The sequence below is a fragment of the Gigantopelta aegis genome, chromosome 7, assembly GCF_016097555.1.
Source record: "Gigantopelta aegis isolate Gae_Host chromosome 7, Gae_host_genome, whole genome shotgun sequence".
NCBI lineage: Eukaryota > Metazoa > Mollusca > Gastropoda > Neomphalida > Peltospiridae > Gigantopelta > Gigantopelta aegis.
The window spans coordinates 31623278-31695366 of record NC_054705.1 but is presented as its reverse complement, the minus strand read 5'-3'; the positions used below and the strand labels follow the sequence as shown (position 1 = coordinate 31695366).

The 72089-nt window shown below is 37.4% G+C and overlaps 1 protein-coding gene across 3 annotated transcripts; it reads left to right on the top strand.

Moving 5' to 3' along the window:
- Positions 1-12525: 12525 nt before the first annotated feature.
- Positions 12526-50202, top strand: LOC121377689 (phosphatidate phosphatase LPIN2-like). 3 transcript variants are annotated; one of them, XM_041505769.1, is made up of 16 exons: positions 12526-12649; positions 23378-23617; positions 25092-25190; positions 27250-27791; positions 29129-29319; positions 30250-30361; positions 32794-33066; positions 34826-34895; positions 38061-38261; positions 38847-38938; positions 40900-41065; positions 42124-42272; positions 44097-44336; positions 45420-45528; positions 46483-46586; positions 47694-50202. In XM_041505769.1, the coding sequence occupies exons 2-16, from the start codon at positions 23432-23434 to the stop codon at positions 47881-47883; spliced, it is 2724 nt and encodes a 907-aa protein (XP_041361703.1). In that variant the 5' UTR covers positions 12526-12649; positions 23378-23431; the 3' UTR covers positions 47884-50202. The 3 variants fall into 3 exon arrangements, with proteins under 3 accessions (XP_041361703.1, XP_041361702.1, XP_041361704.1); XM_041505768.1 differs by lacking the exon at positions 12526-12649 and adding an exon at positions 21436-21649; XM_041505770.1 differs by lacking the exons at positions 12526-12649; positions 45420-45528; positions 46483-46586; positions 47694-50202 and adding exons at positions 21436-21649; positions 44550-45399.
- The last annotated feature ends 21887 nt before the right edge of the window (positions 50203-72089 follow it).

Genomic DNA, 72089 nt, shown 5'->3' with positions numbered 1-72089 from the left:
GATCTCCATCGGCGGGTATATAAAAGACCATGGTATGTGATATCCTGTGTGTGGGATGGTACATATAAACGATCCCTTGCTAAAAAAAAAAAATGTAGAGGGTTTCCAAGGCGTGTGTGCAGGGATTTCAGCGGGGTTGGGGTTATAGACTGTGTTGAGCGAAGTTTATATGGGGCCATGCTCCCCCCAAAAATAGATTTCAAATTTTTTTAAGCTTGGGCAAGTAAGGGTTTCGACCTCGAATACCCTCCCCCTGCACATGCACCCGATTCCACACACACACACACCCATACTTTACCCTTTCCAAACGAAATATTTATTTGAATTTGTCGATTTTAACACGTAAAATTAAGAAGTGAAAACATTCATGGTCTACTTTAGTATATTTTATTGTAAAAATATATACATGATTAATGTGTTACTAGTATACAAACTAAACTTTGAAAGTTCTACTAACACTTTATAAAATATCAATTCTGAAATAGGAAGGTACGACTGTCTATAATATGTTGTCAAGATCAAACCGGTTTTAACTAAAAATTGCATTTTCAATAGATTTTGGGGTTATTTATTGCCAACAAGAATACATCCAGTTATACAAAATCAGTTAAAGGTATTAGTTTTTACTTCTCGAGGCAGGATTTAGCTCAGTCGGTTGAGTGCACGCTTGAGGTGCTTGTGTCGCAGGATCGAACCACCTCGGTGGATCCATTCAGCTTATTGTTTTTTCTCATTCCAACCAGTGCTTTCTTGTCTGGGGAAAGTGCATATAAAAGATCCCTTGCTACATTAGTAAAAATGTAGCAGGTTTCCTTTGATGACTACGAGTCAGAATTACCAAATGTTTGACATCTTAATTAATCAATGTGCTCTATTGGCGTCGGTAAACGAACAAAACTTTTTTTATTTCTCGTATCCGTTTTACAGCTTCAAATCTGACTGGTGCATTTTCAGTGGATGTTGGGTGTGTTAAAATATTCACTTTCCTTATGTTATTCACTGTAAATGGGTGGCTGGTTCATACAGGTAATCTTGTGATACTTGGTTTCAGATGAGACTAAAGTGGCCTGCTAAACCAGGTGGCTGCTATACACAGGCCATTCATTATGTGATGTGATATCATGAGAAAATCATTTTCATTCATTTCAATTTATTTTCGTGATTGTATCCAATTAAGGTTCAAGCACGCTGTCCTGGGCACACATCTCAGCTATCTGTCCTGGGCCCCGTTCCACGAAGCGATCTTAGCACTAAGATCACCTTAGTGCATAAGGTAGCTATGCACTTATGATGATCTTAAGGCTAAGAGTGCATTGTGGAACGGGGCCCAGGACAGTGAGTTAGTGGTTAGTAAGAGATAAGAGGATGTAGTGGTCTTGCACCTACCCACTGAGTCGTTAAAACTCGCTCTGGGTGGAAGCTGGTACCGGGCTGCGAACCCTGTACCTACCAGCCTTATGTCCGATGGCTTAATACACATGTATGTACATGAAATGGAGCTATTTGAGGTCTTACGATGTATAAATTCTTCACCTTTGTTGTTGTTGTTGTTTTCTTGTTATAATGACGGTTGTTGATTGTATATTTGATTGTAAAAATGTATATAATGGAAATTATTTTTAAAAAAGAAACATTTTATTGATGTATATTTTATAATGTAACATAGCTAAAAGCTGAATTTATTTGTTTGTTTTTGTTTTGTTAGATTTTTTTTTAAAGAAAAAGTATTGTGCTGTAACCTGTTATATACAACTGCCGTATGCTAATGCAGTACAGTGGATATATCCCATTGATTGTAATCTGGTGAAAGTTCTGTGACGTTAAGGTTTTCTGCTGGTTTATCAAACAGTTGTTCTGTAGTAATGTTTGTTTGAAGGTTTTGTTTTGTTGCTTACCTGTACCTGTATATTAATTTTTAAGAATGGGGAAAAAATTATAATGCATTAAAAAAAAAATATGGTTACGACAACTGACGTCATAACTATATATTTTTCTTAAAGTCTGTTGAACAACATATTCCCCAAGTTACCATTTCACATTGGATCATTCTTTTAAAAAATTTATGGTCAAGTAAATTTTTCTGGAAAAGTTCCATTGGAAGAAATATATCTTGGTGTTACGTATTTTTGATAAGATAAAGAAAGATATTAACAAAAAGCGAAAAATATTGTCCAAAATTAGAAAAGATGTGGATAATAAATAGACCATTTCATGGTGGGTTTTTAAATACGATTTTAATGTCAACTGGTTTTAACACCTCACTCATTGACATAAAAATCGTCTTAAAACCCCCCATGAAATAGCCTCTACCTGTATGTATTAATAATAGAATTGTAAACTAATGGTTAGTGTGTTCTGTATTGTGATTGGTTAATTAAATTCTTTTTCCAGAAAGCTAAAGACATCATTAGCAATTGGAACAGGCGAAGTCGATGGTTCAAGGGTCTACAGTTAGTTCTGTAGAACAGCGATTCAGTTTACAATGGACATAACCATATAGAGTTTTTAGATTTGTGGGTGTTATTGTCTGTTTGATGCCTGGAAATGTTTCATTTTTGACCTCGGGCTAAATCCTTCGGTCAAAAATGAAACATTTGCAGTTATGAAATAGACAATAACACCCGCAAATCTAAAAACTCCATTGAATGTCAGCATCATGGTTAATTTCCTGAAACTAGGGCTCAGGCTTTTCGTTGCAGGCACTATTTACTTCTCTGTATTTGTTATCTCATTTTTTTCCAGTGGTATAGATAAATATCAACTTGTTGCAAAATATACAGTAGTCCCTGATTTTTCTTCTTTCTTTGTTTTTTTTTTCTCTTAATTTTTTTTAAATGTTAGTTTTTTGGGACATGTATATATAATAATGATGGATTAAAAGCAATTCAGTTTGAATGAATAAATAAAACTGATTTTTTTTTTTTTCCTTCAGATTTTTTTAGAATCAATTTAATGTTAAAACTTATTAATCTGAAGGGGAAAAAAATCAAATCTCCTATGTTCAAAGCATGGAAACTATATGTCAGTCCGACAGACAGATGGACTGACAGATACAATACAGGTAAGTGGTGAAGGAGGTGCCAAAAAGTGGGGGGCACACTTTTACACTATTATAAAGCAAAATATCTGAAAAGTGTGGGGGGGGGGGGGGGGGGAGGACATGCCCCCCCTGCTTACTACACCAGTGCAGATGACAGACAAAAATGCAACCCCTTCAATTGCCCACGGCAATCAGCAATGCTGTAAAGATTGCTGTGGAGTTTTTTAATTCTCCATGTCATTTTTTTGCCTTTGACAGTATTCAGGGTTTTTTATCAGTAACATGTTTAGGTGTGTTTTTTTTGTCGTGGATATTTTCTTAATTGCAGGGGTTGAGAAAGACAGACAAAACCTATAGCCTCCTCCAGTTGGGACGAGTAGGGGTTTAATAAAAAGAACTAGATAAACTTCGTGTTTGGCAGAATCTCTGTTTTACTGTTATCAACAGCACACTGTTTAGTCACGTCTTCATCTGTTAGAAACAGTCAGCTATGGTGGATTATATTTTGTACCTTTTCAATCTACAAATCAAAACAAACTTTTTGATCAGAACAACGATTTCCTTTAATCTGCAGTAATTTATGAAAAATATGTCGCAGTAGTTATAGTACGCAACACTGCCATCCCAAGTTAGTTTTCATACAAGGTTTGCTGATCCTATATAAATTGGTAAGGAAGATGTGGCCTGAACAAGTATTTCCTTTAATGTGCAGTATTGTATGAAAAGTAGGTCGCAGTGACCTAGTTATGGGATGCGACACACCGCCATACCAGGTTGTACTTGCATGCTAGATTTGATGATCCTACATGAATTGATAAGAAAGATGTGGCCTGGACAAGGCTTTTTCTTTAATGTGCAGTAATGTATGAAAAATAGGTTGCAGTGACCTAGTTATGGTATGCAACACTGTCATCCCAAGCTGTATATTTGCATACAAGGTTTGGTGATCCTATATAAATTAATAAGAAAGATGTGGCCTGGCCGAGGCTTTCCTTTAATGTAAAGTAGTAATATGAAAAATAGGTTGCAGTGACCTAGTTATGGTATGCGACACTGTCAGCCCAAGCTGTATATTTACATACGAGGTTTGGTGATCCTATATAAATTAATAAGAAAGATGTGGCCTGGACAAGGCTTTCCTTTAATGTGCAGTATTGTATGAAAAATAGGTTGCAGTGACCTAGTTATGGTATGCGACACTGTCATCCCAAGCTGTATATTTGCATACAAGGTTTGGTGATCCTATATAAATTAATAAGAAAGATGTGGCCTGGACAAGGCTTTCCTTTAATGTAAAGTAGTAATATGAAAAATAGGTTGCAGTGACCTAGTTATGGTATGTGACACTGTCAGCCCAAGCTGTATATTTACATACGAGGTTTGGTGATACTATATAAATTAATAAGGAAGATGTGGCCTGGACAAGGCTTTCCTTTAATGTGCAGTATTGTATGAAAAGTAGGTCGCAGTGACCTAGTTATGGGATGCGACACACCGCCATACCAGGTTGTACTTGCATGCTAGATTTGATGATCCTACATGAATTGATAAGAAAGATGTGGCCTGGACAAGGCTTTTTCTTTAATGTGCAGTAATGTATGAAAAATAGGTTGCAGTGACCTAGTTATGGTATGCAACACTGTCATCCCAAGCTGTATATTTACATACGAGGTTTGGTGATCCTATATAAATTAATAAGAAAGATGTGGCCTGGCCGAGGCTTTCCTTTAATGTAAAGTAGTAATATGAAAAATAGGTTGCAGTGACCTAGTTATGGTATGCGACACTGTCAGCCCAAGCTGTATATTTACATACGAGGTTTGGTGATCCTATATAAATTAATAAGAAAGATGTGGCCTGGCCGATGCTTTCCTTTAATGTGCAGTAATATCTAGAAAATAGGTCACAGTGACCTAGCTATAGTACGTGACACTGTCATTCCAGGCTGTGCTTGCATTCGAGAACTGATAAGAAAGATGGCCTGGACAAGGATTTACTTTATTGTGCAGTAATGCATGAAAAGTATGTGATGGTGACCTAGTTATGGTACGTGACACGCTGCCATCCCAAGTTGTATATGCATGCAAGGTTTGATCCTGTGTGAATTAAAGATTCGAAGGATTTCCTTTCAGGTTCAGTAATGTATAAAAGTAGGTCGTGGTGACCTAGTTATGGAATGCAATACAACACCATTCGACATTGTAAAATACCTGTAAGAAATCAAGCATTGTGATGGCTGATTATAAGTGGTTCATTCTACGATATACCATCTCCGAAAGTCAATGTACCTATTGTAACGTTGTTTACGTGTATTCATACGCGGTGAAGTGTCACTGTTTGTAAATATGGAAGATGTACACACAGAAGACGCCGTCGTTTAATTTGGGTGAATTGGAAGAAATATTCGGACCACAAAATCCACAAAATCACCCTGAAGAATACTCTCCAGACGATATAGCAACGCTTGCTGCATCGGCCTCTTCAAGCAGAATTTCAACTAACACTCGTCCTGTTGAGCGAAATCAGCTGCTCGAGAATGTACAGCCACTGACAGCATGGGCGGATCCAGGAAATATTTTTAGGGGGGGACCAAAAAAGAAGGGCACATTGACTCGTCAAAAGGGCACCTTACTACAAGTTTTTATATTTACAATTAATATGAATTCCTACAGTTCTACGTCATAATATACTAGCAATAATGAAGTAAATTGGCGTCACTCGCGTTAGAACCTCAATGGGGCCCCATTGAGACTCAATAACACAGACACATATCTGCAAGCTTGCGCATGTACACGAAAATCTTGATTTCATTTATCTACAATATAATTATTGTTTACTTAAAAAAAAAAAAATTCTACAAACAAAAAGGGCACTTGGACATTTTGAGGGCACTTGAACAATTTTTTTGGGGGACGCGTCCCCCTGGTCCCCCTGGTCCCCCCCCCCCCCTTGGATCCGCCCATGGACAGCAGACGACACTGATAACTCACACTTTGCCAACAAAAACTCAAATGTTCAAAAATTCTACAACAAATTGATAAAAATATTGATCCCGTTAGTGCACCTGGCAGTGAAAAATCATCGTGTAAACTCCAAATTAAAAACGCGACAAGTGACCCCGTTTAAGCGGCGTTCTCATGATGTGATTACTTGCAGCGGCTTGTCGCATGCGATTTGTCGTAGCGACTCGAATCGTATGACATTGTGTAGGAAGACGTTACGTCATAAGATTTGATGACGTCAAACAAAGCTCCATCAGTTTAAAATCATTCTGCGGGAAATGTAAGTGCCTACAAATTTCCACCGAAATAAAGAAAACATGAATGTAGACAATTTACTGATAAAATTATGTAACAAAACAATTATTGACCACATCTCGACAGCAATAGGTTTTATTAACCCATGAAATCCGGACATTTTGACATGTTTATAAGGTCTCACTACACAGATGTCATCTGCCATTCAAACCCATGTTAAACTGCCCAACTTCAAGCGAAGATTGCCCATAGAACGGGTTCTCGTTGGCACTAACAACATAAACCATTGCAAACATACATTATATAAGCATTTATTTTCACTCCAAAATTGAGAACATTTCCGTCTCAGTTTTTTGCTATATGACCGCATCTGGCTGTAGTACCGGTCCGAACAGGTGGTTCATTAACCGATTCACTCCGGCTGTCACTTGCGCTATATACCCATGCCCATAAAGGTCGATGCACAATATTACAAAATAACATGAGCAAAATACAGCCAGGAGGCTTACCATTAAATATACATATTGTTTTAATTCTTCACCATTTCCTAGAAGTGAATATGTGAGCCATAACATGTGTCCCAATTAGGAACTATAGTGGATGAATGAACTCTCACCCGGAAGTGATCTGTGTAGTGTCGTGTGAAATAGACCATGTTCTAATCGGTACAATTCAAATCATGTGTAGGAAAACGTTACGTCATAACATTTGATGACGTCAAACAAAGCGCATCAGTTTAAAAATATTTTGCGGGAAATGTAAATGCTTACAAATTTCCACTGAAATAAAGAAAACATGAATGTAGACAATTTACTGATAACATGTAACAAAAGAATTATTGACCACATCTGGATAATTTTATGGACCCATGAAATCAGGACATTTTGACATGTTTTATTTACAAATGAAAAAACACGGAAATGACAAAACTATTGTACCTTATGCCTAAAGCGGCAATATGCGGAATATTTTTATTATTTAAGCATATAGAACAGAAAATCCAATTACGTTTGGTGCATATATGACGCCGCGGAGATATGACGCCGCACTCCGCATTGGTTTCTTAGACTTAGACACGATTTTAACGTGCTCATATACCTCTATGGTTTCGAACACGCCTACTCCGAGTCCGGCCTCCGATAAGATCGGTGGTCTGACTCGGGGCAGGAAAAACCTATAACTACAATAGCAATTTAGAAATTTAATGCCAAAATAATAAATAAAAATATGCCAACATTAATAATTTTTGACTGCGTCCTTAATACATGTATAACCCTATTCTATACTAATAATAAAAGTTTAATTTGACGCAATTTTAGATGGGGAAGTCTAAAAAAATATATAATTTACCTATATAATAAAGTTATTTAGTCCCCAGAGGTAAGGAGGATGGGTAGTGGGGTAGGCCCGGCCCACAGAAAAGTTATATTAAATTTAATATTAATTTAAAAAAGATTACCAATCGTATTTCGGGCATTGGTGTGACCAAGAGTGGGGAGGGAGCGAGAAAGGAGGCCGGAACTTTCACTAATCCCAAGGCCAAACCGCCTACGGCATTGGTTTCCCTACGCTGGCTTATCCAGGTCAAAAACAAAGGCAGTATTTTGAAAGTGGGACACTTTAGACGGGCTCGTACCGATCTCGGTTTTCATTGGCTTATCACAAGTATAGAATTCACCAACAAGAGATCACGTGAGATTTCGAAATTTTTGAACAAATTTAACTGTCTTGATTGATGGGTCGTCTCATATCTCCAAAACATATTTATATCCATAGAGGTATGGTACAACGCCTTTCCAGGGGTCGGTGGGTGGGGGATTTGCCTTGAAATTTTGACAGTGGCCAGCTTTTGGCATACGCGTTACATGTAATGGGGTGTTACTAATTACGTAACGCTCTAGGGGTAGAGGAAGAGGGTACTGTGTTCGATTTACGTAACATTTTTCAAGACTATATGTTATTTTTATTCATTACTTAGACCTAAAAATGTGTTTTTTGGAAATGCGCGGTCAGTCTAGGATTGATCCCCATCGGCGGGTATATAAAAGATCATGGTATGTGATATCCTGTCTGTGGGATAGTACATATAAACGATCCCTTGCTAAAAAAAAAAAAAAAAAATGTAGCGGGTTTCCAAGGCGCGTGTGCAGAGATTCCAGCGGGGTTGGGGTTATAGACTGTTGAACGAAGTTTATATGGGGCCATGCTCCCCCAAAAAATACATTAAAAAAAAATTTAAGCTCGGGCAAGTAAGGGTTTCGACCTCCAATACCCTCCCCCTGCACATGCACCCGATTCCTCTCTGATTATATGTCAAAATTACCAAATGTTAGACATCCAACAGCAGATGGAAGGAAGGATAGGACAGGGGCGTAGGTTAGGCCCACTGGACTATTTCTCGTTCCAGCCAGTGCACCACGACTGGTATATCAAAGGCCGTGGTATGTGCTATCCTGTCTATGGGATGATGCATATAAAAGATCCCTTGCTGCTAATCGAAAAGAGCAGCCCATGAAGTGGCGACAGCGGGTTTCCTCTCTCATTATCTGTGTGGTCCTTAACCATATGTCTGATGCCATATAACCGTAAATAAAATGTGTTGAGTGCGTCGTTAAATAAAACATTTGTTCTGTTATTTAATCTTTTTGCAAGAAAGTGAACTATCACATGCGAATTCAAAGATTTAAACAGTGTATATTACCAACCTTCATTTCTACCCTCCTCCCCCGCGTTTTATTTGATGTTTTTTGTTTGGGGGGGGGGGGGGTGTTGTGGGTTGGGGGGTATTTTTTATTTCTCTTTTTTTTTTTTTTTTTTTTCTTCTTTTTTTTTTTTTTTTGGGGGGGGGGGGGGGGGGGTTGTTTATTTGTGGTGTCGTTTTGATGTTTTTAACCGTAGATGCTGTTGAGACCTTTTTGGAACATTTATGATTTTAATCAGTCATTACTTTAATTAGATATGTATAGTCCGTCCCATCCTACAAAAATGGTGGTTTCTTTGTAAATAATTTCAGTTTGATTTAACTTAAAGGGACATTCCCGAGTTTGCTGCAATTTTAAAGATGTTATCGACTAACAGAGATGTAATTACATATCAAATATATTTTTCTGCATAAAATATTAGTGGCTGTATATTAAGCGTGTTTCTGATCGTTCTAATACTTGTACTAGGTTAAATTTCATTTTATTTCCTGTAAAAGATTTTTTTCGTACGTACGAAATTATATGAAGACAAAATCCAGTTTGGGCTTCTTACAAGATGACCAGAAACACATTGAATATACAGACACTGATATTCTAAACAAGAAAATATATGTAATATGTAAGTTTAATCGTAGAAATATTTTATTAGTCGGAAACATCTTACAAAGCAGCAAACTCAGGAATGTCCCTTTAAGATAATACGTAAAAGTGTTTTGGAAACAAAATAAAAATAATAATAATAAAAAAATGTTTGTGTGCAGTTCCCTGTGAGAAGAACTATAAATATTTTCACTTAGATAGATTTTTCCGTGTACCTCCGAGTTAAAGCTACTATAGGTGCGAGACAACCTGTATATGTCAAAATGACAAACAAAAGCCACGTGAGAATGTTTACTAGCCGATCAAAATGTTACGGTGTTGGAAATAGTCCTTTTATCAGCAGGCAGTCGATAACCAGTGCAGTTTATAGATCACAAAGCAGAGGTGAGCCTCGTTTTGTGTGAATATTCACGTATTGTTTGTGCATACAAACAGCTAGGTTACCTTGAGCAGGATGACTCTCAAAACAAATAAACAAACAAACAAACAAAAGTTAAAGGGGTTTTTTTGTTTAACGACACCACTATAGCACATTGATTTATTATCGGCTGTTGGATTGTTAAATATTTTGTAATTAGTCTAGAGAGAAAACCTGATATATGGCCTCGTTGGTGTCGTGGTTAGGCCATCGGTTATAAGGCTGGTAGGTACTGGGTTCGCAGCCTGGTACCGGTTCCCACCCAAAGCGACTTTCAACGACTCGGTGAGTAGGTGTAAGACCACTACACCCTCTGCATTCTCACTCAATACTAACCACTAACAACTAAACCACTGACCTGGACAGGCAGCCCAGATAGCTGAGGTTTGTGCCCGGGACAGCGTGCTTGGACCTTTATTGGATATAAGCACGAAAATAAGTTAAAATGAAAACGAAATACTACATTTTTCCATTAGTAGCAAGGGGTGTTTTATATGCACCATCCCACAGACAGCATAGTACATACCACGGTCGTTGATATACACAGTCGTCGTGCACTGGCTGGAACGAGAAATAACACGAGGATCGATCTTTGACCGACTGCGCATCAAGCGAGTGTTTTACCACTGGACTAAAGAAAGAAAGAAAGAAAGAAATGTGTTATTTAAGGACGCACTCGACACATTTTTATTTACGGTTATTTGGCGTCAGACTATAAAGACTATACCGATACTGAGAGAGAAAACCCGCTGTCGCCACTTCATGGGCTACTCTTTTCGATTAGCAGCAAGGGATCTTTTATATGCACCATCCCACAGACAGGGTAGTACATACCACGGCCTTTGATATACCAGTCGTGGTGCATTGGCTGGAACGAGAAATAGCTCAATGGGGCCACCGACGGGGATCGATCTCACACCGACCGCGCATCAAGCTAGTATTTTACGACTGGACTAGGTCCCACTCCAAAACCTAATAATGAATGAATGAATGAATGAATGAATGAATGAATGAATAAAACGACACCCCAACACAAAAATACATCAGCTATTGGGTGTTAAACAATGGTAAACAGGGGTGTAGCGTGATCTGGACCTGGGGGGGGGGGGGGGTCGAATATTAACTAAGTGGACCATTTTTCCATTTAGTTTTTGCACCACAAGAAACTCCATATGTATGTTTTATGTATGTTTTAGTTCTTAAAGCGGACCATTTGCTTCAGCGGGGGGGGGGGGGGGGTCGTTCGGACGACCCCCACCCCCAACCCCTCCCCAGCCTACGCCCCTGCTAAACATAAATGAATTGACGATCATCATCAATATATAATTAAAAATACAGTATAATAAAGAGCAGGGAAAAGTATAAATATCTAGGGCCGTACCCTGATCCAAATCCTAGGGGGAGCACTACTTTTTATAAACCCTGAGATGTGTATGCTATTTTCTGGAGTAAAAAAAAAAAGAAGGAGATTCTCAGAGGGGCAACTGCCCCCACATGGGCGTAGGGGGGGGGGGGGGTTCGATGGGTTCAACCGGAACCCCCCCCCCCCCCGAAATCGCTTTTTTATAATTTAATATATCTGACATTATTATATTTACTCAACATAGAAATATATGCCCAATATCTCTGCAATCTATTTTGAAATCCCCCTTTTCAAAATCTAATGTATTGGAACCCCCCTTTTCAAAATCCTATGTACGCCCATGCACCAACCAACACACACACACCCCCCCCCCCCCCCCCCTCGGAGGGTACGGCTCTGATGTCACAAGTATATTTTTAAAACTTAGCTCGCTTCATTCTACTTAGTTGTTTGATACTGATGAAAATATGAATAAACATTGTTATCCAGATTCGGGCATTTTCGTTTAAATCGGGCAAAACAAACCCAGGGGATCCGCCCCCCCCCCCCCCCCTTAAATTTAATGGCATCTTCTTGTTTTTGTGGATTTGAAAAAGAAGAAAATTCCATTGCCATTTCACGATTTGATTCATGTGCCCCTTTTCCCTTAGTCCCCATTGCCAAATTTCCTAGATCCGCTCCCGGTAAATAATTGTAAAACTATGTTTAAAATTAAGCTTTAAAGAAAAAAAAAAAACAAGAAAAAAAAAACAAGAAGGGGAAAAAATGTATGCGGTTAAGTAGCCTACATTGTATATAGATAGCTACGTCGATTGTAGCATTCAAGTTGAAAAGGGCACCGTCGATAACATTTAACAGTAAATAAGGTCAAAATATTTAGCGATCCTTCCCCAGTGGAAATTGTGGTAACGTTACCACCACTGTACACCGGTTACATATATATATGTTCGCTATGCGTAGTTACAGTTTATAGCTATGAGCCATAACGTCACACTCTTGTACACATGATCTGTATGTCGTCTGCACATCATCACCTTTAATCCACCTGTATTGTGACATCACCAATGACAACGGGCATACCCCCAGTGATACTCACATCTGATTGGCTTATACCATCTAAAGCGCCACACTGCTGGGTGAAGGCCGTTATCCTCGTGTTAATATTTGTACGCGAGAGGTTTATAATAACAATACACCAACTGTGTTGATAGATAATAGCTGACCGAGTTATCAGTTGAAAACAAAATCGCTACACAAGTGTGTAACAAGGTAAGGAATCTTTTACTATTTACTGTGATACAGTATTTATTTGGTTTCATTTTCAGATCTAGAAGTGGCGTAGGAATCTTAAATACACATTTTTATGAAAATGGGGGTATGCTACAGCAGTTTGTTGCGCACTGAACAGTATTGACAGTGGCGTAGGAAGCCTTTGCTATATCCCCCCCAAAAAGTGTGTAAGGGGTGGGGTTATTCTAGGCACACATCATGAGCGTATATTATTTTATATTTACACATTTTACACTATTATAAAGGAAATATAAAGCAAAATATCTGAAAAGTGGGGGTGTGGGGTACATTCCCCCTGTGCGTTTTCCTACGCCAGTGCAGATGTACAACAACAGATTAAGTAAAAAGGTAACCCCAGGATTAGATGTTTGAAGATGACACATTTCAATTGCACATCGAAAACGGAAAATCGGCAATGCCGTAAAGATTGCTGTGGAGTTTTTAATTCTCCACGGCATTAAAGTTTTGGGGTTTTCGCCTTTGACTATATTTTTAAGGCCTTCCCCCCCCCCCCCCCTTACATGTGTTTTTTTCTTTTTTTTTCGGTCCGCTTCATTTTTTTTTTAGCTACGCTAGTGAGTAAGTAAATTTATTGTTATTAAATTATTCTAGGCACATACATCATGAGCGTATATTATATTTGGAATATTGATTGTGAGTTACCATGTTTTAGGTGTGGTCACAATGTTTAACTGGGATTAATGCAGGATTCTGAAAAGGAAATCGTAGCTGCTCTCAGCACCCCGTCACGAAATAATTAATTCCCCCACCACTTGAAATGGCTTTCAAGAAGGCTCTCGACTCTCTAGTGTATGGGTAGAATCAATTACATCAGGGGCGTATCCATAATGTGTGGAAGGCTAATCAGCTGCGCTTCTAAAGAGAGCGAAATTTGTATAAGAGGGGAGGGTGTAGGCGGTGTGCTCCCTGGAATTTTTAAAAATAAAGATGCTCAAACTTAAGGCGCGTTTTCAGGGCAATTTATTGTCGATGATCTTTCTTTTCTTTTTTTAAATCGAAAAGAAATTAAAAAGTGCACTTCAAACGGGCGGTGGTGGGGGGGGGGGGGGGTCAGGGTCCCCTGTGACCCCCTCCCCTTCTTGATCCACCAATATACATCCTGGCCACCGAAAAGGGTGAATGATCGTGTGTTTTAACTAAAGCTTCAGTCACACATTCAGGATTTTTACTGCCGTCCTTGATAGGACCATTCCCGATTAAAATTTGTCAAAAGTCTGATCAAGATCCTGTGATTCGTGGCGGGAAATCACGACAATCAGACATTGTTCAGGAAGCGTCCCGATTCAGCGGTTTCCAGCCGAATTCGTCCCGATTCTCCAGTTCTCAATCCGATTCTGATCCGATTTGTATCTTTCGCATGGTAAAAAAACTACCAAATCTGTCCCGACAGCGTCCCGATTCTCCCGAATGCGATCCGACAGAGATCCGACAGTGAACCGACGTTGAAGGAAGACATCCGTTACAAAACCATTAGTCACGTGATAGTCCAGATCATGCCCGTTCATCACGACAGCGTCCCGATCCACAGGACACCATCCAGATAACACAGGACATTGTTACGATTTTGATCCGATACAGCAGAATCTGTCACGACATAGTCACGATTGTAATCTGACTAGACAAAATCGGCCGAGTTTCCCGAATGTTACGGGACGCACCTAACTGTCGGGAGTGCTTAACCGACCTCTCCGGACCATTCCCGATCCGTAGGACTCTGTTGTTACAAACGTATACGACTGCGTTCAGACAATGATAGGACATTCCAGATCATTGAGGATAGTAATCCGACTTTTTCACTTTTCGTGTCGTAGCGCTGTCTGATTTCAAACGGGACCCATAATCGGCACTGTGTGAACGCCGCATAACAGTCTGTGGAAATAAATGTTTTATTTAACGACGCATTCAACACGTTTTATTTACGATTATATGGCCTCAGACATATGGTTAAGGACCACACAGATATTGAGATAGGAAACCCGCTGTCGTCACTTAATGGTCTACTCTTTTTAGATTAGCAGCAAGGGATCTTTTATATGCACCATTCCACAGACAGGATAGCACATACCACGGCATTTGGTCTGGTTTTACCATCATAATTTTTATGTTTCACTTGAAATATTATCTCAAGCGACTTTGAGAAGAGAGTAGCCACCAGCAAAACGAACAAACAAAATCCAACCAAGAAAAATAAAAAGTGGAAATTATTATTAAGACTTTTAACATGGTCTGGCGTGTATGGTCCCGGTTGAAATAGAAACGCACTACAGATCTGGCAACAGACGACAGACAACATGCGCTATAGACCGGCCTCGGTGGCGTCGTGGTTAGGCCGTCGGTCTACAGGCTGGTAGGTACTGGGTTCGGATCATGGGATTTTTAACCCAGATACCGACTCCAAACCCTGAGTGAGTGTTCCGCAAGACTCAATGGGTAGGCGTAAACTACTTGCACCGACCAGTGATCCATAACTGATTCGACAGAGGCCATGGTTTGTGCTATCCTGCCTGTGGGAAGCGCAAATAAAAGATCCCTTGCTGCTAATCGAAAAGAGTAGCCCATGTAGTGGCGACAGCGGGTTTCATCTCAAAATCTGCGTGGTCCTTAACCATATGTCTAACGCCATATAACCGTAAATAAAATGTGTTGAGTGCGTCGTAAAATAAAACATTTTTTTTTTTTTTTTTTTTTTACATGCGCTATATTAACGCATAGCCATATTAGCAGCTGCACAATGTGCGAACTTTACTTTTTCGTTTTTCTTATACACTACATGAAAGGTAGATTATATTATATATATATATATACTCTTCAAAAAAAGAAACGCAAAAGGGTACAAATGGGTTATAACTCCGATTTTATGTTTCCTACCGGTTCATGCTTTGTGAATATAAGGTCATTGCATGTCCCAAACACATTCCCACGGTTACATTCGATAAAACGCAGCTACTGTACAATAAAGTTCCAAAATGTGAATATTCGCAAAAACGCAGCCACGTGCAAACCATGTCACCACTGCACGTGCGTTGTCTGCACGTGCAACATGAACACCGACAGTATAAAAGTGCAGGGTGTTCGCTTGCCTGGCCTCTGTATCTGGCCGACAGTTGACAATCCAGGACATGCCACGTCTCAGTGAACCGCAGTGAAACCATCCATCGGCCGACTAGACGCAGGCGAATCCAGAACGGCCGTTGCCAGGGCATTCCATGTGTCCCCAAGCACCATCTCCAGACTGTGGGACCGTTACCAGCAACATGGATCAACACGTGACCTCCCTAGATCCGGTCGACCACGGGTCACTACCCCCGGGCAGGACCGCTACATCCGGGTACGCCACCTTCGGGAACGATTGACTACTGCCACCTCCACAGCCACAACAATACCAGGTTTGCGCAGGATATCCGACCAGACCGTACGGAACCGCCTACGTGAGGTAGGAATTCGTGCCAGACGTCCAGTTCGAGGTGTCATCTTAACACCACAACACCGTCGACTCCGACTGCAGTGGTGCCAGATTCATCGACAATGGCCTCAACTGCGATGGAGACAGGTGTGGTTCAGTGACGAGTCCCGATTTCTGCTCCGACGTCATGATGGAAGATGTCGCGTGTATAGGCGTCGTGGTGAACGTTATGCGACAAACTGCGTGCAGGAAGTGGACAGATTCGGCGGGGGTAGTGTCATGGTGTGGGCAGCCATCTCACACACTGGCAGAACTGACCTGGTCCACGTGCAGGGCAACCTGAATGCACAGGGCTACATTGACCAGATCCTCCGGCCACACATCGTTCCAGTTATGGCCAACGCCAACGCAGTGTTCCAACATGACAACGCCAGGCCTCACACAGCACGTCTCACAACGGCTTTCCTACAGAACAACAACATTAATGTCCTTCCTTGGCCATCGACATCACCGGATTTGAACCTAATTGAGCATCTATGAGACGAGTTGGACCGACGCCTCCGACAGCGACAACCACAGCCCCAGACCCTGCCCGAGCTGGCAGCAGCCTTGCAGGCCGAGTGGGCCACCATCCCTCGGGACGTCATCCGTACTCTGGTTGCTTCAATGGGCAGGCGGTGCCAGGCAGTTGTCAACACACGCGGAGGCCACACCCGGTATTGACTCCAGATGACCTTGACCTTGGTGGTGTGTCCTATCACTTACTCACAATGGACTAGAGTGAATTGTGAACAATCCTGCAACATTTGGTAATTATCGGACTCGCCATTCAATAATTAAATCAATTCTCCAAATGTTACACAATGTGGTTTTGCGTTTCTTCTTTTGAAGAGTATATATCAATGTGAGATTCTCATAATTATTGTTGGTGTTTAGAGAAGACAATTACCATATCTAAAGATATGTGATAAATAGTTACCTCGTGCTTATTTAATCTATAAATCTATATAGTATGAAACAAACGTGTCAGTGGACTACAGGCCCGGGAGGAAATCGGGTTATTCGATCATCTCTCAGCTGTAATCAAGATTATGAAGCAACGGCGTTATCAAAGGAACCAGGAGGGTACAGTGGGCGTGATCTAGTTATGTCGGTATCTTAGAGCGCTTGCTCGGAATGCTTGGGTCGGGGGGATCGACCCGCCACTTGATTGGTATTTCTTAAACCCACATCTTATTTACGGTTATATGGCGTCAGACATATGGTTAAGGACCACACAGATATTGAGAGAGAAAACCCGCTGTCGCCACTTCATGGGCTACTCTTTTCGTTTAGCAGCAAGGGATCTTTTATATGCACCATCCCACAGGCAGGGTTGTATATAGGCCTACCACAGCCTTGACATGCCAGTCGTGGTGCACTGGCTGGAACGAGAAATAGCCCAATGGGCCCACCAATGGGGATTGTGACGGAACATGCTCTTAATTTCTTTTCGCCTGTGGCGATATTAATTGTTTTAGAGGGCCGTGTCCAGTCCCAATATGCACTTAAGACCAGATGGGCTTTGTTAAGTAATACCTCCGCGCGACCGTACCCTCTATTACACACCCAGACCAGGTGCGGAGGCCATGTGGCCAGTAGTTACGTAATAACTCCGGTAGAACGGTTTATGACCGGGGGATTTCTGGCGAACTGGCGACAGTATGTCTGGTCATCTAAGAAAAAAATGTCGTCTTGGTTGCTGTGGAAAACTCACATGATAGGGGGGTTACCGCGATGTGCCCCCAGGCGATATTCGGTTTTTGAATAAATAGATAGGATTTTAGAGATATCGGGGAGAAACTTAGGAAGGCTTCCAGGGGGAACGTTGTCCGTCCGGACTGGTAAATATATTATTTCTGCTCTGTTGTATAACCTTGATGTGATTGATGTGACTTTAAATATGACCTAGGGCGCTCGCGATTAGTCGCACGAAATATTGTTAGAACCCAATTGTTCCCCCCCCCCCCCACCCACTTTTTCCTTGCAAATGACGCCCATGATTATACATACATCCGCATAAAAAGATACTAAAGTTGTACAAATATAGTCTTAAGTTATACAAATATACTCTCTGCAGTATGTTTATACAAAAAAATTTAATACTCTTGATTAAATAAAGAAAACACAATTAGATAAACTAATTGAATAAGCGCTACTTCAAGCATATAATTAAATATTTATTAAATAACCCATATGGTAACATATTCTCAATGTATAAAACTAAACATTAATAAATAATCTAAACCAAGTTACATTCATAATATAATTTAAAAAATACACATTTACACAGTACACAATTAGCACGCATGGGCGGATCCAAGGGGGGGGGGGGGACCAGGGGGACGCGTCCCCCCAAAAAATTGTTCAAGTGCCCTCAAAATGTCCAAGTGCCCTTTTTGTTTGTAGAATTTTTTTTTTTTTAAGTAAACAATAATTATATTGTAGATAAATGAAATCAAGATTTTCGTGTACATGCGCAAGCTTGCAGATATGTGTCTGTGTTATTGAGTCTCAATGGGGCCCCATTGAGGTTCTAACGCGAGTGACGCCAATTTACTTCATTATTGCTAGTATATTATGACGTAGAACTGTAGGAATTCATATTAATTGTAAATATCAAAACTTGTAGTAAGGTGCCCTTTTGACGAGTCAATGTGCCCTTCTTTTTTGGTCCCCCCCTAAAAATATTTCCTGGATCCGCCCATGGCACGAGCAGTGAATATATTGCATGGGCCATGACCTAAAGAAACAAACAATAGTCTACCTTTCGTTGTGGACGTAAGGGCGACACAGAGAGTGAAGGTCTTGATCAGTTAACTATAAAACAAATAAAGTAATACTAAAACATGGATCACAACTGTTACATAGCATACATAATATATACAAATACAGACATTTTCTATTTCTTATTGACATGCTAAATGATTACTATTAATTATTAATCATTAGGCTACCACAAGGTTTATTGTAATTATACTTTAATTATTACACCTATATACATCTTTAGATATAACTACATATATAATCCAACTATTAAATAAGCCAACATTACTTCTAAACTAAATAACGTTTATGTCTAATTCTTCACACAGATTTATATTTAATACTAACTATAATTTACAAAACTATAATTACTTCTTAATAATATTTTACTTTATGCATATTAGTATTAAAAAAGTGCAAATAAGAAAAGATAAAGAAAACTAACCTCAGGATTTCAAAGATGGCGAACTTTAAGAGAAGGAAAAACATGTCTTCTTGCCAGGTGAGATTTTAAAAAGAGTAATTAGTCACCAGTTGGCTTAGCCCAAATTAACCAATTGCAGAGCCGTGGTCGATGTCATAGGTCAGTGGTCAACAGTCAAATACCATCCCAAGCTACATTTACTGATCCAAAGTGTGAACCCACTGATTAAAACTCAATGCATGTGTGTTTGTGTACAGTGCAGTGCAATAGCTTAAAATCACTAAAATTCCACCTGGTTACAATTTATTAATGATATTTTGTAAAAAATAATTGAATTATGGCAATGGTCCATAATTCAAAAACTAAAATTGCCGAGAGGGTTGACATGGATTTCACTCCATCATGGTTCAGTTAAAGTGATGCAATAGCTAGATTTGGTTTCCAACAATTAATGTAATTTCTATTTACTATCCATTTTTAGAGAAATAAGGTCCTTAAATCTGTGACAGTATGCCTTTAATAGAACGACTAGATGGTCCGAATGATAAAAGAACTACTGTAATATACAGATTGGTAATGATTACATCTGCGTGCATTTCTCCACGTAGGACAGTTAGGAAATAAAATGTCATGGGAACATAGGTTGGAATAACCCTGAGAGAAACAGTTCCACTCGTAAACAGGCAATAGGCCTACTACGTCACAAATGTGTATTGTTTCATCTGCAATTGTTTACGGCACAATATGTATTTAAAGGTTCCGCATTTTCTAGGGACGCAATGGATGTGTGTGTATGTGGGGGGGGGGGGGGGGGGGGCACCTCCAGAAAAAAAAAACAAAAAAAAAGTACCTTTCTCCTAGACAAATAGCATGGTTCGGAATATCGAAACGTACAAACCAAAACATTATATTATGTTCTGGTGACGTGTGTTCCCTGCGAAAATGTTAAAGTTTATATATAATATTCATATTACTGTTCTCTTTTCATTGATGCCTGATTTATGCATCTGTGGGATCGACCGGCCTCGGTGGCGTCGTGGCAGGCCATCGGTCTACAGGCTGGTAGGTACTGGGTTCGGATCCCAGTCGAGGCATGGGATTTTTAATCCAGATACCGACTCCAAACCCTGAGTGAGTGCTCCGCAAGGCTCAATGGGTAGGTGTAAACCACTTGCACCGACCAGTGATCCATAACTGGTTCAACAAAGGCCATGGTTTGTGCTATCCTGCCTGTGGGAAGCGCAAATAAAAGATCCCTTGCTGCCTGTCGTAAAAAGAGTAGCCTATGTGGCGACAGCGGGTTTCCTCTAAAAACAGTGTCAGAATGACCATATGTTTGACGTCCAATAGCCGATGATAAGATAAAAAATCAATGTGCTCTAGCGGCGTCGTTAAATAAAACAAACAAACTTTACTGTGGGATCGATTAATTAGTAGATAGATAGATTTATCAAAAGTAACTTTTTGAAAAGACCACAACTGGTCAAAGGTTGCGGTATGTGCTTTCCAGCCTGTGGGGAAGTGCATTTAAAAGAGCCCTTGCTGCGTTTGGAAAACTGTAGCGGGTTTCCTCTGATGACTACGTGTCACAATTACCAAATGTCTGACATCCAATAGCCCATGATTAATTAAGCATTGTGCTCTAGTGGTATCGTTAAACAAAACAAACAAACACACTTTTCCAAAAACAAATCAATATAAAAATACTGAAATGACACTTTGCCAAATAGATTTAACTGTAATTTAGCTGTACACTCAGCTATTGTGTGACTGCAAATATTAGGCCTTAAAAACACGGAAGATTTATGTTATTTATAATAGACAGAAATAGCATCAGCGTATATATCTCGTGGTATATTTTTTTTCCCGCTTTCTCGTCGCTGATTGGTTGAAAGTAGGTCTAATACTAGGTACTGTTATGTGTGTCATCTCATTGGGAAAACCGTAAGTAAGCAAAACAAACATTTAAATATGGCGAAATAATGTCATAAATTAACAATAACCAGTAACCAGGTGACTTTTTAAAAGCACAAAAACATTTACTAGCATGCTGTACGTAGTCATAAATAAGAAATTGTTGAAGTCCAGTTTGACGTAGGCCTACTTATTTTCTCGAGAATGCACTTTTAATGTTACAAGCGGATTTAACCTTTGACCTAAAATATCACATGATCGACCCAGTCAACATGGTGGATACTTGGTTGTCGACTGGAGGTCAGACTATTTAAAGATAAAAACGTTATTGTTTCATGGTGGTCGCATGTAATCAGGCAGTAGTAAGAATGTAACATCTACACACAGAATTAGGTTTCAGCAACAAAGTGAGGTATGTTTGCCATGTCTTATTGTAACTCTTAATGCAGGTTTTGATGACCGTGTATTTTGGTTTCGCCAGTCGTAGTGTCCGGGGCGATTTATGATTGATCATTTCATGATAGGTGTAGGGGACCGTTCAGCAATTGCGTAACGCATAATTTGGCATTTTTTACCCCCTTACTTCCTACTTCACCATGGTAATGATACTAATCGTAGGTATAATATCCGCCCGGTCCCCTCCATTATTATTTTTAGTTAGGGTTGAGGGTTACGGGGTTAGGTTAGGGTTAGGGTTGGGGTTATGGCTGGGGTTAGGACTAGGGTTGGAGTTAGGGTTAGGGTTAGGGGAAGGGGGGACCGGGCGGATATTTTTCCCTAATCGTATACGGTCGTGGTGGTGTTTTTTGGTTTATTAACATTTTGTCAACTTTGGACGTTGACATGATGACATCTCCATATCAAAGGCTCAAAAGACTAACCTTAACCATATCCCTAAAACTACCCTAACCATTGAAAGGGTTGTAATGGTCGAACTCATGCCCAAAACCAATATCAACATAAACGATGGATCGTTCGTGCAAAAGCTGTAATCATTCATAAAAAAATCTTGAAAAACATTTAATTTTTTTAAAGAAAATAAGCCTTCCCGTGTGAGAAAGATACAATGTATCTGTTTGAAATCAGCATCACAGTCGATACAAAGTCAGCACCATGGTGATGCAAAGTCAGTGATGTCTTTAGAAGTCTTGAAAAAGTTTAGTAACATAGTTGCACGTTGCCTTTGATTATTTCACTACGTGCACAAAAGCATATGCTGTTCAGAAATTGAAGAGACTGTCCTGGCTTTCAGCCATAGTAACATAAGAGTTCCGCCCCCCTTCCCAGGCATCGAAATAAGCATTGTGTCTGGTAACCCATTTACAGGTTACCACAAAATATAGCCTGGTAACCTATAGGTTACCACAACTATATGAAAGTTAGAATTGAATTCCTGTTACTGCTACTTTTAACGTGGACATTCTGAAATTGTATCGGTGCGTGCGAACATCGGTACGAGAAACAAAATCCTGAAGTAAATTTATTTAGTGGGCGCTGCATAAACGCGGATTGCCGAGATTGCTTGGAATTGCACAAGTGCGCGCGAACATAGATGCAATTCCTTACAAGAAAATGAAACGCAGAAGTCCGGAATGCATTGCCTGGTTTACGTTCGGAAACAAAACTACCATTATGTTGAAATGTTTGTCGAGAACGAAACACCGTTCTCAACTTTTCTTACATGTGGTAACCTCCCGGTAACCTGAACGACCGTTGTCGACTTATTTCGATGCCTGCCTTCCCCCACTCGCTCGATGCGCAGTAAGTGTGGGATCGATCCCCACCATTGGGCCCATTGGGCTATTTCTTGTTCCAGCCAGTGCACCACGACTGGTATATCAAAGGCCGTGGTATGTACTACCCTGTCTGTGGGATGGTGCATATAAAAGATCCCTTGCTGCTAATCGAAAAGAGTAGATCATGAAGTGGTGATAGCGGGTTTCCTCTCTCAATATCTGTATGGTCCTCAGCCAAAAAAAATATAAAATAAAAAATGTGTTGAGTGTGTTGTTAAATAATATATTTCTTTTCCTTTGTTGCTAATCTAGAAATATCGCTAAGTCAAGATTTTGAAAGCAAAATGTTCCTAGAATGATTTTCTATTTAAAAAAAAAAATATATATATTTATTTATTTTACAGGTATTCTTGTTGCTGTTCACTGAATACAACTTGTGAAACGACTGTTTGAGGAGAATGAGCATTGGTATTGTGGGGCGTTTCCTCTCGAATGTGAAGGGCCTGTACAATGAGATCAACTCGGCCACGCTGACCGGGGCTATCGATGTGATCATCGTCCAACAGTGCGACGGCTCCTTCCAGTCGTCTCCCTTTCACGTCCGCTTCGGCAAGATGGGCGTCATCAGGGCCAGACAGAAAGTGGTGAGTAAACTAGTTACGTTCAAATTTATCGATTATAATCGTCAGTCGTCTCCTTTCACATCCACTTCGCCAAAATGGGCGTTATCAGGGCCAGACAGAAAGTGGTGAGTAAACTAGTTACGTTCAAATTTATCGATTATGATCGTCAGTCGTCTTCCTTTCATGTCCACTTCAGCAAAATGGGGTCATCAGGGCCAGACAGAAAGTGGTGAGTAAACTAGTTACATTCAAATTTATCGATTATAATCGTCGGTCGTCTACCTATCATGTCCACTTCGGCAAGATGGACGTTATCAGGGCCAGACAGAAATTCAGGCATGGCGGAGCAGGGTGGGGTGGGGCTGGGGGGGCTCTAGCCCCTCGAATTATTTGAATTAAAAATATTATTGGTAGTAAATCTTAGGGCAGAGATACATTTTACTTGCAGAATGCAGGAAATTGTATTTTAGGACATCTAGTTTTCACAATTTTAAGGGGAGCATACCCCTGAATCCCCTAGAAACTTTGCTTTGAGTCCTTGATCTCAGTCAGCCCCCCCCCAATTTCGATTTGCTTTTTGCCGTGCCTGATAATGTACAAGCTACTGATGCCCAAGGAAGTCCAATTAAAAAGCTGCACATATATAGTCATATTGCCTTTTCTGTTACCAGCTACTGATGGAAAAATGAAACCGTGAGACAGGCAACTGACCAATTTTTATTAAATTTGAGACTGGTTCAAGTCTTTTGAGAATCACAATGCACATCGGTTGATTGATGTAGATAAATAAACGTGCAGAAACAGCGCCATTAAATGGATAGGAAATTGTGCCAGTAATAGAAACAAACAGGTGCTCTGTATCGAGAAGAATGACAGAAGTGGGAAGGGCAAACACATGTTTAAACATTTATAATTTTGGTCTCAAAGATCAAGAATCAGTCCCAGACCAGCAAAATGGTTCTTTTCCCCACCCCTGACATACATGTATATATGTCAAAATTATCAAATGTTTGGCATTCAATAGCCGTTGATTTTCACATGGTTGACATGGATTTTATGATTGTTAAATAAAAAGGAGCTTTAACTAACATATGGCTGTCAACATGAATTTTCTGTTGTTTTTATTTTGTTAAAAGAAAATTTAAAACTTTGACTTCCATTTGATTTACATGGATTTTCTGTTGTTAAAGAAAAACAAATTATAACTTTCATATGGTTGACGTGGATTTGTTTTTGTTTTTATGTTGTTAAAGAATTGTGTTTAACTTTCATAGTTGACCTGGATTTTATGTTGTTTTATGACATTAAAAAACCCTAAATCTTTTAACTTTCATATGGGGTTGACCTGGATTTTATGTTGTTTTATGACATTAAAAAACCCTAAATCTTTTAACTTTCATATGGGGTTGACCTGGATTTTATGTTGTTTTATGCATTAAAAAACCCTAAATCTTTTAACTTTCATATGGGGTTGACCTGAATTTTCTGTTTTTAGGTTGATATTGAAATCAATGGTGAACCTGTCGACTTACAGATGAAACTAGGAGAGGCTGGGGAGGCTTTCTTTGTGGAAGAGATTGTCGAATCTTTTGAGGTATTGTTTTATTTTAACTTGTTATTAAAATTTGGGGGTGGGACATAGCTCAATGGTACAGCACTCGCCTGATGCGCAGTCGATCTAGGATCAATCCCCGTTGGTGGGCCCATTGGGCTATTTCTCGTTCCAGCCAGTGCTCCACAACTGGTGTAAAAAAAAGGCCGTGGTATGTACTGTCCTGTCTGGGGTGGTTCATATAAAAGATCCCTTGCTGTTAATTGGAAAGAGTAGCCCATGAAGTGGCAACAGCAGGTTTCCTCTCTCAATATCTGTGTGGTCCTTAACCATATGTCCAGCGCCATATAACCATAAATAAAATGTGTTGAGTGCGTCGTTAAATAAAACATTTCTTTCCTTTTTTTTATTAATATTTGTTGTCATACTCTCTGTATAAAATTAGCAATATAATGTTTAACAAACATAATGATGGTTTGTTTGAAACATTATTCCCTGCATGGGTTACAGGCATTTCTCTCATCCCAAGCAAAAATGCCCACCACCTATGGTGTACTCCCTTCCCCCCACAGCATGACTGCATATTGAGCCTTTATGGTTTACAGGTATCTCTTACATTTGTTTCACTGCCAGACCATGATCCTGACTTCAGTATCAATTTCAGTTAGCAATTTTAATTTATATAAGAAATGTTTTGTAATGTGTTTTGTGGATTTATTGATGTATAATAGTCATAAATTGTATCAAATCACGAAGCATCACAAAGTTATTTTAAATAAAATATCGCAATGCAATGCTGAATAAAATATTCCTTTGGGATCAATGAATCACTCCCTTCAATTTTGTTTTTCACAGTGAGGTATGGATCTCTGATCATAAAAGTTATGAAATTTGTCTCTTTTTCTTTTGTTTTTTTCCCCGGAAGTCTCATCTCGTAATTTCTAGTGTCCTTTCCATGACCCATGGGGCTATGTCTCGTTCCAGCCAGTGCTCCACAACTGGTGTAACAAAGGCTGTGGTATGTACCATCCTGTCTGTGGGATGGTGCATATAATAGACCCCATGCTGCTAATCGAAAAGAGTAGCCCATGAAGTGGCGACAGTGGGTTTCCTCTCTAAATATCTGTGTGGTCCTTAACCATATGTCTGATGCCATATAACTACAAATAAAATGTGTTGAGTGCATCGTTAAATAAAACATTTCCTTCCTTCCTTCCTGATTTGACATAATGACGTCACTTTCTGAGGTTTATCGAAGAATAACATTCAGCTTTTTTTTAGCAATATCATCCAATTAGAATATAGTAAATTGTATAACAGCTTAAAGTTTGTAATTATATTATTTATAAAATTAGGTAAAAATTTCATTGACCTTTTTTTCACATTTTAATTTATATAAAAAGGTATAAAATTATTTTCAGTTGATGAAAGGTGTGGAGTATTAGAATCTTCAACCCCATCTTCATAAATCAAGGCTAATATTCGTTCCTCGTATTCAGCCTTGATACATGTCGTCAAGAAATCGTGCCACAAAATGCTTAAATTTCATTGGATGCGATGAGATCTGATTGCAACGAATCGCAACGCTCCTTATAGATTCCCTTGTTATTGTAAACAAAGATGTCAGCGTCCGTGGAAACGTGTCATGTTTGTCACGATATGTTAAAAAAAAAGTTTCGGCGGTTAATTTTTGATATTGCTTTCAAGATTGTCACATGTTACCGATGCTGTGATTGGTCAGCGATGTCATTGTGTAAGGGACATAATCGGTGTTACAAATTTTCTTCCAATAGAGGGCGCTAGTAGTGGATATCAGTAATCTTGACTACATGTATCAAGGCTGAATACGAGGAACGAATATTAGCCTTGATTTATGAAGATGCTTCAACCCCTGCAATCAGCAATGCCTATTGAGATTGCCGTGGAGTTTTTCATTCTCCGCGGCACATTTTCGCTGTGGATTATATTAGAATGTTTTTTGTACGGCATCTTTTTTTGCTGTGGTAATTTTCTTAATAGCAGGGATTGAATCTTGCAAGATGGATCTCTGATCATAAAAGTTATAAGACGTGTTTGTTTTACTTTTCTTTTTTTCCCCCAGGAAGTCCCACCATACCTAGCTACATCTCCTATTCCATCCACGTCTGTGCTGATGAAGGAAGGTCTCACCATGCAACAGTCGGACAGGTCAAAGGTCGAACAATGGCAGCAGACGTCGCTCAAAGAACTGATCAAAGACGGACAGTCACATGACTCCGACAAATACAACATCATTCAGAACATTCTGCACAAAGACCTAAAGAGCGACAGTTCTCACGATGAACTCTCCCAGGTGAAAGGGGTTGTACCACGTAGGAAAGTGTTCAAGAAGAAGAAGCAGAAATCGGGTAAATCATCGCCGAGGGTTTTACAGGTCCAGAGTGCCGAGAACGACAGTATATTTGAACTCGAGGTTTCGCACTCGTCCGAGGAGGAGTTGGAAGCCCATCTGTCTAAGAGCGCCAGTATGCCGCTGACGGAGATTCAACTCTTGCCTGATGAGTGGACTCACCCGAAAATGGCAAGCTTGCGGCGAAACGCAACGTACGACAACTTTCTTCACCCTCTGAGTGAACCTGAAGTGGAGATCAGTCCACCAATCAGGTCAGTCAGCTTTACTTCATTCTTAATTTGTTTGGTTTTTTTTTTTTTTTTTTAATTCCCGTCCTCCCCTTTTAAAAAAAATTCTCTCCCCCCACCCGTTTTTTTTTGTGTCCCACTGCCCATTTTCTTTCTCTCCTTAGAATCCATCAAATTTTTTTCCCAATCTGATGGCTGCTCCTATCTTTTAATTTCTTTTGCTGTCCACCTCCACATCCCAGTCCTTGTTTCTCCAACTGTTTTCAATTTCTTTTCTTCCTGATCTGAATGCTTCTATCTTTCAACTTATGTCGCTATCCACCTCCACATCCCAGTCCTTGTCTCTCCAACCGCTTTCCTTTTTCTCCTTTGAATTCTATCTCACTTTCCCCCCCGATCTGAATGCTCCCGCTATCTTTCAACTTCTTTTGCAGTCCACCTCCACATCCCAGTTCTTATCACTCTAACCACAACAGGTGCTTGTCTCGTGTGACTATCTGTGGCATGCACCTGCCATTTCTCATTTAATAACTTTAGCTGTGGGCTTAGTTGGACCACTTCAAAGAGTGTTCAGTGGTTATTTCTGGCCCTAAACACACCACATATGGGTCTGGTGAGTCTGGTACTATCAAAATATAACATGTTCTATGTAGTCTGCTGCCAGATCTGTTGTGGTGTGTTTTGTCTATTCGACTGTTTTTGACTGATGCCATACTCAGCGGTCACAGACCAAGCTCTGGTGTGTTCTGAATGGGCCTAAGGACTGATTTCCATATAACCAGTTCCATGGATGTTTACAAACTTGGAAATGCACATTTTACACATTCATTAATTTTAACATGTGTTTTTAGCAGTTCCCACAATAATCTCATATGATCAAAGTTGATGGAAATTTGGTCCATAATGAAGTGTATGAACTCTGTGTAATACAGATGTTTGTTTTGCTTGATAATGAAGTTTATTATCTATATGGTTTAACATAACCGAGTTAATAATAATCATATGTAGTACACGTGTAATGACGTTATTTTGGGAAGCGACGTCATAACATGACGTGGCTTCTCCAGCCCTAGCTGATGTCATTTCATCGTCTACTAGTTGTGGCTGAAACATTTTGAGTTGGGTCTTGTTATTCATAAAGAAAACAACAATAATAATATGGATAATAAAGAAATTATTACACTCGCGTGTGAGTCGTACTGATTTCACGAACCTCGTGTCAGGATTTATGCATTACCCTCGCTCTTGCTCAGGCAATACAAAAATCCTGACACATCTCGTAAAATCAGTATGACACACAAACTCGTATAACAATCTCTATGTATGAACTCTGTAATACAGATGTCGTTTGTTTATTTCAGCCCGCTGCCGACACGCCCCCCTTCACCTAAGAGTGACACAGAGGTGGATTTACAGCACACAGAGGATTCGAAGATAATGATGTTAATGGAGGACAGTGCCACATGGGAATGGGGTTCCTTTCCCACCAAGCCACCGTCCGAAGCCAATGACAGTCTGGATGTCATCGACAACGCCAGTGTCATGCGGAAAGGTAGGGTTGAAGGCATAGATCCAGGAATTTTTGCACTGGGGGAGATGTACATGCTACTACTTAAATGGAAGTTGTATATTAGTGGTGAATGCACTTTAAAATAAGTGGAACATTTTTGGAGGAAGCGATACCCTCTCGACTCACCCACTCCTGGATCCATGCCTGGTTGGTAATTAAAGAAAGTGTTACAGGATAAATAGAATTTGTTGCTCTTCTTTTTAATAAGTAAAATATCAACCTAGTTAATTGGTATTATTTTGAGGTACATACAGATTAACAAAGATTCTGTTGATGTTTTCCGTATCAAAAAACACTCATGATGAATCCTCTGTTTAGTTGTTGAAAGTTTGTTTAATCAACACTGAATTAAAATGTTATTTTAGAAGTGTTACAGGTAAAATAGAATTCGCTACTCACATTTTTAATAAGTAAAATATCAACCTAGTTAATTGGTATTATTTTGAGGCACATACAGATTAACAAAGAGTCTTTTGATATTTTCCTTCAAAAAGCATTCATGATTAATCCTCTGTTTACATAGACGTACAGGCTCCCATTTTTGTAAGGGGGCAGGCAAGGTTTTGTCCAAATTAGAAGAAAATGCCCTAATTTGGATAACATTTATTCATATTATCATTACTACCAAACAGCAGTATAGGGCTGCAAACGAATTGCTACACATTTTTATATGGATTAGAACTAATTTTAAAGGTAGAATGATGGAAATACATGGTGAAAAAGTCTCAAGTTAGCATGTTTTTCCTGAATATCTGTATAATTTTTGCACGAATTTGAGGTTTTTCTCCAGCACTAGGGGGCAGTCCCCCCCCCCCCCCCCAACCCCCTGTCTCTTACGCTTATGTCTATTTAGTTGTTGAAAGTTTGTTTAATCAACACTGAATTGTCTTGTTTCTGGGTTTTTTAATCTAGACACGTCTCTTGAACAGAAGGTGGATTTTTTGAAAGAGAAAGACAAAGGAATCTACCTAACAGAACTTGAAGATCCAGAAATTGCTAAAATCTATCTGGGAGACCGCAGAGAGTACGTTTTAGAGTTTTTAGTTTACCGTATATCTTCGCCTATAAGTCGAATATTTTTCACCCAAAAATTATTTTATAACTTGGGGGGTCGACTTATAAGAGGGTAAAAAAAATTCACCCAAAAATATTACCGTTTTAGGGATTATTTTACAAGTTTTATTGTTGAAGTATGCCTTGTATTTATACTCAAATATGTTAATTTGACACATTTATTTTTTTTTAACCTTTTTTTTTTGGCATTAGAACGGTTTTGGTTATGCAAAAAGGCGTGCGATCTTACTCACATGCCAATAGAACAGTCCACTTAGTTAAAATAACAGTCATCACTAATAGCAAAAATGTAAACAATACTAACTACCTGTTGCCTGAGTTTATTTTGAAATCTGGTCACTGGCATTAATGGTTGTTCAAACAATGTTTTGTCGGTGATTAACTTCATGAATATTACTGAGCTGACCCTTAAAACAGCTTAGACTGATATATCTGCAGTTCACTAGAGCAATAGGGACATACATAAAAACCAGTGTACTTTCCAGAGTTATCCTCCTTACATGTATTAATATGGCGGCAAAACATGTGATTAACTGATACTTTCAGTTTTATTGTAGTGATCTGTTGTCAGTGTTTATAAATAAAGTTGTTGTCTGTGCACAAAACCATGCTGTACAGTGCCATATGGTAACAGCCAAACAGCTTTCACTGTCTACTAAGGGAATATTTCTTTTTGATGCTATGTTACTTGTTTGCGATGTACAAAATTTGAAAACCGAAGTTTGTAAAATAATTTTCATTTGTTCAAATATTGTACATTATTGTTCTCATGTGCTGAAAATAAGAAATACTTCAATATTTATAAGTTGTTTTTCATGGGTCGACTTATAAACGGGTCAATAAAAAAATACGTTTTCAGGGCTTGAAATTAGGGACTCGACTTATAGCCGAGATCGACTTACAGGTGAAGATATACGGTAGTTTATTGTATGAAACAAAACACACCAAAGTATACAGACTCATGTTGACATTCACTCATACATTCAATACTTGACATCCAATAGCTATTTGCAGCCTACCGTTTTGTTATCATCTGTTACTGGTCCAACCAAAGGAACTATAGGTTTCATCTCCGTCTTTGTCTATTCGTCCATCCGTCTGTCCCACATAGTTTTCTGAATGGGTTTTTTTTTACAATGCCTCGAGATACTGAGATTTTGTAAATAGCTTTATTAAAAGATAAAAACTTTATTGCATATAAACATTCCACATACGGAACTGGATGCAAAACATATGCATAAACAAGAAACAAACAAAATTACTAAATAAGGACTAATTATGGGCAATACATGTATAATCGTGAACAAATTTGCATACCGCACCAGCACAGGCTGGATTTTGGTTTTATGTACCAGTGCAGATAAAGTTTGAATTTCAAGGCGATATACTCATTTTTGGAGAGATATATATGGCCCTTGAACTTAGGAGATATGAAAAAAATTTGGGCCCTGTATGGGACATGTTTTGCTTATATAGCAGTACTCTCAGAATGCTTGTTTTATTTTATTTTATGAAGCAAAACACACATGTTAACATTGACTCATACATTCTCCGTTACCAAATTTACGGGACATCCAATAGCCATTCGCAGCCTACTGTTTTTTTATCACGTTAGTGGAGGGACATATCCCAGTAGTAAGGCGCTCGCTCGATGCGCAGTCAGTGTGGGATCGATCCCTGTTGGTGGGCCCATTGGGCTATTTCTCGTTCCTTCCAGTGCACCATGACTGGTATATCTAAGGCCGTGGTATGTACTATCCTGTCTGTAGGACGGTGCGTATAAAAGATCCCTTGCTGCTAATCGAAAAGGGTAGCCCATGGAGTGGCGACAGAGGGTTTCCTCTATCAATATCTGTGTGGTCCTGTTTAAATCTCGGATCATAACAATAGTTATATTATAGATCACTGTCCATGTTCATCTGTATGCATGAATTGAACTTCACCCTGAATCAGTTTCTATTAGTTTTTGTTAGTTTTAACAGTTTGTTGCTGCTTAGACCATGGATACAAATGTAAAGCAGTGAGTCGGGGCTCTCAACCCCGACACTGTTATATGATCTGGGACAATAAATATGTATTTAAAAAAAAAAAAAAAAAAAAAAAAAATTAAAATATCTGTGTGGTCCTAAACCATATGTCCGACGCCATATAACCGTAAATAAAATGTGATGACTGCGTCATTAAATAAAACATTTCTTTCTTTCTTTAAATTTTTTAAATCACTAATCCCATTGCTAGTGAATTTTATAAACATTTTCGAAGCCCTGGTTCGACACCATATAACCGTAAATAAAATGTGTTGAGTGTGTTGTTAAATAAAACATTTCCTTTCTTCCTTCCTACCGTTTTGTTACCATTGTCTGTTATTTTAACGTCTCATAGGTTCAAAGAGGATGACTCGGAGTCAGGGCGTGGGGCGTCCTTGCCTCAGTCTCCTCACTCGGTGGAAGGAGCCATAGGAGGGCCACCTGTCAACTTTCTCGAGTCTGAAGTCCGCCACCTGGGCCGTGTGTCGCTGTCTCTGTGTGGGGGGCTGTCAGACCCACACGGGATCAGTCTCAACACCTTCATGCAGAAAGTCGTCACCTTCGACGACATCTCCGAGAATCCAAACATGATCAACAATCCCGATCTCGTCGTTAAGATTTTAGACAAGTAAGATGTGTTTTCAGAGTTAACGTTTTTCTGATAGTCTGTACCATTCCGATCAGAAAAGAATCAACAATCCCGATCTAGTCGTCAAGATTTTAGACAAGTAAGATGTGTTTTCAGAGTTAACCTTTTTCTGATAGTTTGTAACATTCCGATTAGAAAGATTCAACAATCTTGATCTCGTTTTTAAGATTTTAGACAAGTAGGATGCATTTTCAGTGTCAACCTTTTTCTGATAGTCTGTAACATTCCAATCAGAAATTTGCAACAGACATGGAAATAAGTCAAGAATTGATTGGATTATGAGAATCAACAATCCTGAGACCGTTGTTAAGATTTTAGACACGTAAGATGCATTGTCAGTGTCAACCTTTTCCTGATAGTCTGTAACATTCCAATCAGAAATTTGTAGTAGGCACGGAAATAAGTCAAGAATTGATTCTAGAGTAGGAGAATCAACAATCCTGATCTTGTTGTTAAGATTTTAGACAAGTAAGATACATTTTCAGTGTCAACCTTTTTCTGATAGCCTGTAACATTCTGATCAGAAATTTGTAGTAGGCACGGAAATAAGTCAAGAATTGTTTAGATTAGGATATTTAACAATACTGATCTCGTTGTCAAGAATTTAGACAAGTAAGATTTGCTTTCAGTGATAGTCAAGGTCGTGTGTTTTTTAAATAAGCTGCAGAGTGAAAGGGATCGCACTTTTTTCATACTATGTAAGTTACTACTATTTATTTATTTATTTCCTCGCTGATTAGTTTGTAAATTGCACACACAAATTGTATTTCTTTGTTATTTCCAAAATACCTTTACTTTTCTTCTTACGTTAAACCAAACTGAAATTATTTACAAAAAAAAACATTTTAATAGAATGATGGAACGGACTATAAATGAACATTTATGCATTGTGCCAGCTGTCATAAGTGAACATAGGAACGTGAAGATTGTAACATAAAACATTTATTGTTCTGTCTTCCATACAGAAGTAAAGTTACAGTTACAGTATGTGCCATTTGTTATATTGGAAGTATAATTGTTGCATAAAAGTTCTAACATTAAAAAAAAATTGAAATCAACAAATGAATTTTTCAGAATCCAAGCAACAATGCTTGACAATACTTAAGTGCCAGTTACAAATTTCTGATCGAAATGTTATGTTAAATAGAGGATACTCCCTCGTGTCTTGTGATATCATAATTTATCAACGAGTGCTGATAAATTATGATGTCACAAGACACGAGGGGGTATTCTTTTTATCATCCATTATCATTCTTTTCATTTGCAACAATTGTAAACAATGTCAGTAATGTGAGTTGAATGTCACTATATTTAGCAGTAGTAGACTCGTTAACTAGCAGAATAACAATGGCGTGATGTCACAGTGATAGGCTTAACGCTGAAACATACACAGTGACATAATAAATACACAGTGACATAATAAAAAGAAGCGATATCTCCTAGGAGAATAATGCAGGAGATATTATAGTGCCAGCGATATCTCCTACAAAATCTGTTAATGGATGATAAAGGAACATTCCCTACTATTAAGTTCAGTCTGTCTACAGGTATTTAGAAATAAAATAAAGTGTTGATATTCGAGGTTCAGCACACCAATACATCTCACGTTTCACATGACAGACTTTGCCTGTTGATGATTAATCTCATACATTTTAAACTGTGGAATATTGTTTGAAAAAAAAACTAATTGTAGAAGAGAAAAATGTTTTTAAAGTGTTGACCATCTTGTATGTTTCAGATACTACAACTGGTCGACAGCAGCTCCCATGATTTTATCACAGATGGTTTTCCACAAAGATCTACCCGAGGTAAGGCTATTAAAGGGACATTCCTGAGTTTGCTGCAATTTTTAAGATGTTATCGACCAACAGAGACTTTTTAACGATTGTAATTACATATCAAATTTATTTTTCTGCATAAAATATTAGTGGCTGTATATTAAACGTGTTTCTGATCATTCTAATATTTGTATTAGGTTAAATTTCATTTTATTTCCTAAACGTAGCCCAGTGGTAAAGCACTCACTTGATGTGCGGTGGATCTGGGATTGATCTCCGTCAGTGGGCCCATTGGGCTATTTCTCGCTCCAGCCAGTGCACCACGACTGGTATATCAATTGCCGTGGTATGTGCTCTCCTGTCTATGGGATGGTGCATATAAAAGATCCCTTGCTGCTAATCAAAAATAGTAGCCCATGAAGTGGCGACAGTGGGTTTCCTCTCTCAATATCTGTGTGGTCCTTAACCATATGTCTGACGCCATATAACCATCAATGAAATTTGTTGAGTGCTTCGTTAAATAAACCGTTGCCTTCTTTCCTGGGGGGATTGCAATTCTCAGTAACTACGTAATGTCCATTCTGGTATACTTAGAAATGACCGCTTGATAAATAAGTTATCACTGACCAACAACAGTTGCTCTGTTAAATGAAAATCTGTTATTGATTAATACCCCCCACCAAGTTTGAAACATTGGTCATGATTGGTATACGGTTCACGCAGATTTGAAAAATGCTTAAATTTTTAACATTTGTACTTAGTTTTGAGTTAAAGTCTGGACATGGTAAGAGATGGTAAGAGATGTTTTGTTTAACAACACCACTAGATCACATTGATTTATTGATCATCGGCTATTGGATGTCAAACATTTGGTAATTTAGACATATCGTCTTAGAGAGGAAATCTGTTACATTTTTTCATTAATGGCAAGGGATCATTTATATGCACCATCCCAGACAGGATAACACATATCACAGCCTTTGATATACCAGTTGTGGTGCACTGGCTGGTAAGAGGTGTTTGAACAGGCATTTATTGTTATCTTTTATTGATAACTGAAAAGGCACACACCTCAGCTATCTGGGCTGTCTGTCCAGGACAGTAGGTTAGTTGTTAGTTGGTTAGAGGTTAGTGAGAGAGAAGAGGGTGTAGTGGCCCCCCCCCCCCCCCCCTACCAGCCCCCCGATCTAAGCCTGCTTTGTAAACTTGAATCGGCAACTTTAAAATAGTGTGTACTAATTTGTACTTGTTTATATATGTTGTGTGTGTTTTAAAAAAATTTGTTTAGAAACTGAATTCTGCTTTTTATTTGTGTAGAAAATTTAATTATTACCAATACAGTTAAAAATATCTTGGTACATATCAAAGTTTTTGTCCCACTAGAACGTTTAGTGGGACGTAACACTTTGACGTCATACAATGACATCATCAGTTGGCACTCTACAGCCTGACCTGAACGTCCACCAAACGAGATCAGTGATACGAATTAATATCGATTGTTGGTAATAAATAGGATATTAAACTCGCTACCATTTTGTATCCTGTTTATATCCCTCTTGAAATAATTTTCATTGACACTCGCTGAAGCAATTGAAAATTATTTCACTTGGGACATAAACATGATTCGAAATGGAAGCTTGTTTAATATCAGTCTAATTAAAATTAGCTCCACTGGTTAATTGACCCCTCCGTATGACGAGTTAACCACGTGCGCCCGCCCCCCCACCCCCCCCCCGTCACACGTGATGCAAGGTTAGACAAACTTTCAACAATGGCTGCCGATTCACATAGGTCGATAGCAAAATCAGCTGATCTGCCGATTACGTTTTCGCCTTAATTTATTTACAAATATCATTGTTTAATTAAAAAGCCATTCAAGTGTTTCACTACAGGGTACATTTACGATGACAATGTGATTTAAATCAACGAAACCATTTTTACTTCAGTAAATCGAAGCACAAGAACCCGGAAGTGACGAACATCGAATGCAACCAAAAGAACGTTTAAAACATCCTATGCTAACTTTTCTTGTCAGGACTGATAAAATTAAAATGTCTTGTTTGTTTCTTTTTTATCTTAATTTTTGTTGTTGTTCGACTTTTATATTAATGGAATTCTGATATGCCGAGAAACGAGAATAGAAGGTGCAGCGACAACCCGGCCAAGACTTGTTTAAAACAGTGACGTCTTTATTTTTGTTCGGGTTGCGTTAAATGTTTTGGGTTTTTTTTTAAAAGGGGGGGGGGGGGGGCATGAGCAGTAACATTTAACATACACGGCATGGGGGAATGCTATCGGTGTACCATAATTTTATGCACGAAACAATGATTTCAGCAGAACTTCACTTTCAGTACCATGTGACGTGTTTCGCAGGAAAACACCGATTTTACTTTAATCGTAGGCTCCGCATAGCTGTCATCGCTGTTGACACATCAGCAGAAGTATATGTTTACTATGATTATGATTCAGTTGGAGGAGACAATTATTTTAACTACTTTTAATGCTAACTATACAAAAACGTTACACATCGAGAAAATTATGTTGTCTAACCTAATGGCGTCCAACCAAAGTTGGGCCCGCGCTCTTTGAACCGCGAAATATGATTGGTCTAGCGCGGTTGTCAATCACGCCGTACGGAGGGGTCAATTACCTGTGCATCTAACAGCACCCCGTTGGAGCTCATGTCCAGTTGACTTTTCATTCGGCCAATCAAAACCTTACTTACAAAATCATGCCAGTGATTTGAAAAGAATTTGAAAACATTCGGGATTATGCCAAGGGTATACAAAATGATTCGAGTGAATTACGAAGTATGCCAGAAATTAATTTCAATATAAATTTTTATATAAAATTTGTTTCTAGACGGAAAAAACACCTGTGATGGTATAGCCATAAAATCTGTTTATACTAGTATACAATCCAGAGTTTATTACTGCACTTTTCCCTCTGTTTTTTAATGTTGAAATAGACCAACAAGTTCACCTATTGCATAAATAGTCTCGCCCGATATTTTTAGAATTTGTATGCTCCCGAATAACGCTGTAAACGGCAAAGTGTAATTGGTCGATATTTAAATTGTTATTTACAGATGAAATGTCACCTGGACATGGGAGTCCACGCAATGCTGTTAGATCTATTGGCAGACCAGTAGGGCTAATTTTAATATCCTGTAATTTGTATTTTTTATTTGTGTAGAAAACCAGCCAGATGCTGGTAAAAGAACACATGCCTAAGAAGGAGAAGAAGAAAACGGGTGGAGTTACATCCTGGTTCTCATGGAGAAGAAACAATCCTGACAGTACAGCCGACCCAGAGGTTTCCATGGGAACAACAAACACAACCAATTCCAGCGTACAGTCAGTATTGAGTGACTCAGAAACAGTCACAGCCAAATCGGTAATTAAAATGTCACAAATTTCCCTTATTCTGAACAAACTGTTACTTGAGTCTGAATATGAAATATATTTTCACCAGAGTATGAGTCCATTATTTGCAATAGATGTATTATTTACTGATAGTATGGTTAAAATGATGTCCATCAAGTTTTAATACTTTTTCTGTTTCATTAGAGATCTGAGAAAATAGCGGGTTTTTTAATTTTGTTTGAGGATAGATATTTAAAAATTGGTCAGTCTAATTTTACCTTTAATATGTTTCCAGATTTTTTCTTCAGTAAATTTGAGTTTTCATTTTAAAAAGTATATCAGTTTAATTTAGCCTTATTTTAAAACCCTATTACCCAACTCGTTAATACAACTAGTGTCTTGCAGAAAGTTAATTCTTGTTTTAATTGAGAAAGTAGTAGTTGTAGTAGAGAGAGAGAATAATTTTAACATGCCACTAAGGTTTCGGGAATGTTCATCCTGGGCCGGGCCTCAGGATAGCCAGTGGTCTGGCCCGGGACAGAATACTGTAGGACAGTTTAAAGTATTAGACCAGTCACTTTAGTTATGTTTGAAATGTTTTAATGAATGTTTACAGAATGATGCTAATTTTGAAGAAAGTACCCACTCGAGTGCTCCAACCAGTTTGACCAGTACTCCAAAGAAAATGAAAGCTCCTTACACAAGCAGGTTTGTAGTAAGAGAAAATTTTAAAACCCTACACACACAGGTTTGTAGTAGAGAAAATAAGACACCAGAGAAAATGAAAACCCATTACACAAGCAGGTTTGTAGTAGAGAAAATGAAAATCTCTTACACAAAGCAGGTTTGTAGTAGAGAGAATGAAAAACTCTTACACAAGCAGGTTTGTAGTAGAGAGAATGAAAAACTCTTACACAAGCAGGTTTGTAGTAGAGAGAATGAAAAACTACTACACAAGCAGGTTTGTAGTAGAGAAAATTAAAATCTCTTACACAAGCAGGTTTGTAGTAGAGAGAATGAAAAACTCTTACACAAGCAGGTTTGTAGTAGAGAGAATGAAAAACTACTACACAAGCAGGTTTGTAGTAGAGAAAATGAAAACCTCTTACATAAGCAGGTTTGTGGTAGAGAAAATAAGACACTAGAGAAATTTAAAAAAAACTACCAGCACAGGTTTGTAGGAGAGAACATGAAAAACCCTTACACAAGCAGGTTTGTAGTAGAGAAAATGAAAACCCCTTACACAAGCAGGTTTGTAGTAGAGAAAATGAAAAACCCTTACACAAACAGGTTTGTAGTAGAGAAAATGAAAACCCCTTACACAAGCAGGTTTGTAGTAGAGAAAACGAAAACCCCTTACACAAGCAGGTTTGTAGTAGAGAAAATGAAAAACCCTTACACAAACAGGTTTGTAGTAGAGAAAATGAAAAACCCTTACACAAACAGGTTTGTAGTAGAGAAAATGAAAAACCCTTACACAAGTAGGTTTGTAGTAGAGAAAACGAAAACCCCTTACACAAGCAGGTTTGTAGTAGAGAAAATGAAAAACCCTTACACAAACAGGTTTGTAGTAGAGAAAATGAAAACCCTACACACAGGTTTGTAGTAGAGAAAATTTAAAACCCTACACACAGGTTTGTATAAGAAAATTTTAAACCCTACACACGCAGGTTTGTAGGAGAGAAAATAAGACACCAGAGGAAATGAAAATCTCTTACACATGCAGGTTTGTAGCAGAGAAATAAGACCACAGACAAAATGAAACCCTACATAAGCAGGTTTGTAGTAGAGAAACAGTTTGTATTATGTTTTAAAAAAAACCCAAGACATTATAGAGAAAATTAAAACCTGATACACAAGTAGGTTTGTTATGGAGACACAATTCTATTATGTTTTACAGTGAATAACATAAAATAAAAAACACCTTCACAAGCAATGTTGTAGTGGAGACAAAATTTCTATTATGTTTTACAGCGAATAACATAAAATAAAAAACACCTTCACAAGCAAGTTGGTTGTGAAGACACAATTTCTATTATGTTTTACAGCGATTAACATAAAATAAAAAACTCCTTCACAAGCAGATTTGTAGTGGAGATTCACTTTGTATTATATTTTACAGAAAATAAGAAACCAAAAAAATGAAAACCTCTTGCACAGTTTGTAGTGGACAAATGGTAATTTAATAATAACATTGTCAGCACGTTTTGTTTTTGTTTTTTTCCTTTGGAAAGTGATCACCAAATATTTCATGGTTATTGTGAATAAGGAAGGAAATGTTTTATTTAACGACACACTCAACAATTTTTATTTACGGTTATATGGCGTCAGACATATGGTTAAGGACCACACAGATATATAGAGGAAACCTGCTGTTGCCACTTCATGGGCTACAATTTTCTATTAGCAGCAAGGGATCTTTTATATGCACCATCCCACAGACAGGATAACAAATACCACGGCTGGAATGAGAAATAGACCAATGGGCCCACCAACAGGGATCGATCCCAGACCGACCACGTATCAAGCGAATGTTTACCACTGGGCTACGTCCCACCCCTTATTGTGAATAAAGCTACCTGTATAATGTTGAAATTTAACTGGAATCTGTATTGTTACTTTGAAGAATAACTTTCTGTATATATATATATACCTGTTTTGTTTACCAGGACACGAGATACAGATGTGATCTCGAGTGAACCGGATACTGACCAATCAGAACGCGAGGCTGTATCCCCCAGCACATCGGACAGCATCAAAATTGACATAACAGACGAGAATGGGATCAAGGCGGAAAAATACAAGAAGACGCTACGACTTTCATCACATCAAATTGTATGTTATTATTGCAGGGTTTCAGTTTCTTAATTTATTTTTAAATGATCTATTTTTTAAATGGTGGATGTTCTAAATTTCATTTTTCCCAAAGTGTCGGGCAAATAAAACTGAAATTTATGTGAAGAGTTGTCTCCCTTGAATCACAACCAATGAAGCCTTTTGAAGTAAGGAAGGAAATGTTTTATTTAACAATGCACTCAACACATTTTATTTACGGTTATGTGGTGTCTGACATATGGTTAAGAACCACAGATATTGAGGGAGGAAACCCTCTGTCGCCACTTCATAGGCTACTCTTTTCGAGTAGCAGCAAGGGATCTTTTATATGCACCATCCCATAGACAGGGTAGTACATACCACGGCCTTTGATATGCCAGTCATGGTGCATTGGCTGGAACAAGAAATAGCCCAATGGGCCCACTGACAGGGATCGATCCCAAACCGACCACGCATCAAGCGAGCATTTACCACTGGGCTACGTCCCACCCTCACAACCAATGAGAGCATGAGAAGAAAAATATTGGCTTGTCATTTATAGTTTTGGAATTCCAATACTAATGTTACATTTATTATGGGCTTTTTAAAATAATCTTTTTCGGGCTAAGCTGCTGCTGCATAAAGGTCAGAATATGAAATCTTTTGTAGTCATTACAACTTGTCATTGGTTGTTTTGGATTTCCGATACTGATGTTACATATTAATTTTTTAAGTTGGTTTTTTCGAGCTAAGCTAAATCTGCATAAAGGCCAGAATGTGCTTTTTTTTTTGCAACCATTTTGGCTTTTCATGTACAGTTTTGTAGTTTCAATACTAATCAGTGGTGGCTCCTGAAAATCCATTATAGGGGGGGGGGGGGGGGGCCAGTGACATGAGGTGGAATGACCAGGGAACTTTGAGGGAGGTTTGAATGGGGATCGTAGAAAAATGAAAATTAATATATAATATCGCAAAATTTGGGGAGGGGGCGGGCCCCTGGGCACCTCCCCCCTAGATCCGCCTCTTCTAATATTGTATATTATTCAGATATGTAATTTTAAAGTCATTATGTTTTTCAGGCCAAGCTAAACCTGCGAGAAGGTCAGAACGAGATCTCGTTCTCGGTGACGACCCAGTATCAGGGCACGACGCGGTGCTACTCGCACATCTACCTCTGGAAATACAATGACCTCATCGTCATCTCCGACATCGACGGCACAATAACTAAGTAAGTGGCGTCGAGACAGCACAGTAGTCGACACAACTGACCTGGAGTTCAGCCTTTTAAAGGAACATACCCTAGTTTTTAAACACTTTTTAAGGCATATTTTTTTACTATTATAGCCGTTTTTGATAATTGAAATCGTACTTTACTTAGATTATGGTTTTAGATTATCCATTTCCGTACAACCGAAGTTTTTCTGGTCATCCTGGTGTTTCTAATACCACAAAATGTATTTTTTTATATTTAAAAAAATACATGTGCGTCTGAGAAGTAACGGTTATGGAGTCAAGTTTTAGTCTATTTTTAACGGTATTTCACCGTTTCAACTTCACAGACTCTTGTTTCACTCTCTTGTAACGTTATCCAAATGTGTTACACGTTTGTAACTTAACCAAACTTAGTGTCCATTTTTAGGGGCTAAAACTTGGGTCTGCTCCTTTAAGAAAGGGATCTGGTGCCTGAGACAGTGCCTATAATTTCATGTAGCTTAACTTTGATCCATTGGCAACTCGTTTAATTAAAACAGTCACTACATAGCTCTAATTCAGTGTTCGAGATTAACGGTATCCCGGTAATTTTGGATACAGACTTCAAGAACCCAGTATGCCACCAGGATACCATATAATGTTGTTAGTTTTTTTAATCCTGCGTTTTTATTTTTCGCTAAACAATGAAAGTCGTCATTTACTGGTGAACTTAAGTAACAGTATTTTCAAGCTCGTACCCAGTTTTAATGCTATGCCATAACATGATCTCCCCGAACTTATACCCAGTCTAATGCTACACTGGAGCAATAGTGGCATTGCAATAGACTGGGAACGAGAACAGTGTCGTCCAAGTTTGTTACGATGTTATTTATGAATTTCATTTAAGTGGGATACTAAATTCTCAGGTGGGATACCATATTTTGAAATGTTAGTATTCAACTGGGATACTGCCCCAAATTTTAAATCTTGAACACTGTAATTCAGTTAGATATCATTTGTGGTGGTCGTAGAGTAAGTAAACCTTGACTGCAAAATTTTCTTTTAAATTTTTTCTGGGGTTGTTTTTTTAATCTAATATTTCCATTTTGGCTAGAAGTAAGGTCGTTCCCATTTGTGTACCTTTTCCCCTTACATTTTAATTAATTATGGTCATTGTTGCTATGTTACAAGGGAAATGTACATGATACACTCTTGAAAAGTAGTCAAATTACATAAAAAGTTAATCAAATATAAACTTATTTTATTGAATCTATACATATATATTAATTGGCTTGCTTAGTTACAGGTCGAGTTGGTGCTGCAACCTGTTTTAAAAATGTAAAAATAGTTGAAAGCTAATTATTATTATTATTATTATGATAAACGTTCGCTCGATGCGCGATCGGTCTGGGATCAATCCTCGTCGGTGGACCCATTGGGCTATTTCTCATTCCAGCCAGTGCACTACGACTGGTATATCAAAGTCTGTGGTATGTACTACCCTGTCTGTGGGATGGTGCATATAAAAGATCCCATGCTGCTAATCGAAAAGAGTAGCCCATGAAGTGGCAACAGCAGGTTTCCTCTCAATATCTGTGTGGTCCTTAACCATATATCTGACACCATATAACCATAATTAAAACGTGTTTAGTGCGTCGTTAAATAAAACATTTCCTCCTAATATTGTTGTTGTTGTTGTTAAATAAAACATTTCCTCCTATTGTTGTTGTTGTTGTTGTTGTTGCTATGGTTATTATTATTATTATTGTTATTAGTATTATTGTTATGATTATTATTATTGTTATGATTATTATTATTATTGTTAGGATGATTATTATTATTATTATTATTATTATTTCAGGTCGGACGTACTAGGTCAGATTCTTCCCATCATCGGACGTGACTGGTCTCAATCGGGTGTCGCCGAGTTGTTTACGCGTATACGTGAAAACGGTTACAAGCTGCTGTATCTGTCCTCTCGTGCGATTGGTCAGTCTAACAGCACGAAGAACATGTTGAGAGGAATCAAACAGGGCGACTTGGCCCTACCAGAAGGTCCACTTTTGCTGAATCCCACGTCACTCATTAGTGCATTTCACAGGTGAGGCGACTTGGACACACTGGGCTTTTTCTCATTCCAACCCATGGTATAGTGCCGATAAAAGATCTCCTGTTACTAATGGAAAAATGTAGTGGCTTTCATCTCTGAGACTATACGTCAAAATTACCCAATGTTCAATAGCCAATGATTAATAAATCAATGTGCTCTAGTGGTTGTGTTTAACACTTTTAACTCTTTTTTTTTTTTTTACAGGTTAGGTGTTTCACATGGTACTAATGAAAAATACAGGGAAGTTATTTTTCAGCTTTTTGGTGGGGGTAAAAGAATTGTCACAAATTTTATTGTATTTGATCAGAAATGCTCAAAAATGTTTTTTTTATTAACTTAAATACTTACTTTTTCTTTTTTTACAACAAATAACCGATGTGTATTTTTGTGCTGGGGTGTCATTAAACATTCATTCATTTATTATTAATGTAAAGGTACAGTAAGGAGGTTTCACCTTTTTTGAGATCACTTCAGCATTTACTTTTAAATGGTCATTACATTCCTAATTTATATAGTCTCGACTCTAATCTTGTGGTATTCAACAAACTGTCTCCAATCTGATAATGTGCTGCAAAGTTTTGACAATTTCTATAGTCGTATTCTATCTGAAGTTTGTGTTATTCATTCCAAAAAGGGGCAAGGCGTAGCCCAGTGGTACAGCGCTCTCTTGATGTGCGGTTGGTTTGGGATCAATCCCCGTCGGTGGGCCAGTGCGCTATTTCTCACGCCAACCACCACGACTAGTACATCAAAGGCCGTGGTATGTGCTATCCTGTCTATGGGATGATGCATATAAAAGATCCCTTGCTGCTAATCGAAAAGAGTAGCCCATGAAGTGGCGGCAGCAGGTTTCCTCCCTCAATATCTTTGCGGTCCTTAACCATATGTCTGACGCCATATAACCGTAAATAAAATGTGTTGAGTGCGTTGTTAAATAAACCATTTCATTCCTTCCATTCTGATAATGTGCTGCAAAGTTTTGATGATTTTTATAGTAACTTGTATTCTGTTTGAAGTTTGTGTTATTCAGTCCAAAATGACTTCAAGTTGATAATGTGTGCAATCCTTTTGCAGAGAGGTGATCACAAGAAAACCTGAAGTGTTTAAAATCAGCTGTTTGAAAGACATTTCAGACTTGTTCCCTCGGTGTCCATTCTACTCCGGTTTTGGTAATAAAATCAATGTGAGTATTCAGCGTTGGCTATTGAAAGATATTGCAAATTCGTTCGTGGGCATAGTTGTTAAAAGATGCGAATAATGGAGGTGTTGGGGGAAGTGATATATTACTTTGCCTGGGAAGGGAGCATTGTGGGTAGTACTGAACCAAATAACTTCCGGCTGGGTCAAAGTTCGAGGTGCACCAAACCTTTTTCAGAGAAGTTAACACCACAAGTCCTGTGATTGGTGTTAAATGTGTGTGTGATGGTTATAAAATAAAATAAATTCATCTGGATAATAATGTAATATGCAATTTTATTTCATCTAGTACCACTGTGTCAAGTAGCAGTGTGATGTATTGATCTTGCGGCACTAGTTGGGACAGGGGCAGGATTTAGCTCAGTCGGTTGAGTTCTCGCTTGAAGTGCTTGTGTCACAGGATCGAACCACCTCGGTGGATCCATTCAGCTGATTGTTTTTTTTTTTTTCGTTCCAACCAGTGCACAACAAGTGGACAAAGGCTGTGGTATGTGCTTTCCTGTCTGTGGGAAAATGCATATAAAAGATCCCTTGCTGCATTAGGAAAAATGTACTACCATGTCTGTGGGATGGTGCATATAAAAGATCCCTTGCTGCTAATCGAAAAGAGTAACCCATGAAGTGGCGACCGTGGATTTCCTCTCTCAATATCTGTCTGGTCCTTGACCATATGTCCGACGCCATATAACCGTAAATAAAATGTGTTGAGTGCGTCATTAAATAAAACATTTTCGTTTCTGCCTGTTTCCTCAATCTCTGTTATACTCCTATTTCAGTAAAGAAAACACGCTTAATGTCACAGTTGTTTTTCAAGTTTTTAAAATATATTTTTTGAGAGTGGAATGACATTTAAAATTTCAACATCTTTATAAAAACAACCTGTAGAAAAAAAGATTTCTGTTAAGGAAAAGGTTGAAAAATTCTTCTTTCTTTTTTCCAGGATGTTTTGGCTTACAAAGCCTTGAATATTCCGATGTTCCGAATCTTCACGATTAACCACAAGGGCCAGCTGCGGCACGAGCTGTCACATACCTTCCAGTCTTCGTAAGTACTTGAGAACACACCAACATTATAAGGTGTATTCATTATGTAGCGGTGTCGATGCCCAAAGTAGGGAACTATGTTAAACAGTAGCTTAAATTGTTAAACAAATGATACGATTCCTTTGAGTGATATCACACAATAGACGAAAGTGTTATTAGTAATTATTACAGGGCTCGAACTTTAGAATTTGTCTCCGACCGCAATGTTAAAAAGATTTGCCATTGTAAGTAAGGGCCACCTACTGCAATTTTTTTTAAAGTGACTTTTGCAGCAAATACATGTATACTTGACTGAAAGGTTATTTTGTTGTATGAAGACATATTTCAAATATGCAAATGTTAAATACTGGCAGATAATGTACACCAGGTGTGTATACATTGAGCTTTACCGACAGCTCTTTTGTGCCATTGGTGATGCTCCCTGCCTACGGCAATTTATATCTCAATGATGGCAATTGTCGTCAGTGTCATCGTTAAGTTTGAGCCCCGTCACGATTTCAAGCTGTTTCGACCCTTTCTGTCAGTTTCCTCCGACTCTGTCTTCTGAGCTGTCCACACCATCACCTACCTGTCTCAACTTCCTCCATGAGTGCAGTCTCTGTGTATTTCCCTGCACCCACCTGGCATCCTTGTCCTCTGCCGCTAATAAAACTGGTCTGACCCACGGCACTAACTAACGACCGCCGGTAGATGGGGTGCATAGTAGGTGGTTACAAGTGCCTCTTAACAATGCCAGAAGTAACTACTGAACACTCCCTGAAGTGGTCAGACTTAGCCCATAGCTAAAGGCTGATGGGGAATGGCAGGTGTGTGGCACAGATAGTCACAAGAGACAAGCACCTGTCGCGGTTGGAGAGACAAGGACTGGGATGTGGAGGTGGACAGCGAAAGAAGTTGAAAGATAGGAGTTGCCAGATCGGGAAGAAATGAGATGGAATTCAAAGGAGAGAAAGGAAAGGGGGCATTGGGATTAAAAAAAAAGAAGAAAAAAAAAGTTCCAGCCCTGTCATTACTTAGATACGAAAAATAATTGTAGTTTAAAATGTGCCGAGGTGTTGTCAAACAAACCTTTCTTTCTTTTGTTAAGCATTCCTTTCATTGTCTCCAGGTACAGCAAGATGAGTGATGTGGTAGATCACTTCTTCCCGCCCATGGAGCGGTGTGCTCATGCAAATGACTTCAGTTCCGTCAAATATTGGCGACAGCCGTTCCCCTGCATTATTGAGGTTGACAAGGAAGTCGGTGACGAAACCGCTGAAGCAAAAAGCACAACAACAACAACTGTCGACAAAACATGACTCGACCATCCCTCGGCGAATTGTAACAACGAATAACTGTGAACAGGTCGAATCTTCCAGTAATGTTGACCAAACCAGTGTTGTGCAGCAATATAGACGGCATTTGTTTGTTGTCATTTCCATTTCTTTCTTAAAGTTAAATCATATGAGGTTAGTGTTGGTGGTAGGGAGGGGAGGTCTGAAAGTGTGTTTAATCCTCCCATAGATGGGGGTGTGTGTGGGGGGTAGTACATTAGGTGATGGTAAAAATCTGACAAATTAAATGGTGAAAATTAATCCATCTTTGTGGTTTTCAGAAATATATGGCAACCCTCTCCCTCTAAGAAATAATATTGCTAAGTCTTGTGTTAATGCAATAATTTAAGTGATTAAAAATGGTAGATTTACCATGGAGTGGTAATAATTGAAGCCAGCATGGTTCTATAGCTTGAAGCACTCAAAAGTTAAAGCCTATAATTTCACAAAACATCTTAAGCCTAGTTTTGCACGTAAACGTAAATCTACGACTAAACCTCACTTTTTATTACTATATCTAGTTAAAAGTACACATATTTCATTTTATTTTGTCCTTAAAATGCTCTATCTTCTGTAGTCACAGTTTAAACTTAAGATGTTTTGTGAAATGGGCCCCTGATTTTTAAACTTTGTACTTTAACTGAAAGTAATTTATTTAAATATGGATAATTTATTAGTGCCTCTAAGAAAAAGCTGTATAGAGCAGCACTTCTATAAGTAGAGCATGTTATTTTTCAAATCCTATTTTGTTAAAAAAGAAGAGTAGATAACTCAAAAAGTGGTCTTAAAATAGTAAGGGCAGGTAACTCTAGCATATTTGTATTTAAGACTGGTTCTCTTGTATGATAGACTGGTTCTAAGATGAATTTGAGTTTTCAGATTGGTCAATATTGGCAGTAATTAGTCCAATGTTGACCAGTTGCTGACTAGTAAGGGTAGGTAACTCAGACAGTTATGTGACTTATAAACAGCAAACGTTGTGTGCGTCAAACTTTGATACCGGTGTTTTGAGGAAAGAAATATTCTTACAGAAAATGTATTTATTGTGAGATCTGTGTTGTCCATCGATTTTATTTATGTTGAAGATCTGTGGATGTGGATAATCTGATCAGAATGTGAATGGAGAATTTGGTTGATCAAGTCGTTTACAGTAAGAAAATAACGAGTCGAATTTATAAATCCTGTTTTTTTTTGTACATGTGAAACTACATGTCTTCTTTCTTTCTTGTACGTATTAGTGTTCCTATATCTAAAAGAGGTTCAGGCATGTCCATCCCACGTCCAATCTGGCAGGCAGACAGAAATCTACATGCTAAAACACCTGCGTTTAAGAAAAACAGGCTTCATAAATTCGGCCTGTATTTATTTATACCATGACAAATAATTAGCTAAAATTATTTTCTCGTACAATAATTGTTTTTTGTTGTTGTCATGAAACACAAACTTTTTGTTGTATCGCATTTCAAAATATAGTGTAACAAAAGCAACGTTTACGACTATAGTAATATGACTTTAATTAAGTTGACCTGTCTGTGCCAAATTGAATACATTGATTATGAACAAAATGAATATAAGTCATGAAAGTCGGGCATCGATACAAGCATTGTGTCTGGTAGCTACATTCGACAGTTCAGATACATATATTCGAAGCTATCTTAGCACTTTGATATCATAAAACCGGTGTAAACTATAACGTCACTACAACACATGCCATAGTGACATCATAGCCTATAATGGTTTTAAGATAAGGTGTTAAGATAGCTTCGAAAATATGTGCCCTAGTAACTTGTAGGTTATAACACATTTATATTTCCATTGTTATTATTACTATAAAAATTCCTTCAGAGACACACTGATACTTTAATATTGTTTTGTGTCACTGTTCTGGTACTGTATGCGTATCCAAATAACACTGAACTGATTAAAACTTTGGTTGTGTAATTTTCATTTAATGAGATTTTGTGAAGAACAAAGTATTGTTCTCGACTTCCTTGACATACCTCCTGGTAACCAGAACGATTGTTTTCGATGTGTATTGATGATAACGTCCTGGTAACCAGAACGATTGTTCTCGACGTGTATTGATGCCTGAAAATGGTTATACAACTACTCTTTAATGAATTGAATGAACATATTGAGGGTTAAGGTCAACAGATCAACAATGTGAGAAAAGTACAAGTAGTGGAACCGGATTTATCTTAAATCAGGACCCATATTCACAAAATATTGTAAGCCTAGTTTTACACGTAAACGTAAATCTACGACTGAAGAGCTATACACGAAACAACGAAAACGTAAGTTACGTGTAAAGTTGGACGTAAATATAAGAGTGCCTCAGGTTGCAACTAACGCTGCACGTAAGTTGTGTACATATAATAAATCAAGCACGATCGCCGTTATTTACTATTATTTACGGAAACTAGCAGCATTTCCAATAAATGAAGCAGTTTGCTATGGCAAACGCCCACGGATTGAACATATTTTTGTTCGTGATCAAACGGATGTTTTCGACTTGGCCAATTTCTCCTGAGTTATCTTTTCCTTTTTAAGTAATGTCCTCAAGTTCGTACCAAAACGCGGATCCCCACCAATACCAAACTGCCATGGTTCACTGTTCGCAATGTACCCGGTAGCCATCGTTTCTAATGTGTTTTTATTAATTACTCCAGTGAGAATGTTAAATCGTAGATTTACGTCCAACTAAGTTACGTTTATATTTACGACCATCTTTGAGAATAAGGTGCTTCTTGCACGTAAATGTAAATCTACGGCACACATAAGTGGTAGACGTAGATTTACACTTTTTTGTGAATATGGGTCCTGATCTCTAGAGAATTTAGTCTCGTTGCTTACTTTAAGAGGGTTTTTTTTAGCAATTTTCGACAAAATGTAAACAGTTTTATATCAGGCCAGGTGCTTATAAAACTAGGCTCAAGACTCTTAGAGTCTGAGGGTGAATTTAAAAAGTCTCTTTTAGACTTACACACGTGTAACTACAAGTATTTTCAGTGCTTAAACACCTGCGTAAAGTCAGCCCAGAGTTTGTAATGCCATACAAATTCTATGCATTGGAAATTTGAGTTTAAACTCAAAAGTTGTATAAGCAAGGGCCCACTTATTTCACTGCTTATCTTTCGTTAAGGATATACCAGATTTATGTCATGATAAACAATTTGTGCACATCTTAAATTTGTGCAACGTGATCAATGAGACATTGTGGTTTGGATATTCCATACATCCCCATAGATGGCTACAATAAGACATTCAGCCTTCGAACACAATAATTGTAGTTGCTTTACTTGCAATAATGTTGTTTCAAATATCCCTAGTGAAGTTGAGTAGTATATATTAAAAAGACTTGTTTTATACATCAAATTAAAGTTGTATATAGAAATATTTTTACTGACGGAAAGTGAAAGAACCGGCTTTCCCTACAATCGCCATTGGTTGTTGCCTTGAGCATGCAGGTGTTTTGTTTTTATAGTGTCATAGTTGTGTGATAGTTGCAGTTATCGTATGATGTAAACGGATTAAAATTACTGCCTGGTTATGCAGTTTAATAGGAGAAAATGTATACTGAAAAAAAGAAAAGAAATGCAAATATTAATTTACTTTTTTTTAAATTTATTTAAATTTATGCAAATTGAATCCCATTACTTTTTAACTGTATTAAAATTATTATTGTCTTGTAAACATTTTTGACTGAATGAATGAACGAATGAACGAACGAACGAACGAATGAATGTTTAATGACACTCGAGCACAAAAATATATCGGCTATTGGATGTCACATCCATAAATAGACTTTTGACAGTCTGTTTAAGGATGTGACAAGCAATAGCCGATATATTTTTGTGCTCGAGTGTCATTAAACATTCATTCAGTCTGTTTATGTAATTATTTTATCATGATTTTTTTTGTTTTTAATAATATTATTAGCATTTCTTTTGTTTTTCAGTATAAATACGAGTCATTCCTTTGTAACAATGAGAAAAATTTTTAAAACTCCAAAATTCCCATTTTCCATTAGTGTTAGAAGACAAGTGTGTAGCATACTTATTTGGCCAAATGGTGACCATAGGTTTGTTTTTGCCATATTGCATTCCCAGTTTACACCTATTTTATTGTGTATGTTATAGTCACACATGACCAATTTTCAACAACAATGCAATATTTTAGCTTTAACCTCGACCATTAACCTCACGAGTGAAACCTCAATGAAAGTTTTTGTGTAATATGTATCATCATTTTCATGTAATACTTGTAAGACTATGATTCAGCACTTTTCATAATCTTGACAAATAAGTCTAGAATAACGTACACCTTTTCTTGATTAGTTGGGTTTTTTTATGAACAAGTATATTAAAAATGTAACGAGCAAGATTTAGTTACATATACTGATGGAAAGAAATAATGGAACACATCAATTTGTAGACCAAATTTAATTCACTACTAGCGTAGTAATGTCTATATTTCATACAAGTTGTAATGTGGAATTGAATATCTGTAGTGTTGAATGTGCTGCCTATATGTTCCCAGTCAACTTCTGACAATATGAATTGATTTTTGATGCAGTCATTATTTCTTGTTGCTATTTGTATTATGCTTTATTTCTTTCCATCAGTATATTTTAATGTATGAGGTATAAAAACAAAAAACAAGTTAAATTGAAAGATGTATAGCCATTTATTGATTATCCACGCAAAAATAAATATCAAAATGACTTCTTCTAACCTTCTAATATCAGGGTCACATTTTACGGAGCGATCATAGTGCTTAAAACACTTTTAGTGCATAAAGTAGTTAGCTACTGCGGGTGATTTGTGTTCAGATAGCTTTATAAAACTGGGCCCAGGATAAGATTGCTTTGTAAAACTGGGCCCAAGATAAGATTGCTTTGTGAAATGGGGCCCAGGATGACATTGCTCTGTGAAACTGGGCCCAGGATGACATTGCTCTGTGAAACTGTAAATTTGTAAATAATTCATGATAATAGTCTACCTAATGTGGATACAAAATAACTGTAACATTAATAATTTGTCATTATAGATGTATGTTATATGTTATTATATTAGTGTCAAAGAGAAATTTAATTTTATTAAATATCTTGAATGGATCCTTGATGGTAAAAATGACATAAATAAATCCAATAAATGAAATGTTTGATGTCAACAATAAATGCAAATATGTCATCAATGATAGTGTCAGATTTAATCACAGAATTTTTATCACATTATGATCCATGATTTTGGCATTTAGCTGTTATCTCATTTGTGTGTAGTAAATATGAGTGCAGTCAGAATATCCTAGAGATTTATTTGTTTTGTACATACGAGTGTATATATAGACGTAAAATTCCTTTATATGTCATACACCCTAAAACTACAATAGGGAATACTGGAGTACCCATTATGGATAGGTGCCAATTGCCTATGTTGTTATACGAAGTGTCCTTAATAGCAGGTGTGAGAGGTAGTTCAATTAAAGAAGGGATGTTGATCACGCTTCTGCTTCCATAGTTTTGTATTTCAGCTATTAATGGCTAACATATTTTGTGATCATTCACATTGTCTCATTTGCAGTATTTATTCATAACTAGCATTTATTCACTAGTATTATTCCACAGTACACTCAGATATTTATATTACCATATGTATGTATTATGCATTTAAAATAAATAAATATATATATATATATATATATACATACATACACACACACACACACACACACACACACACACACACACACACACACACACACACATATATATATACATATATATATATATATATATATATATATACACACACACACACATATATACACATATATATACATATACATATACATACATATATATATATATATATATATATATATATATATATATATACAGTGGACTCTGTCTAAACCGGACTCACTTCGTACCGTCGAAATAGTCCGGTTTACTTAGAGGACCGGTTTAGACAGAGTTCATCCAGAGTTATGGTTCTTGAATGATCGACAACTCGCGATCAACAATGACATTTGAACCCATGGATGGTTGGGAAACACAGTCATACAAGGCAGACTTGCAATCGATTATTTCACAGACATAAAAAATATACCTAATGGGGCATTCCTAAGTTTGCTGCAATTTTTAAGATGTTATCCACTAACAGAGACTTTTTAACGATTGTAATTACATATCAAATATATTTTTCTGCATAAAATATTAGTGGCTACATATTAAACGTGTTTCTGGTCGTTCTAATATTTGTACTAGGTTAAATTTCATTTTATTTCCTAAAACATTGTTTATTCGTACATACGAAATTATTTGACTACAAAATCCAGATCTAACGGCCAAAAGCAATAAGAGTAAACTTCACACGAGTGTGATTACATTTTGTATTTGATCTTGTGACGGCGTCCTGATTACTTGGCAATTGACGATCATTGTTCAACTAATTAAGCAGCCCGTCATTCAGTCAAATCCCAGTCCGGTGTAGACAGAGGTAATTAATGCATGAACGGTTCTTTCGTTCTTGATTTTTGATCCGGAGTCCGGAGTAGACAGAGTACGGATTAGGCAGAGATTTATACCTAAGAGATAAACGGTAGCTGGACGGGGCTGTAGAAATGGACCGGTTTACGCAGAGATCCGGATTACACAGAATCCGGTTTAGACAGAGTCCACTGTATATATATATATATATATATATATATATATATATATATATATATATATATATACACACACACACACACATATACAATAGAATCTCGTTGGGTCAAACTCGGAAGGGTCAAATACACCACAACGCTGGAACCAAAAACGAAGTCTCGAGTTACATGTACATGTTGTTGACTAAAGGTTAGGTCAAACTATCCGATGACTCGCACACTTTCTTGAGCACCGACAGGTTTCGAGCCAACGGGATTCAACTGTATTTATATCCTTTCGGAAAAAAGTTTCTGTGCACTAAATAACATTGTTTCAAACCGACTGTAAAGTTTCTACACAGTTGAAATTTGACAAAGATGATGGCATCAACATAATTGTGCAAATTGCCTCATGTTTTGATAAGGACTTTAGTTTTTATTATTATCGTTAAACATATATTTTGTGCAATACATGCACAGGAACTTTTTTCAGAAAATGGATGCAGGTTTTTCGAAATAATTGCTTTAATAATAAATATATTTTTATTTTCTATGAAAAATAAATGATTGCTCAGTCTTCCAAGGGAAAATGTAGCATATATTTTAACGAAGTTAATAAAAGTATGTAAATTATTTTTAAATGTTAGTGTGGTAAGTAATTAATAACACTGTTAACAGGTGGAAAAAAATAGCTTGTTTTATGTTTAAAATATATTATTAAAAATTTATATTTTATAAAAAAAAATAGCAATTTGGTATTCATTTCTCTCCACATACATATTAAAGATTCGTAATTTCCAAGTAAACTTTTCAGTTGGAAAACATAATAAATTTAAAAGAAGTTCAGATGAGAAATAGACTGAGACCTTCATGATGTTACAGAAGCTGTAAGTCACAATTAAAGAGACATACCCTAGTTTTTAAACACAAAGGCATATTTTTGACTATTATAGCCGTTTTTGATAACTGAAATCATACTTTACTTAGATTTTATGGTTTAGATTATCAATTTTCATACATTCTAAGTGTTTTTGGTCTTCCTGGTGTTTTTAATATCACAAAATGCATTTATCATATTTTTAAAAATGCATGTGCGTCTGAGAAGTAACAGTTATGGAGTCGAATTTTAGTCTATTTTTAGAGGGTATTTCACCATTTCAAAGTCACAGACTCGTGTTTCACTCAATTGTAACTTTATCCAAATGTATTATAGGTTTGTAGATTAAATGAACTTGGTGTTAATTTTCACGGGTTGAAACTAGGGTCTGTCCCTTTAATATACACACATGACTGGTTTTCAACATGTAGTTAGATTTACAAATTGGGATACCTTTCAGTTACTAAATACAAAAACATGAATAATATTGTCACAATAAAGTCATAATTACATCTAGGTATTGTCCTTCAAGCATTTGTTGGACAGACCGACCTAGTATTTTGTTAATTGTATTAAAAAATTATTTAGAATTATATACATCTTAAAGCGAACCCTTGTGATATATGTTTTTAAGATCTCAGCTATCTTTACATATGCTTAGATCTCAAATGTTGTGAATCCAGTGAGGAATAGTTCTAGCAGGATATCTGACGTTTTCAGTTTTATATATTGTTAGGATTTTTACACAGCACAGTGGCGTAGGAAGGTGCCAAAACATGGAGGGGGGGTGGGGGAGACACTTTTATATTGACACACTTTTACACTATTATAAAGCAAATATAAAGCAAAATATCTGAAAAATGTGGGGCACATGCCCCCTCCCCCTACCCCTCTTCCTACGTCAGTGCAGCAATTTTCCTAGCATCATGCATTTTCATAATGGATGAAAAAAAGAGATGTAGTTTGTACGAGCGAGAGATCGAAATATGTTGACAAATTCTACCCTACAGTAACACAACTGTAAATACGATAGTATCATTGATTGAAAACTTATTCTATTTTGTAAACGAAAGGATTGGATACAAGTTTGCAAACTTATTAGGTCCTCTCCTATTTGTGTCATTGTGAGGGTAGCATATCAGAATAAACAGCTGAAGTCTGGCTGAAATATGTAATTAGTATGATTGTATAGAATGAATGTTTTAACGATGCCCCAGCACAAAAATTGTATAGAGTCAAGACATTACAAACTGACTGTGTTGCCTTCGTAACATATTTCCAACTAATGACTTAAAATTTCATATTAATTATAATTTGTTGTTTAGAACATAGTGAGTATATTTTCGGTGTTTCACGATTGTGCTAATGTTTCTAGTAGATCAAACAAGATTCTATATCCTAATAATTTCATACATGCCAAAAAAAAATCTTGGCAAATAAAATCAACTTTGAGCTGCTAGAAACATTAATACAACCAAAAACACATTAAATATATGCACACGTATATTGTAAAGAACAAAAGTGTATTTAATAAATGTAATTTTAGTCATTGAAAAGGCCAAGTTAAAACATTAATTTTATTTTTCTTGTTTCATTGCCGTGTATGGTAGGTGTTTTTAGTTAATATTTGTTTAATAACCAAGCCCATATTTTCGTTGCGATCTTAGCACTAAGATATCATAAAGCCATCAGGAGCTATGATGTGTGCCGTAGTGCCATCATAGCATACATGTACCATCATAGCGTACCATCATAGCATACGGCGGTTTTACGATATTGTAACACCAAAGATAGCTTCGAAAATATGTGGCCAATGTGATGTAGTGAAGGAAATTTGGGACAGTGGGATTTGTGTGGGGTTCCCCCCCCCCCCCCCCCATTATTAGTGACTTCAAAATTGTGAGATTCTCATGATTTGTGATCCATACAAATCATTGTGTTTACTGGTGGTGCTTTATTGCTTGGACTTGTTGGTAGTGCCTTTCTCATTTTGTTACCCCGGTATTTTTGTTGAACCGCTTCTCATCTCGTGTTTTTCTTTACTCAAAATGTGTCCCATAAGCATGAAGATAATGACTTGATTTTTATTGTGGTCCAAATTGGGTTTGTTTAAAACATGTTTTATTTTATTAACATTAATTTTGTTTAACTTTTTTTGTGCAACACGATAAACTAGCGTGTGTGTGTGTGTTCATGCTTTTTTTTTTATTGAATATAACTATCAAGCAGGGGTGGGAATTCTCCTCGGATCCGCAGTTTTCCTCTCATGGAACATTGCGTTTCCTCGCATTTTAATCATCGTTTCCTCCAAAATGTGTCAGATGGCACAGATTTTAACGTAGGATTTCAAGAATATCCAGGACCCCTCTAGATTTCCTCTTTTTTTTACAGTTCACCAATTCCCACCCCTGATTAGGAGATGGGTATTGGGTATTAATTATAAAAAATGGTTTCACATGCATTCTAATTGAACTGTCGAATGTAGATACCAATTAATTTTATACTCGGCAGAACAGTTTGTATTAAAAATATATTATTTTATTTGAAAATCCAAAAATTTAACAACAATGTGGAAACAAAAACCTTTAAAATTTGCTTATTTGAGCTTACTTCAGTCAATGTTATGTATATATATTGTAAAATAAATTGTATTTCCTAATTAAAACTACAGTGAAACCTGTCTAAATCAGATCACGACGGGGACCTAATAAGGATCCGATTTAGACAGAATCCGGTATTTAGAGGGTCACATTTTAGGATCGAGTAAATCTGCGACCATGAAACTTGGCCGGCTTTGATAGAATTCTGGTTTGTTCAGGGTCCAGGCCGGTCTTGACAGAATTCCAGTTTGTTCAGAGTCCAGTCAGGTTTTGCTGTATTTTGATACGGCAGAGATAAATAATCAACAAACACGATGCCATGGGCTAAAATAACCACTGGATGTCACAACTTTGATATGTATATAACTGAAAGACGTTTTTTAATTCTGTAAATACTACATGCATTACAAATTTGTTATTTGTGCCATTTGCACCCACTTTATTTTAATGTACATACGGGTGTAACTTTTGTTATGTTTACATGTTATTTGTAGGGCGATCTGGTCATGACATACACATCATTTTAATCATCATAAACTTTCATTTTGTTTCAAGATACATATATTCTTTTTTCTTTGTTTTTCTCTTTTATCTATGTCTTCACTAATTGTAGTTATTTTTCTGTCTACGAATTTACAATTTTTGTGTGTGTTTTGTTTTTGATTTGTCTTGTTAAAATTTGTTGTCCTCGAAATGTTCAAATATTAAACCACTCGGCCTGCTTCACAGTGGATGGCATTAACATGAATTAAATTGAAATATGTTCACCTTGGTGTATATATTTGCTGAGTATTGTATTGTTTCATAAAAAGACCTTTTGTACATCAAAGTTAAACTTTAAGCTGTGTTTAACACCACCACTAGAGCACATTAATTAATTTATCATCGGCTATTGTTAACATTAGCTAGCTAGCACATAGTTTTTAAAGGAAACCCACTAAATTTTGCATTACCTTAAAGGGATCTTCTATATGTCACAGATAGGAAAGCACCTACCACTGCTTTTGGTATACCAGTTATGGGGCAATGCCCATGGTATGTGCTGTCATGTTTGTGGGAAAAAATATATATATATATAAGATCCCTTGCTACTAATGAAAATAGTTTTGAGGGTTTCCTCTGGAGACTTAAAAAATTATCAAATGTTTGACATCCAATAGCCGATGGTTTTATTTAAAGTGCTGAATTAGCATTGTTAAATTTTGTTTAAAACCACTGGCACTTTTCATGATGCTTTAGTACTGTACACTTCATTGCACCAATGATTTTTTTATTTAAAACAAAGACAAAATTAGCTAACATAGCAAAATCTAAAAGTAGGTTTACGGGTTTGGAAATTTCATGTACTTAAAAGTCGCAACTTTTAAAAACAATTGTGTATCAACAGATATAATTTTCAAGATGTGCAGTTAACTGGGTTTTTTACTTTACCATTAATTATATTAGTGTGTGTTAGTGTGTAGGCAATGGCGTAGCCAGCATGAGGCAGACGAGGCGCTTGTCATGTCTAGAATATCCCCAGATTTATTTTAATTTTTTCCATGACACTGCTATTTATTTTACAGGTCTGGGTTTGCCTCGGCATTTTTTTTTTTCCTCTCTGGCTACGCCCCATGTAGGAGTGACATTCTATCAGTGAATGCAGTAGTAAAGAATTAGAATTGTCCCATGACAATCATTTTACTGAGTACAAATAGGAAAATGTTATATATTACAAGCAATAAACACTAACCTGTTTGTGTCAAGGACACCCATTTTATGTACTATGGAGGTGCATGTGCAGCAAATTATATGTGAATGGTGATGCAATTTTGTTTGCCAAACAGTTGTGTTAAAGCTCAAAGCTAAATATAGTAAAGATGATTTTGCTCATCAAAATGATGTTACCAGTTTTACTGGTTCATCACAGTGTGATGGATGGAAATGTTATTACACTTTGATCTCTCTCAGTGCAGTGTAATAAAATTAATTTATTTCCGTACAGAAGGGACATATATAAAAAAAACGAAAATTTAAAGACCAGTGGTCTGTTTACAAGGTGTGCGTAATATCAAAGCCAACTCTACATTAAATCAAATTGTTGAACTGTACGGTTTTCTAAGCAAAAACTCAGGGGTGGGAATTTTCCTTGGATCAACTGTTTTCCTCTCATAGAACATTGCGTTTCCTCGCATTTTAATCGTCCTTTCCTCCAAAATGTGTCAGATGGCACAGATTTTAATGTAGGATTTCAAGAATTTCTAGGACTCCTCTAGATTTCTTCTTTTTTACAGTTCACCAGTTCCCACCCCTGAAAACTATATTGATGTCTCCTGTTACATTCTAAAGTATAGATGACATTCAATAGTGACTTTACTACATTATTGCATTCCAAACACAGCTATTTAAAATTTAAAAAAAAAAAAATCTTCCTCCACCCCCCACCCCCCCAAAAAACAACAAAAAACACCCCACACCAAAACAACTAACAACAAAACAGAAAAAAACATGGGTGATAGAAAATGAAGAGCCTCATTATGCATTTCTTGATTTTATAGCTTATTGATCATCAAATATGGATTGTGTATCAACACAATTTTTAATGTGACAAGCACAAACATTTTTTTTAACAGTGACTTTGTGATTGCTGTGACTAGACCCACTACTCTGGATAGTTAAAAATACACTAACATTTGACCAAAATTAATACGAATGTTGAAAAGTTTGACCCATTTCCAGGAGTGCATTTGTTATTAGTCATAACGTGAGTTTGAATGTTGAAAAATTACACAACAATTGTGTTCCATCATTATGTGATAATTTTGTGAATTGTTTTTGTTCTTTGTTGAAACATTTAGTTTGTATACATGTGATATATTGTTGTCAAACGGTAAATCAATAAATGTACGTATATTACACACTTGATGGTTTGTGGTTTTATTGTTACATGTATTATGGTAAATAGAAAATTCTCATATTTCATTGAAGGAAAGAAAGAAATGTTTTATTTAATGACACACTCAACACATTTTATTTACAGTTATATGGCGTTAGACATATGGTTAAGGACCACACATATATATAGAGGAAACCCGCTGTCGCCACTTCATGGGCTACTCTTTTCGATTAGCACATTTTTCCATTAGTAGCAAGGGATCTTTTATATATGCACCATCCCACAGACAGGATAGTACATACCACGGCCTTTGTTACACCAGTTGTGGATCACTGGCTGGAACCAGAAATTACCCAATGGGGCCACCGACAGGGATCGGTCCTAAACCGACCGTGCATCAAGCGAGCACTTTACCGTGTGGTTTTATTCCCCTCAATACATGCATTACTGTGAATAGAAAATTGTCATCTTTCATGGAGGACTCTTGCTGTTTCAATATTTGAATTTAACATTGCGAAATACAGAGGGGTGGAATGTTTCCTGTTGTGGTAAATCGTTCACTTGATGCACGGTCGGTAGGCCTAGCTCTGGCACTCACCAAATTCGCCAATTGCTAATTTTAGAAACAATTGTCTAATTTTATTTTAATTTGGCAAAATAATTTCAAGTATTAATTGATATTTTGTTACAAAATAACTGAGTTTCTCTAAGCTTAGTAGATAATTTGGCAAAATAATTTCAAGTATTAATTGATATTTTCTTACAAAATAACTGTTTCTGTAAGTTTAGTAGATAATTTGGCAAAATAATTTCAAGTATTAATTGATATTTTGTTACAAAATAACTGGGTTTCTCTAAGCTTAGTAGATAATTTGGCAAAATAATTTCAAGTATTAATTGATATTTTCTTACAAAATAACTGTTTCTTTAAGTTGGCGAAATTTTCTGCTGACCCAGTTAGCCCTGACTGTCAGTCTTAGGATCGATCCCCGTAGGTGGGACCAGTGGGCTATTTTTTATTCTAGCCAGTGCACCACGACTGGTACATCAGAGGTTGTGGTATGTATCATGAACTATCTTGAAAACCAAACATATTTGATTGTCAACATTCACTCATCATAAGCATACAGGTTCACGTTTTTGTACGGGGGCATGCTGATTTTTGCTTGAATTAAATGAAAATGCCGAATCTGAATAACATTTATATTTGTATTACATGTACAGCCAAATGGCTACAACTGTATATAGGGTTCCAAACTTATCACGATGCATTGTTAAACTGTCAAACATTTCCATTCTTTCCTGTCCTCCCTCAATATCTATGTGGTCTGATTCCATATAACCGTAAATAAAATGTGTTGAGTGTGTAGTTAAATAAAACATGTCTTTCTTTGTCTGTTTTATCAGGGATTTGGGTTTTTTTGTTTTTTTTAAATCTCCTTGGTGGGTGTATACTACCAAATCAAATCCCATAGACGACAATAGTAACATATGCGGCTAAAACTCCTACCTGCAACGTATCAACCGACATAAACGCCACGGATATAAATACTACCACCCCTTACACTTAAAGTGAATCAGAAAAAAATGGGGGTCAAGCTGCTCGTTTCTGAGATAACGGGTAGCATCTATGACTACCCTAGTTTCGCACAAAATTTGAGTACTTTTTTTTTACAGGTACCCCATACATGTTTCAAGCACACGGCTACTTGACACATTGGTACTAGATGAAATAAAATTGCACATTTATTTTACCCAGATGAAACTATTATTTTTTACAACCAACACACTCACATTTATAACCAATCACAGGACTTGTTGTGTTCACTTCTCTATCAAAAGTTTGGTGCACCTCGAACTTTGACCCAGCCGGAAGTTATTTGGTATAGTACTACCTGGTGGACCCATTCTCTGATTTGGGTTTTGTTCCTGTCTTAACCAGTGCCTCTCGACTGGTATATCAAAAGTCAAGGTGTGTGCTGCCCTGTCTGTGGGGAAAGTGTAGCAGGTTTCCTTTAAGACTATGTGTCGGAATTATTAAATGTTTGACAAATAATATTGTTAAAGTTTGTTTTGTTTAATGACACCACTAGAGCACATTGATTTATTAATCATCAGCTATTGGATGTCAAAATTCAAACATTTCATAATGTTTTAGATAAGTCTTAGAGATGAAGGCTGCTACATGTTTCTATTAGTAGCAGGGGATCTTTTATATGCAACATCCCACAGACAGAACAGCACATACCACGGCTTTTGATATACCAGTCGTAGTGCACTGGCTGGAACTAGAAATAACCCAATAGGACATCAGGCTACGTCCCAACCCTTTGTGTAAGAACTGGTATCCAACGTCAATTAATGTAATATTCTTTATGATATACCAGTCGTAGTGCACTGGCTGGAACTAGAAATAACCCAATAGGACATCAGGCTACATCCCAACCCTTTGTGTAAGAAATGGTATCCAACGTCAATTAATGTAATATTCTTTATGATATACCAGTCGTAGTGCACTGGCTGGAACTAGAAATAACCCAATAGGACATCAGGCTACATCCCAACCCTTTGTGTAAGAAATGGTATCCAACGTCAATTAATGTAATATTCTTTATGATATACCAGTCGTAATGCACTGGCTGGAACTAGAAATAACCCAATAGGACATCAGGCTACATCCCAACCCTTTGTGTAAGAAATGGTATCTAACGTCAATTAATGTAATATTCTTTATGATATACCAGTCGTAGTGCACTGACTGGAACTAGAAATAACCCAATAGGACATCAGGCTACATCCCAACCCTTTGTGTAAGAACTGGTATCCAACGTCAATTAATGTAATATTCTTTATGATATACCAGTCGTAGTGCACTGGCTGGAACTAGAAATAACCCAATAGGACATCAGGCTACATCCCAACCCTTTGTGTAAGAAATGGTATCTAACGACAATTAATGTAATATTCTTTATGATATACCAGTCGTAGTGCACTGGCTGGAACTAGAAATAACCCAATAGGACATCAGGCTACATCCCAACCCTTTGTGTAAGAAATGGTATCTAACGACAATTAATGTAATATTCTTTATGATATACCAGTCGTAGTGCACTGGCTGGAACTAGAAATAACCCAATAGGACATCAGGCTACGTCCCAACCCTTTGTGTAAGAAATGGTATCCAACGTCAATTAATGTAATATCTTTATGATATACGTCGTAGTGCACTGGCTGGAACTAGAAATAACCCAATAGGACATCAGGCTACGTCCCAACCCTTTGTGTAAGAAATGGTATCCAACGTCAATTAATGTAATATTCTTTATGATATACCAGTCGTAGTGCACTGGCTGGAACTAGAAATAACTCAATAGGACATCAGGCTACGTCCCAACCCTTTGTGTAAGAAATGGTATCCAACGTCAATTAATGTAATATTCTTTATGATATACCAGTCGTAGTGCACTGGCTGGAACTAGAAATAACCCAATAGGATATCAGGCTGGGGGCAGGATGTAGCCCAGTGGTAAAGCGTTCGCTTAATTCGCGGTCGGTCTGGGATCGATTCCTGTCGGCTCATTGGGCTATTTCTCACTCCAGATCAAAGGCCGTGGTATGTGCTATCCTGTCTATGGAATGGTGCATATAAAAGATCCCTTCCTGCTAATCGAAAAAAAGAGTAGCCCATGAAGTGGCGACAGTGGGTTTCCTCTCTCTCAATATCTGTGTGGTCCTTAACCATATGTCCAACGCCATATAACCGTAAATAAAATGTGTTCAGTTGTCATAAAATAAAAACATTTCCTTCATTTATCCTCTATGGTTACCAAAAAACAACAATAATTAACATCCACTTTAATGTCGGTTATCATTCCATTTCAGATTTCTCATTTTATGCAAATGAGCAGTTATCAAACTGATGAAAATCAACTTATAAGAGAATATAATAATTACAAACAATAACACCAAACGGACTTAATGATAAAATTTTATTTAAGGTAATATATATTATTATCTTAAATCAATAAAAAGAAACCATTACTTAAACCTATACATCTTCTAATAAAATAATTGTGGCATCAATATGATTTACAAACCAGACAGTGATACCTTAATGTGTACATTTGTCTTAACTGTTTTTCTTATTTTCTTTGAATAAACTACTTTTATTTGCTGACCCTGGTTGAGTGGGGGGGGGGGGGGGGCTGAAAAAATATCACAGAAAAAAAAGTAACAATTTAGTATAGGAAAAAATAAAAATCACAGGAAAAAGGTCACAATTTTAATATAGCAAAATGTATGGGTTTGCAGAGTACTGAATGTGGTTAAATTAAAAGAAAGTGGCATCATAGTAGGCAGGGGGACTTGTTAAACTTATTGATTAGGGTGGGTTTGTAGAGTGGCTTCTTGTACCTGGGATAATTAGGCTAGATTAAAGAAAATGGCTTCATACGATACAAGTTTCTAGGGGGTTTGGGGGTAAACGTTTTCTGTAAACTTTTGAAAACTAGATGTCCTGAAATACAATTTCCTGAATTCTACAAGTAAAGTTTCATATGCACATCTATGTTTCATACTTGGTAATAATGGACTGAAAAAAAAACACCTTTTCAGTCAACCACATTAAAACAAAATAATCTTCCAAATTCATGTTACATTATAATCAATGTCATAATCAGTTCAAAACTGACACAACTGATTGGCAACTGACATAAAGAACTGTGATATTATTTTAAGCTGATATGACTGCACATATACATTTGTAGAGTTCAGGCGCAAAACGCGATATAAACCATTTTCTTTCTAGTCTTTAGTTAAAGCCATTATTGTATGTCAGTAAGGGCTAATCGTAGGCCCGCTGATTTGCTGCAAACTGGTGTGATTGATCCTGATGAAATTGTATTGGGTAAATCCCGGGTTTAAAAAAAATTAAAATACGATATACGGCAATTAAAAAAACCATTTTTACTAAAAATGAAAAATGGATATATCGCATTTTGCGCCCAAACTCTTCATTTATTACCCATATGGACAGTAAAGTAAAGTGTTTTATTTAACGACGCCACTAGAGCACATTGAGTTGTTTTTTATCTTATCATCGGCTATTGGACATCAAACATATGGTCATTCTGACACTGTTTTTTTTAGAGGAAACCCACTGTCGCCACATAGGCTACTCTTTTACGACAGCCAGCAAGGGATCTTTTATTTGCGTTTCCCACAGGCAGGATAGCACCAACCATGGCCTTTGTTGGACCAGTTATGGAACACTGGTCGGTGCAAGTGGTTTACACCTACCCATTGAGCCTTGCGGAGCACTCACTCAGGGTTTGGAGTTGGCATCTGGATTAAAAATCCCATGCCTCGACTGGGATCCGAACCCAGTACCTACCAGCCTGTAGACCTAACCACGAGGCCGGTCCATATGGACAGAGAGAAGTGGGGAAAGAAAAGTAATCTTTCCCTAAGGAAAGGAAATGTTTTATTTAACAACACACTCAACACATTTTATTTATGGTTATTTGAAGAAAAACTTTACCAAAAACATAATTAAATTTGTTGCCACTATTGTGCCTTCTGTTCTTATTTGTACATAACAATAAGATTGTTAAACATATACTTAGATCTCCAGATCATTTTTGTTTCTTAATAATCACTTAGTTAGCTCTCATGAAAAGCATTTTGAGTTTATACTAGATTCAGAACCAATTTTTTCAGATTTGATTATCTGCCTTGGATTAAGTTGACAATTTATTTTATTGTTAAAGATGACGGTTACATGTTGTAGGAAAGACCAAAAGATGACAAACAGTTCTTATTGGTTATCTGACTGGTTCTTCAGAGACGTCATTCTAATTGACTAACTGCAAGAAACAATAATTCTGGTTGGCTGAATTAAATCAGGCATGCACTTTACCACAGGGCTACATCCCAACCCTTTGTGTAAGAAATGGTATCTAACGTTAATTAATGTAATATTCTTTATGATATACCAGTCGTAGTGCACTGGCTGGAACTAGAAATAACCCAATAGGACATCAGGCATGCACTTTACCACAGGGCTACATCCCAACCCTTTGTGTAAGAAATGGTATCTAACGTCAATTAATGTAATATTCTTTATGATATACCAGTCGTAGTGCACTGGCTGGAACTAGAAATAACCCAATAGGACATCAGGCATGCACTTTACCACAGGGCTACATCCCAACCCTTTGTGTAAGAAATGGTATCTAACGTCAATTAATGTAATATTCTTTATGATATACCAGTCGTAGTGCACTGGCTGGAACTAGAAATAACCCAATAGGACATCAGGCTACATCCCAACCCTTTGTGTAAGAAATGGTATCTAACGACAATTAATGTAATATTCTTTATGATATACCAGTCGTAGTGCACTGGCTGGAACTAGAAATAACCCAATAGGACATCAGGCTACATCCCAACCCTTTGTGTAAGAAATGGTATCTAACGACAATTAATGTAATATTCTTTATGATATACCAGTCGTAGTGCACTGGCTGGAACTAGAAATAACCCAATAGGACATCAGGCTACGTCCCAACCCTTTGTGTAAGAAATGGTATCCAACGTCAATTAATGTAATATTCTTTATGATATACGTCGTAGTGCACTGGCTGGAACTAGAAATAACCCAATAGGACATCAGGCTACGTCCCAACCCTTTGTGTAAGAAATGGTATCCAACGTCAATTAATGTAATATTCTTTATGATATACCAGTCGTAGTGCACTGGCTGGAACTAGAAATAACTCAATAGGACATCAGGCTACGTCCCAACCCTTTGTGTAAGAAATGGTATCCAACGTCAATTAATGTAATATTCTTTATGATATACCAGTCGTAGTGCACTGGCTGGAACTAGAAATAACCCAATAGGATATCAGGCTGGGGGCAGGATGTAGCCCAGTGGTAAAGCGTTCGCTTAATTCGCGGTCGGTCTGGGATCGATTCCTGTCGGCTCATTGGGCTATTTCTCACTCCAGATCAAAGGCCGTGGTATGTGCTATCCTGTCTATGGAATGGTGCATATAAAAGATCCCTTCCTGCTAATCGAAAAAAGAGTAGCCCATGAAGTGGCGACAGTGGGTTTCCTCTCTCTCAATATCTGTGTGGTCCTTAACCATATGTCCAACGCCATATAACCGTAAATAAAATGTGTTCAGTTGTCATAAAATAAAAACATTTCCTTCATTTATCCTCTATGGTTACCAAAAACAACAATAATTAACATCCACTTTAATGTCGGTTATCATTCCATTTCAGATTTCTCATTTTATGCAAATGAGCAGTTATCAAACTGATGAAAATCAACTTATAAGAGAATATAATAATTACAAACAATAACACCAAACGGACTTAATGATAAAATTTTATTTAAGGTAATATATATTATTATCTTAAATCAATAAAAAGAAACCATTACTTAAACCTATACATCTTCTAATAAAATAATTGTGGCATCAATATGATTTACAAACCAGACAGTGATACCTTAATGTGTACATTTGTCTTAACTGTTTTTCTTATTTTCTTTGAATAAACTACTTTTATTTGCTGACCCTGGTTGAGTGGGGGGGGGGGGCGGGGGGGGGGGTGGCTGAAAAATATCACAGAAAAAAAAGTAACAATTTAGTATAGGAAAAAATAAAAATCACAGGAAAAAGGTCACAATTTTAATATAGCAAAATGTATGGGTTTGCAGAGTACTGAATGTGGTTAAATTAAAAGAAAGTGGCATCATAGTAGGCAGGGGGACTTGTTAAACTTATTGATTAGGGTGGGTTTGTAGAGTGGCTTCTTGTACCTGGGATAATTAGGCTAGATTAAAGAAAATGGCTTCATACGATACAAGTTTCTAGGGGGTTTGGGGGTAAACGTTTTCTGTAAACTTTTGAAAACTAGATGTCCTGAAATACAATTTCCTGAATTCTACAAGTAAAGTTTCATATGCACATCTATGTTTCATACTTGGTAATAATGGACTGAAAAAAAACACCTTTTCAGTCAACCACATTAAAACAAAATAATCTTCCAAATTCATGTTACATTATAATCAATGTCATAATCAGTTCAAAACTGACACAACTGATTGGCAACTGACATAAAGAACTGTGATATTATTTTAAGCTGATATGACTGCACATATACATTTGTAGAGTTCAGGCGCAAAACGCGATATAAACCATTTTCTTTCTAGTCTTTAGTTAAAGCCATTATTGTATGTCAGTAAGGGCTAATCGTAGGCCCGCTGATTTGCTGCAAACTGGTGTGATTGATCCTGATGAAATTGTATTGGGTAAATCCCGGGTTTAAAAAAAATTAAAATACGATATACGGCAATTAAAAAAAACATTTTTACTAAAAATGAAAAATGGATATATCGCATTTTGCGCCCAAACTCTTCATTTATTACCCATATGGACAGTAAAGTAAAGTGTTTTATTTAACGACGCCACTAGAGCACATTGAGTTGTTTTTTATCTTATCATCGGCTATTGGACATCAAACATATGGTCATTCTGACACTGTTTTTTTTAGAGGAAACCCACTGTCGCCACATAGGCTACTCTTTTACGACAGCCAGCAAGGGATCTTTTATTTGCGTTTCCCACAGGCAGGATAGCACCAACCATGGCCTTTGTTGGACCAGTTATGGAACACTGGTCGGTGCAAGTGGTTTACACCTACCCATTGAGCCTTGCGGAGCACTCACTCAGGGTTTGGAGTTGGCATCTGGATTAAAAATCCCATGCCTCGACTGGGATCCGAACCCAGTACCTACCAGCCTGTAGACCTAACCACGAGGCCGGTCCATATGGACAGAGAGAAGTGGGGAAAGAAAAGTAATCTTTCCCTAAGGAAAGGAAATGTTTTATTTAACAACACACTCAACACATTTTATTTATGGTTATATGGCGTCGGATTTATGGTTATGGACCACACAGATATTGAGAGAGGAAACCCGCTGTCGCCACTTCATGGGCTACTCTTTTCGATTCGCAGCAAGGGATATTTTATATGCACCATCCCACAGACAGAGTAGTACATACCACGGCCTTTGTTAAACCAGTTGTGGAGCACTGGCTGGAGTGACTGACACAAAGAGGTGTGATATCATTTTATGCTGATATGACTGCACCTGTACATTTATTGTTCATATAAATGTGGGAAAAGAAAAGTGATCTTTCCCTAAGGAAAGAAGAAAAAAAATCTTTCCCCTCGAGATACGTTATGACGTCATAAACAGTGCTTCAATATAGGCAGTTAATTTGGTGTATTGCCTCATAGCGAGTTGAGTATTCTCTAAGTACATGACTGTTAAATGTTAAAAGTGAGAGGCATGCTTTGAACGGTATTGCCTCATAGCGAGTTGAGTATTCTCTAAGTACGTGACTGTTAAATGTTAAAAGTGAGAGGCGTGCTTTGAACGGTATTGCCTCACAGCGAGTTGAGTATTCTCCAAGTACGTGACTGTTATATGTTAAAAGTGAGAGGCGTGCTTTGAACGGTATTGCCTCATAGCGAGTTGAGTATTCTCCAAGTACGTGACTGTTAAATGTTAAAAGTGAGAGGCATGCTTTGAACGGTACTGCCTCATAGCGAGTTGAGTATTCTCCAAGTACGTGACTGTTATATGTTAAAAGTGAGAGGCGTGCTTTGTTACAGACATGTTTTAGTTACAATACTAAACAGTTATAGCATTGTTTTGATTAGGGGGATGGGATTTAGTTCAGTTGGTTGAGCGCTCGCTTGAGGTACTTGCACCGCAGGATCGAACCACGTTGGTGGATTCGTTCAACTGATTGGGTTTCTTCTCGTTCCAACCAGTGCACAACAACTGGTCAAAGGCTGTGGTATGTGCTTTCCTGTCTGTAAGAAAGTGCATATAAAAGATCCCTTGCTGCATTTAGAAAATGTAGTGAGTTTCCTCTATTGACTATGAGTCACAATAACCAAATGTTTGACATCCAATAGCCGATAATTAACATATCAATGTGCTCTAGTGGTGTCGTTAAACAAAACAAACTTTACTTTGTTTTGATTAGCTTACTGTATTTAAGATTGTTTGACATCCAATAGCCAATGATTAAATAAATCAATGTGCTCTGGTGGTGTCATTAAACAAAACAAACTTTAATAGTTTAGTATAAAATAATCCCGATGAAATCTGAAAGTTGTAGTGTAATGTATTAACTATATTTTGCCACATCATTAATTTATTTTTATTTGTAGCTTTATAAATTTAATTTAACATACCAGATTAATTAAACAGGACTGTTAAAAAAGCATAAACATTTGCATAAAAACAGTTTTGGCACAGAAAGATTAAAATTTAATTAAGTTTCATTGATTTATTAATTTAAAAAATATATTAAATTCCAGTGTTACTATAGAAACTGTTCCTTTGAACTGCTGAAACAAAAGTATGAAAATAAGCTGAAATGAATGAATATGTAAAAGAATTATGTGCGTCGCATTCCATAAATGTATTCAGTGTCACTCACAGTTACATCTATAAGACATTCACCTTAATGCATGTTAAAAAATGTGAGTTCGATCCCCGTCGATGGCCCCATTGCGCCATTTCTCATTCCAGCGCTCGCTTGATGCACGTTTGGTCTGGGATCGATCCCCGTCGGTGTGCCCATTGGGCTATTTCTCACTCCAGCCAGTGCACCACAACTGGTATATCAAAGGTCACGGCATGTACTACCCTGTCTGTGGGATGGTGCATATAAAAGATCCCTTGCTGCTAATCGAAAAAGAGTAGACCATGAATGGGCGACAGCAGGTTTCCTCTCTCAATATCTGTATGGTCCTTAACCATATGTCTGACGCCATATAACCGTAAATAAAATGTGTTGAGTGTGTCGTTAAATAAAACATTTATTTCTTTCTAAATACAGATACAAATTTGGCTTGTACCCCACCATCCACCTCCACTAGAGACTGTGCCCTCCCACCAGATGTCGTTTGTACAAGCTTACTCTGGATGGTAAAATTTCATGAAAATAACTTTGGCAAAGAAAATATTACATAAAAGCAAAACTACATAATTTTTTTTACCTAAGCATCATTATTACATTGTAAATACTACATCCATTCTGAATATATGAAAGACTTAGGTTTACGGAGACCTACAGGTAAAAGACTATCAAAGGAT

Bases quoted from the DNA above. Each gene is read 5' to 3' on its own strand.
- LOC121377689 (XM_041505769.1), top strand. From the start codon at position 23,432: ATGAGCATTGGTATTGTGGGGCGTTTCCTCTCGAATGTGAAGGGCCTG. The intron at 38,262-38,846 runs GTAATTAAAATG...GAATGTTTACAG, and splicing joins AAACAGTCACAGCCAAATCG to AATGATGCTAATTTTGAAGA. The intron at 44,337-45,419 runs GTGAGGCGACTT...ATCCTTTTGCAG, and splicing joins CTCATTAGTGCATTTCACAG to AGAGGTGATCACAAGAAAAC.